Raw genomic sequence first — 72,089 nt, 5'->3', positions numbered from 1 at the left:
TGAAACTGAAACAAGGAGTCCATGGTCTATCAAGAGGGATTTCAAGACCCTGGGACAGGTGGTAAGAGAATCTGGGGCACAGGTAATCTTTTCATCCATCCTTCCAGTTGAGAGCAATGACACTGGAAGAAGCAAGTGTATTCAGTCAATTAATAAGTGGCTCCGCAGCTGGTGTCACCACCACAATTTTGGCTTCTTTGACAATGGCATGGGCCACATGGCACCAGGCCTACTGGCACCAGATAGGACTTGCCTTTCTCAGAGGGGAACAAGGGTCGTAGCACAAGAGCTAGCAGGGCTCATTGACAGGGCTTTAAACTAGATTTGAAGGGAGAGGGGGGGAATATCAAGAACGATAAAGATACGCTGGAAGTACCTGAAGAACAGAAGAAAGGAATTCCAGCCTCTCCAGCCAGGAAGTCAGGTTCATCTGGGGCCTGACTTAAAATGCCGTTATGTCAACGCGCGCAGCATGGGGAATAAGCAAGAGGAGTTAGAAGTGTGTGTGCGCTTGTTGGGATATGATCTTATTGGCATCACAGAGACGTGGTGGGATGAATCCTATGACTGGAGTGTCAGAATAGAAGGGTACAGGCTCTTTAGGAAGGATAGGCAGGGGAGAAGAGGAGGAGGGGTTGCCCTCTATGTCAAAGGCCAGCTAGAGTGCATGGAGCTGCACCTGGGGACGGATGAGATCCGAACTGAAAGCTTATGGGTTAGGATTAAAGGGAGAACAGGGACAGGGGACATAGTAGGAACACCAGGAGGCCTGCATGGATGAACAAGGAGCTCCTGGACCAACTTGGGCACAAAAAGATGGCCTACAGAGGGTGGAAGCAAGGACAGGTAGCCTGAGAAGAATAGAAAGAAATTGTCCAAGCAACCAGGGATTAGGTTAGGAAAGCTAAAGCCTGGTAGAGTTATATCTGGCCAGGGACATCAAGGGCAACAAGAAAAACTTCTATAGATATGTCAGTGATAAAAAGAGATCTAGGGAAAATGTAGGCCCTCTCCAGAAGGAAAGGGGGGACCTGGCTACCCGGGATATGGAGAAGGCTGAGGTTCTCAATTACTTCTTTGCCTCAGTCTTCACTGGCATGAGCTCCAGCTGCACAGCCCGAGTCACAGAAGGCAAAGGCAGGGACTGTGAGAGTGTAGAACCACCCACTGTAGGAGAAGATCAGGTTCGAGACCATCTAAAGAACCTGAAGGGGCACAAGTCTATGAGGTCCATGGGACCTGATGAGGTGCATCCGCAGGCCCTGAGGGAACTGGCAGATGAAGATGCTAAGCCACTATCCATCATATTTCAGAAATCGTGGCAATCTGGTGAAGTTCCCACCGACTGGAGAAGGGGAAACAGCCCCCATTTTTAAAAAGGGAAAAAAAGAAGACCCAGGGAAGTACAGGCCAGTCAGTCTCACCTCTGTGCCTGGTAAGATCATGGAGCAGATCCTCCTGGTGACTATGCTAAGGCCCATAGAAAATAAGGTGATTTGTGACAGCCAACAGGGCCTCACTAAGGGCAAATCCTGCCTGACTAATTTGGTGGCCTTCTGTGATGAGGTTACAGCATTGATGAATAGGGGAAGAGCAACTGACATCGTCTACCTGGACTTATCCAAAGCATTTGATACTGTCCCACACGACATCCTTGTCTCTAAACTGGAAAGACATGGTTTGGGTGGATGGACCATTCGGTGGATAAGGAATTGGCTGGATGGTTGCACTCAAAGAGTTGTGGTCAACGGTTCAATGTCCATGTGGAGGCCTGTGACGAGTGGTGTTCCTCAGGGGTCAGTACTGGGGCCAGTGCTATTTAACATCATTGATGGTGACAGGGACAGAGGGATCGAGTGCACCCTCAGCAAGTTTGCAGATGACACCAATCTCTGTGGTGTTGCGGACGTGCTGGAGGGAAAGGATGCCATCGAGAAGGACCTTGACAAGCTGGAGAGGTGGGCCTGTGAGAACCTCACGAAGTTCAACAAGGCCAAGTGCAAGGTCCTGCACATGGGTCGGGGCAATCCCAAGCACAAGTACAGGCTGGGCAGAGAATGGCTTGAGAGCAGCCCTGAGGAAAAGGACTTGGGAGTGCTGGTGGATGAGAAGCTCAACATGAGCCATGAATGTGCACTGGCAGCCCTGAAAGCCAACTGTATCCTGGGCTGCATCAAAAGGAGCGTGGCCAGCAGGTTGAGAGAGGTGATTCTGCCCTTCTACTCAGCTCTCCTGAGACCCCACCTGGAATACTGTGTTCAGCTCTGGAGTCCCCAACACAAGAAGGACATGGAGCTGCTGGAACGAGTCCAGAGGAGGGCCACGAAGATGATCTGAGGGCTGGAAAACCTCTCCTATGAAGACAGGCTGAGAGAGTTGGGACTGTTCAGCCTGGAGAAGAGAAGGCTCCAGGGTGATCTTATGGCAGCTTTCCAGTACTTAAAGGGGGCCTACAGGAAAGCTGGAGAGGGGCTTTTGACAAGGGCATGTAGTGACAGGACAAGGGGCAATGGACTTAAACTGAAAGAGGGTAGATTTAGATTAGATGTAAGGAAGAAATTTTTCACTGTGATGGTGGTGAGGCAGTGGAACAGGTTGCCCAGAGAAGTTGTAGATGCCTCATCCCTGGAAGTGTTCAAGGCCAGGTTGTGAGCAACCTGGTGTAGTGGAGGATTTTTCTGCCCATGGCAGGGGGGTTGGAACTAGATGATCTTTGAGGTCCCTTCCAACTCTAACCATTCTTTGATTCTATGATTCTATGACATGAGTAGTAGGCATTTGCCTATCCTGAGACGAAATATTTTCAACATTGTGTTACTTCAACAGTCTTCTCTTCTACGCATACATAATTAATCAAGAGGCCAGGAGTCATAAAAATGTTTCCCAGAGAGTTTCTGGGAAAAAAAAAGATTACACTTGAGAATTCTCAGGAAAGTAACTTTCCATCTGACTATTTGGTTGGTGTTAAAACCAAACATCTTACCTTTATATTCCATGAGCAGCTAGCTCTAAAAGAAGTACAATGAAATGAAATACCTCTTTGCAAAACAAATTTCTTACCTTTCTTGAGATCTGATTTACAGATAAAAAGATCTTTCAAAAAATATGCTATCTATTCCACAGTATAAATCTACTTCTTAAACAGGTTTGCTATTCCTTGAGTTTATTTACCATTCATGGGGCTCTTGCTGCCCTGTATCATATCTTCCTTTGCTATGCCCCCTTCATTTACATTTTTGTGATGTTTGTAGAGACTAATGAATCGCATCTATTGATAAATCATCGGTAGGTAAATCCTCTGCTTTCCACATACTTGCATTCCTTCTCTTAAATACTGAAATCACAGAAAATAGATGTTGTATTAGTTGATTATCTTTGACATTTGCAAAGTTAATTTGCATATAATAAATACGTGTATGTACTAAAATACATGTATAGCATAGGTATACTGCTTCTTTAATAGATTATTTTTCTCTTTTGTGATTTTAATTTTAACAATTTTGTTTCATCCTGCTGATGTAACCTAAAATCATTGCCAGGGTACAAAACTGAGCTGACTTCACATGCTCATGTATTTTCACTATGAAAGGCCTTGAGAAGCAAAGAATGACCTTGACAGATTATGTTTGTGTGGCTTTGGGGTAGGGCATTAATTTAATGCTTGCCAAGGTAGAATATATAATTTATTTTGACAGATTGCCTATCTTCCTTGTTCTTTGTGATTTAAGCCAAAATTTTTCAGCTTTTGAACAAACGCCTGCAAGTCTCAAGAGCAAAACTGACCACTTGCCGTTGAAGGTATTAACCATGCACATGGCTTCCAGTGAATTGTGTAACTGCTTTTCAAGGACAGTGCCTTGATCAAGTTTATTGTGCACAATACCAACAGTGTAAGTCAGATCACTTCAAAAATACATGTCGCTGTTTTCTCTTGAATGTTATTTACAAATGAACACCACTGAGCTGCTACTCTTACTTTTCCATCCTCTAGACACAAGATTTAAAGGTGATTTTATTTACAATTTTTAACATCAATTTTATTATGCTAAATTCATTAGGTAGTCTCTAACATCTTAATTATAAAGCTGCATGAACTATCTGCTTTATGTTGAGAAGGACAATCTTCCTTTTAATTTCTATCCAAGATAAGAACGTGTATTAACACTTTTACATATTAGACACAGAAGTCTTGAGATTGTAACTATTGGTTTGCTTTGTTTAACCAGAGCAAAGGATCCTTCTCAGGGTGGTAACATACCTTTAACTTGACAGTAAGAACTACTGCAGGCCCCCTTCCAGTAACTTCTTTCACCCTCTGGAGCACACCCATGTATAGTTTAAGTATAGAGAGATACCAAATGTAAAAATAAAATGCAGGGTGAGGAAGCTCAATAAAGAAAATAGCACCTCCTCTTATTTTTAAGTTCCTAAACTTAAAACTTTCTGAGTTATTCCCAGATTCCTTTATATATGCAATCTCCTGCATTTAATATGAATTGTGACAATGTATATTTCTTCATTTTCCCAGAAAACTCAGATTTATTTGGATATAGTTCAGTAGAAACACTGAAACACGCATAATTGCAGCAACATTTTATTTAAAGTTTGAAGAAAACCTAGCTCCCCATGTCAGTTAGTCTATAGGCAGACATTAAACTCATTAAACCCTAGGAAAAGGTACTTTTTGTATATTAAAACAGCCTCACAGTTCAGGCTGATCCTTTATTATTTTATCCTGCCAATTAGATTTTAATAAAGTAGATAATTGCCATTCACTGCATCATTACTCAGTAATCTAGTAATCTCAGGTCTATTCTCTCCCTGACTAGTAGAGTCCCTGTTCTTTTCCATGTTTCCAGAAATCCCCCCAGATTATTAAAACTCAGCTTTGTTTTTGGGAATCTTCAGTCTCAACACAATGCTCAGATATATACTTCTATAGAGCACTATATATGTCCACCAGAAGCTTCTCTTCCAGATTTTTAATAATTTGGGGTAGTATATACACTACTATGTAAGAGTCTAGACATCAAAGAGTATCACAGCCCGTCTTTTCACCATTCTAAATTATCCATTGTTTGAAGGAAGCTGAAGAGCATCAGAAAAGTACCACTTGAGAAAATTGTGAAGAAAGAATGTGGCCAACTGGAAACGCCTGCAGGAAGACAAAAATTCTATTTTTTAAACTCAGAATTTCCCCTGATACGAGTGGTATAAAGCAACTCATTTATGTCTGAAATAAACCAGGACTCTTTCTGTAATGTATGTGAACATGTCTGTTAACCAGTCAATAAATGTGAAATTCTTTGGATGTTTTTTTTTTCCCTTAAAATTACCTTTAGTTCTTATTTTTCATTCTAAAACTGTTACTAATGACAGCATATTAGAAAGGTATGTAACATAAACTGTCTCTTTCCTCCTTCCCTCTTTTTTTAAAGTACTGTAAGAAGAGAAGCTAAATTCCAATGCATTTTGATGATGTCATGAAAGCCAAAGTTGTAGCTATAAAAAGAAAATGTTTCTATTATTTCCTCTGCCCCCAACAAAGCATGAGACAAACAGCTACTGTTTGGAATAGTAAACATTTATATATGAGACTTAGGCTAGCTTAATAAACCTGTAAATTAATTTCTTTAAAACTGTAACCAAAAGTAGATTTGATGTCAGATGGATGTTGCAGAGCTACGTGAGAGCGTTTGTAGTCTGTGTTGGTACAGGGCAAGGCATTCCAACCATCTTATTTTAGTAATTGTACCACACCAAAGACAACAAAAGCTGTCCCGAGATTGAAGTGTATGATGCTTTCAAAGCAGGCTTATTGTGAATATTTGGAAGGTCGTAGGTCTGAATTCCACTGGTGTCTCGCATTCTAGTCTTGCTGCAGAAGGTGGGAAAGTATGAATGAAAACTTTATTAGTAAACCCAAGCTTACCATATGATTTTCTGAGCATTTTGACATGGAGGCTCCAAAATTACAGAGGAGAGACAAAATCTGTCCACTTCTCCTTGGCGTCTCAGCTAGATAGAGCACCAGTCACTGTCCAGATGGTTCAACTTCAGTGATGGGGAAAGGATGCTGTTATGATTCCTGCTAAGGTTCCTGGGCCCAGTGAAGGCAATATCTGCCTAAAGTCCTCTCTTGCGCAGAGCCCAACTTTAAGGGTTGTGGACCATGTCCCTATGAGAAGTTCAAGTTTAGAAGAAGCTCTTAAAAAATTAAAGGTATTTTTATCCAAATGAGACAAAGATAAATCAAAATATTGTGTGTCATCCTCCCATGTGTCTAATGAAAAGTGTGTGGTGTATTGTATTAATACTGGTACGAAGATATCCTTAAGCAAAACATTAATTGCAAAGTAAAGGGTTATGGTTGCCTCACACCTTTAACACTGCAATTCTCTGAATATCCAGACTACATTTGTATAACAGCAATTCCTAAAGCACAGACAAGTGAAACAACTTACAATTACACAGAAAACTCATGGCCTAAGCTGGAAGTAAAATTGAGTAAAGCCATCTGCTCTAGTCAGTAGGCACAGGCAACATCTCCCTGTGGAAAGGGAAAGGACTTACGGGGCTTCCATTTCATGGCTTGAGCTTTCTCTTTGCCTCAGCAGTGAATGTTTTGAAGAGAGAGATCTAGTGCTCTGTTCAGTGCTTCTTAATCCAAATGCCTTTGACTGCAGTTAAGATAGTAGATTGGTTAGATACTGTTTCTCTTGGATTCAAGCATCAAAACACTCTTAATGAATCCTTACAGACTCATGTAAAGCAGAATATGTTTAACTTCCTTTGCTGCAAACACATGTAATTCTCTCACAAATTAATAGAAAGTCATCCAGTTCTGAATCAGTTAATCTAGGCCATTGCATTCTACATCACTTGTTCCCTGTTCTTGTTACAATAAAAAAAAAACCCCACATTAATATTTTTAAGCTCTAATAATTTTTTGGTAACATGAGTCAGATAAGGGGGTTTGTGGCAGTATCATAGTGAATCACACAGCTTTTTTGCACTTCAAGAACATGCACAAAATTACAACTCCTATCACAAGACACATGGGACAATGGGCACGGTTCAATTTTCACTGGGTCCAGGTAGCAGAAACCATGACAAAGGGGCTAGGAAGTCTGCAGAATAAAGAGGCTGCCGTGGTCACGCCCTCCTCTTTGCTGGCACTGGGCTCAGCAAAAAGCAAACTGAGCTGGCCAAGAATGAGTTGATTCAGCATGCTCTGCTGTAAAGGCTCTTAAGCTGTTCCAGACAAAACTATGAGGAAGGATGACAGCGACAACATCATCTATCCTTCAGGCTAAGTCCCCCTGCCAGGCTTTGGGCTGCTGCCAAAATGAATCATCTCTACTTTAAAATATACTAGGAAGTCCATATCTGGCACAGGTTGTTTTTAATTGTCCTCTGTGGCTGCACAATCTACTGAAAGTTGCAAGTATGTTTTATACTACAACACGGAATAATGTGTGGTTGAAGTTCAGGTAAAAGGGCTGGATTGTGTTTGCTATTACGTTCATTTGTGTAGTGTAATCCCAAGTTAAAACAGGAGGAAGGGAAAGCTAGTGAGAACTGTTTGTGATTGAAGTGCTTGCTTCGGAGAATTTTGCTCTGCACTGCTTGACCTACAAATGCATTCCCTTTCCCCTGTACTTATTGCTTCAGGCTTTTTCTTTGGTCCTGTCTGTACCACAGAAGTAGCAATGGTTAAACTGAATCAGTTTCTAAAGGAACATATTTAAATCAGAGCAGTTCTCTTGTATGAAGACTCCGAGCCCCCTGAGTAATTCCCAGAGACAAGACCTTTTACTTAGTATCATCAAAGTCTCTCATTTAATTTTTTTCATCACTAGATCTCAAAGCCCTTTGTAAAGTAGGTCACTGCCATTTACTCTGTTTTGCAGATGGGAAACAGATGAGATGATTTGCCTACTGTGGGCAAGTAGAAAGCCAAAATACAGTAGAAAGCTGGGAATAAAAACCTATGTCTGTGCAATTCAGTGTTTCAGCCACAAAACTACATGGGGTTTCTAGTTTTCCTGCCGTGAATGTGCTCTGAGCATCATATTTCTGCTAACCTTGTAATGATGTACCAGTGATTTTATGGTAATCACAATCAACTTGAAAAAATACAAAATAATAAGGCTTGTTTGGTGTACTTTAAAGTGCTTTTTATACAATGTTAGCTCCTAACAGAGCCTCCATCTCTTAGAATTTCCTTTTTGCCATGCAAAATATATTGGAAGCGCCTTTAAGCCTCTCTTCTTTCATCAAAGTCAGGCCACAGAAAAATCACCCAAAGTTATGTTCAGATGATAAATAAACCATCTAACAGCCAAAACACAGTGCTGTAGCAGAATATCAATCAGTCAGTGTGAGCATACAACTAATTTAACGAGGAGAAAGAAGCAATACAAATTATTTTATTGAAACACCACCTTATTTTCCGTCCAGTCTTCAGGATGCAGAGATAAGCTTAGCTTATGTTTTCACTAAGGTTGTCCTGACACTGAGCTATCAGGTAGAGGGCTGCTGGTGGATACTTTTTCTATTAAACATTTCTTCTCTATCACTAGAACCTGAGGGACATAGTGGCTACTTTTTCTATTAAACATTCCTTCTCTGTCACTGGAACCTGAGGGACGTAGTGACATCTCCGTCTTTGGATGTTCCCAAGACTCTTAGGCAGCACCACAACTAACCTGATTTAATGCTGGCAATAGTCTCGCTTGGAGCAGGAGGTTGGACTAGATAATCTCAAGAGAGCCTCTAAACAACATTGCAACAGCCCTGCAATTTTAAACATCATGTGAATGCAATGGATCTTTGGGTTGGCCTGTAGTATCCGAAAAAAAAAAAACCATGAGAATGGATGACCTCTCACAGAATTGCCAAGTTGCTAAAATTCTTCATCTCAGAAAAATGGAAACACTTGATTTGCTATGGTATGCTGTTTGTTACGGCAGGAGAGGAATTAATCCGGTTTTTGTATTAGCTAAGTCTTGTATTATGTATAAGAAGATGCTGAAGCAGTTTATTAATAGGTCACAGTTGTTAAGTCGGTTTTACAGATGAATAAGAAGGTGAGTTACTGTTATGAATGATACTTAGCTCTTTTCTGGATTCTAGTATTTGTCTTTCCCTCTGCAACAGAAGAGAGAAAATTGCAGATTGGCATCAACATTATTATCTGTAACCTTTTTCTTTGTCTTACCTTTGTGTGCAATATTTCCAAAGACTACTAACTTGCAAGAAGGATTTCATGCAAGTTTCCTTCAAGAAGCCCAAGCAGGAGAAGTATGTAAATCAATGTTATATGCTATTTAGGGCGTAGCTAATTTCAAGTTACAATTTTCACATATATACTTTGCATTACTGATAATTAGAGCCAAGCAGAAGGAGTTAAGGGAATCATTTTCTACTTAGAAGTGTAATCACGGCTCTAACAGTGTTTGGCGTATAGTTATTTGGCTAAATTTTGTTTGGGTAAAGAGGCCCTTTAAGGATTCTGATAAGGTCTAAATGTCCTGTTCTGTTGTTGTTTTCTTTTTTTCTTTTTTTCCCCTGTGCATTTTAAGTTATTAATTTCATATTTTAGTGTATAAATTGATCATATAGCAGTTAGACCTGAAATGAAATATTTTATGGTAACAAAATGTTTGTGTCGATTTCAGCTGAATTTTTTCCTCAGATATTTCACTTTTGAATTTGGAATTCAAGAGAAAGGCAGATTCTGAAATGAAGAAATCCTTCTGCCAATGGAATCCTGTGCTCAGGTCTGTTACTAGTCACATTTGAAAAGTTCTGGAGAACTCTTACAGACAAGTGAAATCTTGGCTTCCTTTAAGTCATTGAGAGTTTGGACTCTGACTGCAGTGGTAACTTTTGGGTCGAAGTGCTGTTTTTAAACAAACGAGGAGCTTGTGTTCAAGTTCTCTCTTTGGGGACACCTAAATTACATTTGGTTTCAAGCATTTCTGTATATTTATGTACAACAGTGGACGATCTTTGTGTACTGCTGTGTTTTCCCAGAGCATTTGATGATAAACAGTTGCTGGTGCAACATCAAAGCACAATTAGGATGGACATTTATCAAAGCAATCAAAGTTATTTTGCTTAGAGTGAAAATTAATAGTATTTATTAAGTGTCTCCTGCTAAGCTCAGAATAGCATCTTACTAGAAGAAATATGTATAAATCAAGACAAAATCAGAAGCAGACAGTATCAACATGAGTACTTTGATGTTCTTGTTAAGCATGGATTAATTGCGGTTATTTTACAACTCTAGAAATCATCACTTCAGATACAGAAGAGTAGCAAGATGCTAAGAAGACATATTCAAAGTCCTGGGTTTTTTATAATATTTTTTTTTGTGCTGAAAAATAAAGTTATGTAAATAGCAACAGATACGTATTAGGCATTTTTTGAGATGTGAAGTTGAGGGTTCTGCTGATTTTTGTTGCTACAAAAATCATGTGTCATCTGTGTACATAACTGCTTACAGTACTATCAAATGAAGAGCAGCTGACAAACTGTCAGCTCATGCATCTGACATGACTTGATAGATCAAGAAAAATGGACATGCAATAAATTAAGTGGAGTTTCAAGGTCAATATCTTATTTTTGTTGGAAATTCTGAAAGACACTTTAAAATACTTTCAGAAGAGAAGACAATGAGCAGCCTTTGTGACAATGTATATTTAAAGAAGAATGCAGTACAGAGAAATAAGATATACACGTGGAAGAACTTGCTGCAAATAAAAACTTGCAGGAATATGCCATGGATTTCTAACTGTTCGCGTTTAACATTTCCTAAAGTGTCGGTGTATGAAGTAAGCTCTTTTGTTGCTTCGTTTTAAATTAAATAAACTTATGTTTCTTATTAGCCTCTTTTACTTTAGGTTGGTTTTTTTGTTTGTTTTTGTTTTTGTTTTTTATACACAATGATTATTTTCACCACATAAAACCCAGAAAGTTTTAGGAGCATAAACCTCCAAACACTGTCACTGGAGAATACATATATTCTCCTTTCATAGCCTTCTGAATCACAAGCTGTGTAACACTCAAATCCTGCACTTTGATCCGGGTTATGTCTGCGTCCAAACTGGATTCCCATTACACATGACTAATCTGTTGGGAACAGATCTATTTGAGACATTACCAAACTTTGGAGCTCAGTGCTTGGTCTCAGCATCCCAAAAGTTTCTGTGCCCACAGTTGTGTCTATTCTGTTTCTTGTATGGCTTGTCTAAACCAAAATTGTGCAATGACCCTGTTCAAAAACCCAATAACCTCTGCCAACAGCACTGACTCCTAAGCAGAGGCTGAGGCTGGTGACTCAGGACACTGCTCTCCGTGCATGGACAGCTGAGCTGCTCACAGATGAGCTGCTGAAATACTGCAGATTACAATGTGGCATTTGCCTTCAAATTTTGCTGTAAGCTGCACTGCTTGTTTGTGTACATCTCAGCCACCCCTGCGACTGGGGAGTGGCAAGTGAGATTGTCCATAACAGCCTTGACAGCTATCCTGAGGTATGCTTTCCGCCTTAGTGAATTACAACCTTTTTTAAAGGCCACTTTTTCTGTTTATTTTCAATTTGTTGATTCAGATCATAAGCATATCCAGTTTAAAGAGCAGCCACAGCAACAGCTGCTGGCACAACAGAGGAGATGGCAGCTTCTAGTCCAGGAGGCAGAAACAAGGGGCCATGGCTGATAACTGTGAAAACCATATTCTGTCTTGACAGAGTCCTCATGTACAGCCACAGCCCTGCTCTAGTACGATGATTTGGTCTATTTATTGCAAATATACATACGCAGTCATTGTTATCTACAGGGAGATATGCCCTGCTGTCCCCACACTGATAACGTCACCTTCTTTGAGATGGCCCTACAAGAGTTCTCATCCTCCATGGCGGTTCTTCCCAATGCAAACCTCATTGGTGCCCATGGCACATGCGTGCGAAGGACAGCAGCTGTGGGAGATCCTGGGATGATCAAGTCCCGGAGGAGTTCAGCAGAAAAGTTGGTGGGACAAAGCTTGGGGATTTCTCTAGAGCTCTGCATAGACTTACTCACCCCACCTTGACCTGCTGTCCATGGAGGAACTGTCCTGCTACATGTTGATACCCAGCTCTGTCTGCCATGACTGGCTGTGGCTGCCACTCTAGGAAAATTTTTATGGGTCTGAAAGCAGCTCAGAGCAGGACGTGCTGGCGTGGAGCACGTTAAGTAGCCAGGTCTCTTCCCTCTGCAGAGGAATGAGCCAACACAGGCTGGCAAATGGGTTGGGCATGGCCCAGCCTGCCCTGCAACAGAGCAGTGGGACACTGAGACAACGCTCTCATTTCTGTTCAAACCACTTCTAAACCTCCTTGTACCCAGCCACAATAATGAGTAAGCAGAGGTAAAATACAGAGAGTCTGCTTGCGTTTCATGAACCAGTTACATAGGAACCATATGTGCAGAGTTTTAGTAGTCCGGTGGCAGAGCTTTCAAAATCAGAAGCATCACTTTTTTCCCAAACATCTGAACTATGTAAATAAAGGCTGTGAATACATGCATTTAAATGTAGATCAAAGTCTTACTGACTTGAAGACATGATGCCCAAAAGAAATTGATTTACCTGGGATTGGAACATCAAAGACCTTGAAAAAGGCAATACAGATGACTTTCACCACAGCACTGTTCATATTTGTGACTTCTAATGTTTCCCTCTGTAATGTAACACAACACTGGAACAGGCTGCCCAGAGAGGTTGTGTAGTCTCCTCTGGAGATGTTCAAAACCCACCTGGACGCGTTCTTGTGTGATCTGATGTAGGTGGTCCTGCTCCAGCAGGGGGATTGGACTAGATGATCCTTTGAAGTCCCTTCCAATCCCTAACATTTTGTGATTCTGTGATTCTGTGAAATGATAAGAATGAGAAAACTACCCAGTTTTATGTCTGCAGAAAAAGAAATCACCGTACCTCCATGCTTTGGAGTGACAGGAAATCCTCTGCCTGTGGCAGCAGTGGGATGCTCAGGGCCAGCACAACTCGGTGCAAAGGATGGACAGGTCCTTGTTATGAACATACTGATAGCTACAAAGGTGCCCCACTGCAGGCCTATGACACCGGCACCAGCAGCAAAGCACAACACGCTCTCTTTCGCTCTGGGAAGCTGTGAGACAAACGCGGCCATTTGGCAGGCCAGTAACAACAGATAGAGAATATATATTTCCCAGCAGCACCTCCCCTTCTTTGGGATTTCGACTTAATGTTACGGTTCCAGTCACCTAAGCCTGTGCTCGTCACCTAAGCCATCCCTTCTGTCTTCCCCAAGGTAGAAAAATCAAAGCTATCTCGTGTGCTTGCTGGGAAAAAGCTTGAGACATTTGAAGTTGCGTTACGATTTATCAATTGTGCCTCGTACTGAGTTCTTACAACTATAGTCAGAGATAAGCATTAGTCTCACATCTAACTCACTAGCAATGATATTAAAAAGCATTTTTGCCACAACCCCCTCCTCCTTAATTTTCCTGCGGTATTTCAAAGGAAATGTAAACGGATAGCAATGCCTGTTGCCAAGGCAGACCAGTATGTCTGTTGCCCCAGCGTTGTGAAACAGATGTTGTGAAACAGCAACTGAAAGAAGCCTAGCCCAAGACACAAAAGGGGCAATTTATGCTACTGACTTGAGAAAGAAAACTGTCCAGACACTTTAAAAATAAATAACACACTGGGATCTTTTAACTTATTTTTTTAATTATTGCCAACCACATACTGATTTCAAACCTTTATACTATACAAAACTACCAGCAGTGAAACTTGGCAGGGAATTAGCAGCTGAGAAAGACAGAGAAGATGAATCATGATCATAAGGATACAGCGCTGCACATACTTAGCACCGGAAATTGTATGTTTTGTAAATGCAGAATAGCCATGCAAAATTTCAGTGTTCTTTCAATTACAATGCATTCATGTATTTTAACAACCTGAAAAGTTAGAATGATTCTACCAAAGCCACTTTCAAATCTGAAAGGAAATATGCGTTATAGAGTCCCTTAGAGCAATCATTATCTTGTATGTAAAGTGTGAAGGAAGCATGCTACTTAAAATTAAGCCAATTTTAAAGTCTACTAAGATCTATGTGATCTGTGCAAACATTCATCAGCTGAGTGTTATCTCTCTCCCAGGAGTGTAAAATGAAGGCAAAACATGCTTTTAAAAACATGAGAGAATGAAGCTGTGTCAACATACGATACTTTCTTCCCTGTATGTAAGAAATGACCAAGGGGAGTTGATAATGTATCCTTTACTCACATGATTCACTCAAGACTACCTGCTTAGAAAAGTCAAGTTCAAAACACATCGATACCATCATATTCCTCTAAAAGAAAATGGAAGTTCAGCAATAAGGCAGATCATAGTAATGATTAATAAAGACTCCTGTTTGATTTCTAAATGCCAATCTTCTTCCGCTTCTTAAGGGCTACATATCCTCATCTGTACTGCTATATAACCGACGGTCTGAGACTAAGGAATGATCATGAGAAGAGATCATCTTTCTAAACGAGAGGTCAAGAGACTTCCAGGGCAGGAAAGGATTGCAGCCCTAGCACTGCATTCAGAAACTGGTGCTATTGTCACATAACCTGTGATGTACTGCTTGAATAAGGGAGCTTCACAGTCACAATAACATAGTACTTTTATTAAACCATGAAATGGCTTTATCAAGAAGAGATTTGGAGTCTAATTTAAGTCATTTGTTTTCTGCCAAACCGTGTATGGCTTTTTGGTATAGTGGGTAAAATTTCGGGCTTAACACGTCTCTTCTCAACTTACCATTGTACCAATTACTTCAACAGAAAATTGGGGAAATAACTATCTTCATGTCTAGAAAAACAAAATGATCAAAGAAAGACTTTTGTTCCCCCCAGGAAAACACTTGAAAACACTTTCTTTTTGAGGCAGTTTGATGCACAAGAAAGCATTATGTTCAGGGAAAGGAATTTACAGTTCATATAGGATCAGACTGTTCTTACAGGACGTTACTGCTACACAGCGTGTGATGCCTTGTCTGAACTCTGTTGTTAGACCATACTGGCTTCATCTTCGCTCTTCTATAATATACCAGATCCTGTTAGGGACAGAAGTACAGATTAGGGAACACCTGTCTTCATGATGAAGTTTGGAATACAATTTACATTGGAATGGATATGAAAATATGTTCCTATGGCACTTATATTAAAGACAGAATGTTAATTTTCCTTTGAAAACATAAAATAACACATAGATATAGATATGGGAGAAGGAAGCGGTGTTTAATCTAAATAGAATTCCTTTTATACTTATGCGATTGTTCAAGGTGAAACATACTTTCCTGGACTCAAAAAGAGAACAAAAATTTCAGAATCTTCCGTTTGGCCAAAATGTATTTTGCGAAATACTAAAGACAGCTTACAAAAAGTTTTATCACTGCCTGGTGCAGTTGGATTGAACTAAATTAGCTGGCACATATCTGTGCTGGAAAGCCTCCTGGTGTCCCATTGTTTGGGGAATGTTGAACGGGTTACTTAAGTGGCCATGAAAGTTATCATATCGTAGTTACTTAGGAAGTACTTACTACATAAACACATTACAGAGTTTAACACAACACTGAAAAGTCTCTAGGATTGTTTTATGAATCAGTTATGGAACTTAAATAATCAGGTCCTGGAGGACTATAGAGCATGTTATGTCTGGATTTCTTTAATGTGATTTGAAGGCTCTCCGGTTAGCTGGAATTTCAGTGCAATAGATTATTTTATCTTTCAGAAAAATCATCACTCTCAGCAGGTTGAACCTGCTCTGCCGAAAGCACTGCTCAGGACTTCAGATGTGCCCATGCATAGCATGCTCCTAACAGCTGCCAGCCGAGGAGAACAGAGGCGCTCTCCTGGACTTTAACTTACCTGATGTACGTGCATGATTAAGCTTCATTAATCCTTTACCTGACTTGGAGTAAAACCCTATGCATTTTCATTTCAATATATACAATGAAAAGAAATCTGGAAGCCCGTTTGTGTATATCTATAAAAAGATTACACTTCAGATTATATTCTTGCAGGCTTACAGATCCGAACACCGGAAAATTCGATTCCAGATGTGCACAGTTATACACTCATGTGTTGCTGTAGATGCAAGGCTCTAGCAAGGGCATCATGCACCCTTATGAGGACATGATGCACCGATCAAAGAGAAGATGGGATAGCCCTACAAACCAGAGGCCTACACTGAGCTCTAGGATGGCGTGCCTATGCTGTGTTTGGCAGCTTGTCTTATTCTGTCCTTACACAAGAAGTTAGCTCAGGGCCTTCAATGCCCTAAGCCACCCAGGATCAAATCAATACTTATGGGAGAAAGAAAAGGAGGAGAAAACACAGCATAGGTAAAGGCGACTTTGAGGTGGTAAAATGTCAAGACAGAAAAGCGAAAGTACATGACTTGAGACAGAAAACAGGCAGACCAAAAATCTAAGTCTTATCTGTTATAAGTGAACACATGTTATTTCTACATGATTTCAATCTGTGTGCTACGTTCACAAATGTGTTTACAAAATTCAGGGTGTTTGCTTACACTTTGTAGACCAAATCTGAACACTAATAAAAGAGAAAAGTGATGAAAAAGTTATAAAAATGTATCTTATTCACATCTATTGTATATTTACCACTTCCCTTTGGTTGATCAGAAGATGGAGTTAAGTGTTAAACATTTTATCTTCCAGAATTTAGTAGAAAGATTGATCACCATGTATAATTTCAAACCGTGGTAAGAACTCACAGAAAACCTTTTAAAAATGTGAGTGCAGTTAGAAACTTTTGTTGCATGACACCAGCAGTAAAAGCTGTAAGCACTACAAAACATGCCATGAACAATCCTTATGATTAATTATAAATGTTTTATTATATGACAAAACGACATAATCTACTGAGGATGTCAAAACACGAAAGGCTCATATGTTTGCACTTTTCATTTAATACCAGCTTCTTTGACAATAATGATCTACTTAGCTCTTACAGTGAGAAATTTTAAAGTCTAAGTATCTCAGGTAGGAATTTCCTCTAATCTCAGTGACTGGCAGTAGAAACATTAGCCGCACACTTGGGTGTCTTCAGACCAGTCCTCTATATCTTTACCTTACTATAGAGATCACTGGTGGTACAAGAACTACAGTAGCAGTTCTATGTTAACAGAAATTATAACTTACAACCTTTTTAAAGATCAACAAGATAACCTGCCCCACAAAATGGAGACAGCCTTTCATTTCTCTTCTTTGAGACTATTTTTGTGTTATAAAATATGAAACAGAGTTCACACTCATCCTGGGCTGTCAGTACCTATATCAAGTGTCCCCAGAACAACTAGGATAAAATAATGCTGCATGATCAGTAATAGAAATGACATGTTGCTAAAACGTCACCATATGTCACTATTTTGTGTACTTCAGAAAGCAACTTTCCAGCCTTTACAGGATGAAAAATAGAGACATTCTTTTGGCTTTCAAAATGTCATTTTCAACTCTCCATCCCTTAAAAAAATTGCAAGTTTTAAATTAGTTCAGAAAAGTGTCATGTTTGCTTTTTAGCTAACAGCTCTTTGTCAGAAAACAGCTTGAAAATCTTTTGACCACTGGAAATTGTCAATGAGAGGAACCCAACCGCCTGACATCTATTTCTCTCTCTTGGATTTACGATTTGAGAAAAACTGCCTTTGCAACTGTCTGATTTCAAACCACTGGCTCCAATGGCTTCACCATTCTCTGCTATATTCCGAGGAATGAGGGATGGTATGGAAATGAACCAGACCAAAACTGCAAATCTGTATTTTCCTAGAAACGTCTATTAGAGACTAAGTTAGACCTTTTAGGGGACTACCCCTTGGACTGACAGGGACCCCTGGCCTCAAGGCAATGACTGAGTCACTGCAAACATGACTCAGGGGTACATCTTGAAAAAGAAATTAAACGAGGAGCTTATCCGGCATCGGTACATGGATAGGAAGTGAACAAGTCCTCATAATTATTTATGAGTCATTCTTGTAATTAGGTAAAAATAATGACCTGTAGTCCCCTTAAAAGTAATTTGTAGGAATCTTGTTTTCTTACACATACAGAATAATCACAAGGCACATAAAACAGGATTGAAAGACTTTGTACCTTACAGAAATATAGGTAAATCCCAGGTGAGAGCATGCCGTTGACTCTCTGGTGTTCAGTGGGAGACGTTTAGCCATATTTTTCAGCCATTATCAGCCATAAGAACCTTTTTGACTGTCAAACCACTGTCTCCACAGATGGTTTCCAGCACATCCAGGCACTGAACTGTCGGCAGCTTTACAACCAGATCAGACCCAGGAAATGAGATTACAAGGCAAGGCACGAAGGGCTATGCAATATCTGTCCTCCCTCCCCATGCATATACTGGATCGTTTGAGCCATTCTTTAGCATCAAATATGCTGCCGCAGCCTTTTCACTCAGAGGGTGGTGAGGTACCGGAACAGGTTGCCCAGAGAACTTGTAGATGCCCCATTCAAGGGGGCAAGTGTTCAAGGCCAGGTTGGATGAGGCTTTGAGGAACCTGGTGTAGTGGAGGATTTCCCTGCCCATGGCAGGGGGGTTGGAACTAGATGATCTTTGAGGTCTCTTCCAACCCTAACCATTCTATGATTCTATGATTCTATAATTGAGGCACATGACTGTCTGAGCACAATTTGATCCATATCTAAAAAAGCCATATGACAGGATTTTCAAATATGTGTTTATATTCACACACCTAAATCCATACGTAGCAATGAAATAAGTAGCTTGATTTTTAGAAATTAATTCGTTCTGTCTTCACGTTGTTCACAGTCAGTAGCCCTTAAGATGCATATCTTACAGAAGAAAAGCCTTTTTTGAAAAATAACTGTTACAAAAGTCCCCATAGATTATTTTTCAAGTGTTTTGCTCATTATTAAAGAGCTAGATGGGATTATGCATAACATGAAAATCCGTGACAGCCTTTAGTTAGATTTAAGCCTATAATAACACTTTGATTCGAATATCTTAAAATGTTAATATGGGTTAGTCTGTTCAGCTTCAGTCCTCACTCAGCCATATATAACTAGTCTGTCATATGCATTTCTCTGTCCTACAGACAGAAAATGCAAGGTTACATTATTTATAGCTTCCCTGTCTGACCAAGTACATTTAAAACAGAGGTAAGAAGAGAATTAGTTAATTCACTTTTAATAAAAACGCCACTCTGTGTATTTACTCGCATAAAAGTTATCCATTAAAATGCAGTTCACTTGTGTTAGCTGTAAAAGTTAGCTTGAAAAAATCAGCTTACTGTTGTTTATGCTTGTTCTCCAGCAAGGAGCTAATAATCCTGGTGTCTTCCTTGAAATAGAGTCAGAGGTTCAGCTGATTTATGGGAGATGACTGTCACTATTTGCTTTATTGTGGTGCTTGAGGTCTCTAGCTGAGATGTGAGTCCCACTGTGCTACCAGAAACAGTGAGGCAATCCCTGCCCCGAAGCATTTTCGATCTCAAATTGCAAAGGTACGAGAACAGGGATGGTCTGTGCACCCACCGCAGGGTGGTTGAGCTGAGTTTCTCCGGGTGTCCTTTGCCATCCGGCTGGTTAACAGGACTCTGTGGTCTGGGTGCCCACACCAATGCTCTGTGTCTGCAGCCCAGGCTTTCTGGGAATCTGACCAAGCAAGTGCTTGAGTTCACTGCTTTCTCTCTCCAGGCAAGCAATAGCTGACTCACACAGCACGTTAAGTAGCTCAAGAAATAATGTAAATGAAACAAGAGCTTCTTTCACATTTTTACAAATATAGGTTCAGCACTCTGAGATCAGGGTCTCTACCAACAAAAGACTTTGAGATCCTTTCTCTCTCACTCACTTGCTGAACACAATCTATCTCCTAAAATGTGTGATCTCTCTAATCTTTTATTCCTCTAAGAAATTGCCTACCTTTTGTTATCTTAAATCTTCAGATGACTCATTAAGCCCATCAGCTGTTTTGTTGGTTAGTTACATCTCCAGAAAATTTTGGATTTAAACTTGATTTATCTTGAGACACCTCTTTAGAAGAGGTTGTTTCACTGTGAAGAAGGATCTCATAATTACCCACTTTGCACATAATCACTCAGTATCTATCCTAGATCATTTCCACTCAACACTGAATCTTCACCATCAGGAATCAAGAGAAGCCTTCTAGCAGTTCTTTGTCAGAACAAAACCCATCTTCTCACAAACTTCTTCACACAAGGACATCTTGGTTTACAATAATTGATCTAGCCCATTGCCCTTTACCTTGGAGCTCTCTATTGCACATTATCATCCTACTGAAATTATGCCAGAAATCCAAACTCCACAGTGACTGCAAGTGACAATGCATCTTCCTGTAATGAACTTAAAGCTACCAAGCTGCATGCTTATGTGAGTGCTCAAAAGCACGCTAACACTTGGTGATCCTTTCCTACAGCCCTGATGAGGGCTCAAGCTGCAGCAAGAAATTCTGAGACAGTGTCTGGGACAACCTGGTTCCACCACAAACCTGCATGGTTGATGTAGTCAGATTTAAACCTGAGGCTATGTGAAAAAATATTTTTATGTTGTAAAATTTCCTTTAAAATTGCCAATCTGTGATGCCAATTTTTTTCATCTCTTCATATTTCTTCACATAACTCTCCAATTTCCATGAACAATGTTGTGTTGCAGGGAAATGCTCTTAAGGATAAGAGTTTCTTATATATTTTTCACACAAAAATAACCAAATCATAATTTTAAGACTGTCTAATGAAACTAAATAGTACATACAGTTTTCCATTGAAAATTACAGTAAAAAAACAAATTCTATTTCCAAAAAGAACCCAACGGCTGCTTAACAGACGCAGATTTTGGACCATTGGGAATTATTCATGTGTCTTTTATCCATACAAGGTGTTTAATTATACAACCTATAAGCCAACCAACAAAGTGACTATAAGCTAAAAGCCTTCCAGCTTGTTTCCTTTCAGTTCCTCTAAGCAACGTTTACACAACTGTTAATGAAAAATGGTAGGAATATGGACATACAGGAAAAGGGAAAAAGTTACATTCAAGTGTAACTTCAAAAGTTCTCATTAACCAAAAACCCCCAAACATTTCAGTAACCAAGCTTGATTACTAATGCTGAAGGCTAGAGGCTTTTCTGAGGAAATTCAGTCTAGCAATAATCTTTTTCTTATGCTTCACTCTGGGAAGGAATTACAATTTCTCAGAGCTCAGAGGAGCAGGGAATTTATATGCAATAAATAAATATTTACTGAATATTTATGAAAGAAAGAATGCCTACAATGTAGATGCTTCCTGCTCTTGAACAAGAAATAGTATTGGAGTCTAAATCTAAAGTCTAAAAGTCTCTCCAAAATATGAGATAATGATCCTGGAAATCTAGTCCTCTAAATACAAAGGAGCAGAGATGTCAACTGATCAAGGCTTTTCCTTGAGTAGAGAATGATTATATATAGGTGATACTGCAATAATCATGTGTCATGTATCTCTGAGAGAGCTTATACCTTTGTTTTCAGATATGCGGAGGGATGGAATGTAGATAGGACCCTTACTACATGAAGTTGGAGGGGAAAAAAAAGGAGATGGAAGCTGACATTATTTCCCTTTATATTTTAAAAATGAACAAACAAATATTGTAAGCCATAAATTTTTCTGTAAGTACAGTCAAATTATAAAACACTATTCAGCAAAGTCATAGCTGTGTAACCATTGAACATCGGCACTCATGCTAGCTAATATCGAGAATTAAGAATGACATCATCTCAGTCCATGATCACAGGAAATACCAAATTAAGTATTATTAAAGCTGTATAGAAATTAGCCAAGAAAAATAAAAAAAATTGTCAGAAGATACCAGTATGGCTTTTCTTTTCAACAGCTTGAACAGGGAGAGTGCTTGAGTGTGCTATTTCTGAAAGAAATATCTTCTCAGTGGTTAAATCCTAGTGTCTGAGGTTCTCACCACAAGACATGGTAAAGAACCTGTGGCATTTCCCAGCTTCTGAAGAAGGAATCTCTATACCAGTGTCATAGCTTAGCTGTTACTCTTCTAAAGGGTTTTTGAAAGACAACTCAAACACAAGTACATTAGCAAGTAACTTTTTTTTTTTTTCCTGAAAAGTGGTTTTCACCCACTTGCAGATTGTTAGGGCCTTCCAAACAGAAAGAGTTTGAAAAGCATTGCTCCAGCTAATTTCCCACAACATAATTAACATTCTTCCGACTTTAAACATCCCCAATTTCCATAGCATTTCCTGCTCCCTGTCACAATGAACAGTGTTGTGCTGCGGGAAAATACATTAAAGGCTGAGAGTTTCTTATATATCGAGCACTCAAAAAGAATCAAATTGCAATTGAAACAATATTGATCCTGTCCTAAAGGAATGCACAGATCAGAGCCTCACAGAAATCTCATAAAAGATACTGAAATTAAATACTAACAGCACTGCCTATCACACTACCAAACTGGCATGGTTAACGGGGATGTCAGAATGCGCAAGCTTAGCTACAAGTAGATTTTTAGAACAGCTCTTAAGAGCCATCTGAGTTTGTACAGAGCACCCCAAGATGACTTACACTGAAAATCAATTGGAAAGGGATGTTCTCAGTTAAAGGAGCAGTGTCCCATAATGGCAAACTAAGGACCTGGTTCAGTTAAAAATATATAAACCGCACTATATTATAATTCTTATCCTTTTTTTTCTTTCTAGTGAAGGGCTAAGGAGAATCAATATTTCTGACCTAGTAATGTGGGTTATTCCATTGAGTCACCGGGGCTAGTTACAAAGACTAAACAATGCTTAATACTCAGAGCAGGATGAGACCACTCAGCGTGACATAAGGTTTGGCCCTCAGACTCCAGATTTCTACACACGCCTGTTAACCTTAGTAGTCTTGATATAGAGCCATTGCCAAGCATATTTTTTTTAGAACAGAGTGTATTTTCTATTTGGTCTATTTAATGACCCTAATAATACAACATTACCTCAAATGCCTCATTATTGTAGGCATTCTCCTTTCAACACCATACAAAGAAAGGAATGGCATGCTACACAACCTCCTTTTTATGGATGATGGCAGTGGATCCTGGACTCCAGGTGAGACATGTGGCATTTCATTTGAGTGCTAATTACACATAAGCTGAAGAAAATACCACATAGAATCATAGAATGGTTAGGGTTGGAAGGCACCTCAAAGATCATCTAGTTCCAACTGCCCTGCCATGGGCAGGGAAACCCTCCACTACACCAGGTTGCCCAAAGCCTCATCCAACCTGGCCTTGAACACTTCCAGGGATGGGGCATCCACAACTTCTCTGGGCAACCCGTTCCAGTGCCTCACCACCCTCACAGTGAAGAATTTCTTCCTTATATCTAATCTAAATCCGCCCTCTTTCAGTTTAAATCCATTGCCCCTTGTCCTATCACTACATGCCCTTGTCAAAAGTCCCTCTCCAGCTTTCCTGTAGGCCCCCTTTAAGTACTGGAAAGCTGCTATAAGATCACCCTGGAGCCTTCTCTTCTCCAAGCTGAACAGTCCCAACTCTCTCAGCCTGTCTTCATAGCAGAGGTGCTTCAGCCCTCAGATCATCTTCGTGGCCCTCCTCTGGACTCGTTCCAGTAGCTCCATGTCCTTCTTGTGTTGGGAACTCCAGAGCTGAAGGCAGTATTCCAGGTGGGGTCTCATGAGAGCAGAGTAGAGGGGCAGAATCACCTCTCTTGACCTGCTGGCCACGCTTCTTTTGATACAGCCCAGGATACGATTTGCTTTCTGAGCTGCCAGTGCACATTGCCGGCTCATGTTGAGCTTCTCATCCACCAGCACTCCCAAGTCCTTTTCCTCAGGGCTGCTCTCACGCCATTCTCCGCCCAGCCTGTACTTGTGCTTGGGATTGCCCCAACCCATGTGCAGGACCTTGCACTTGGCCTTGTTGAACTTCATGAGGTTCTCACAGGCCCATCTCTCCAGCCTGTCAAGGTCCCTCTGTATGGCATCCCTTCCCTCCAGCGTGTCCACAACACCACACAACTTGGTGTCATCTGCAAACTTGCTGAGGGTGCACTCGATCCCTCTGTCCATGTCTCCAACACAGATGTTAAATAGCACTGGCCCCAGTACTGACCCCTGAGGAACACCACTCGTCACTGGCCTCCACGTGGACACTGAACCGTTGACCACAACTCTTTGAGTGCGACCATCCAGCCAATTCCTTATCCACCGAGTGGTACATCCATCAAAACCACGTCTTTCCAGTTTAGAGACAAGGATGTCGTGTGGGACAGTATCAAATGCTTTGGATAAGTCCAGGTAGACGATGTCAGTTGCTCTTCCCCTATCCATCAATGTCGTAACCTCATCATACAAGGCCACCAAATTAGTCAGGCAGAATTTGCCCTTAGTGAAGCCATGTTGGCTGTCACCAATCACCTCCTTATTTTCTATGTGCCTTAGCGTAGTCGCCAGGGGTATCTGCTCCATGATCTTTCTGGGCACAGAGGTGAGACTGACTGTCCTGTAGTTCCCTGGGTCTTCTTTTTACCCCTTTTTAAAGATGGGGGCTATGTTTCCCCTCTTCCAGTCATCGGGAACTTCACCAGATTGCCATGACTTCTGAAATATGATGGATAGTGGCTTAGCAACTTCATCCGTCAGTTCCCTCAGGACCCACGGATGCACCTCGTCTGGTCCCATGGAGTTGTCCATGGACATACTGATGTCTTCCATGGGAATTTGGACTGCATTAATTTTCTGGCAGCGGTATGACACTATTTTTGGTAGCTTTATTTAAAAGAATTCAGGAAACAAGTTTCATTTTAGTAACAACATATATTAACAAAATACAAGGGATTTCACTTCGGTTAGCTTTGCATGTGTATGCTAAACGAGAAAGCTCTTCAGGAGGTGGCCAGCTTGCATGCAGCCTAGCTAGCAGAGTCAGCTTTCCATAGGCAGGCAATCTGTCTGTCTCCATGTAATTAAGGCTTTTCTCCTCCAAAAACTGCCAGGCTCTATTCCCTACTTCTGTTTTCCTTCTGACCTTAAACAAGAATATCTTCTTGGGCCCGGAGGCCAGGAGTAGCTGTTTATATAAATCACAGAGTAATGGCCCTACAAGGTCTGTTTTCTCTCCTAGGTTTCACCTCGGTCAGGCTACAAGTCTATCACATCTCTGCCTACTGTTAGACAAGTTACAAGTGGGCTTTTCCTCATTCCCCCATTTTTCATATTTTCTAGTCCTTTACGGCAGATCTTTTTGTAAGAGAACTTGCTGTCGCTCTTGCTTGCACATCTGAGATCTGTCTGCAAAGGTGGGCATAAAACAGAGCAGTACTATCGAGAATATCCTCAGCTGTAATCGTAATCTTACCTTAGGTCTTTATTTCAGGAATAAACAAATAATGTGTTTTTCCTCCTTTCTGAGAGTGGAGAAAGTCAGTTTAGCCTGCTTATATCCTTTCATACTCTGGGAAAGACTGCCCTGTAATTTACAGTGAGCTGTGTTTAGCTTTGCCTGAGAGTTTGTTTGTCCTTACAGCATTAAAATAGTTTGCTTGAGGTTATGTTTCCTTCTAGGAGAGTTTCTACTGAAACTTTAACTGAAATTAAAAGCAGACCAAGAGACATCTTGCACTTCAGCGTGTTTATTTCAGGGTAAGCTTAACAGTTGCTAATACTGATATGTTTAAACTACTGCCAAATGAAGATTGAAATGCTGTACGAGAAGGAAAAATGTTGGTTACTTGCTATAAGAGGAGACAATGCAACCAAGTGACAGGCATGTATCTAGCTAGAATAAATAAATAAATAAGCCTAATTTTAAACTTTACCCCCATCCCAAAAACTTACCCTCAGGAAGACATCCTGGGAAACAAGCATCCTCTATGTATAAAAAAGGAAGAAAACCAAAATCGTTTTTATTTAAAAAAAGATCAGAAAATGTTTTGGTGAATACCTTGAGGTTTTCATATAGCAATTTTTAGTATTTGCTTTTATAGTAGTCTACTCTAAAATGAAATATGTTTTGCTTACTGTGCTGTGGGACATAACACTGTTTTCCTTTTCCCACAAGTGAGTAACTAGGACTCACCAATAGCCATTTTATAGCTATAGCATTTTTAGAGCTGTGTAGAGGACTTAACTATAGTACATCTGTCCTAGCAGAGGGCCTTCTGACTACTTGTGAATAGCCAGAAAGCTGAAGAATTTGAAAAAAAAATGTTCTTTTTATCTCTTCCATTTTCTTAGACTTCTACTGAATATGTTGCTTAGGTGCATCAGGAAATACAAGAAAGTACTATGCAAGGTCATGGTAAAATGTACCCAAGCTAACTTGAGGCTAGATTTGCAAGCAGCTCTCGAGCGCTGTAAGTAGTTCCAGCGTTATGAATAATGTTAGTGCACTCACTGCTCCAGAGTCAGACCGGGCTCTTCCCAAGGGACAAGCAGTCACCCAAAATGAAACCTGTGAAGCTCAGCATGCTGTATTTGTGAGTTTGTAGGGGGAAGCACTGAGGACCACTGCTTCTAGCATAAGTTATCTACTGAGAAAGAGTGTCTTCCGTCTGAAACTCCTTATCTGAAGACATCTAAACCATCCACTTTTTTTTGCCTTAGCATTTTCTGTGTCCTAGTTTGGCACATTGACCATGGCTGGTGAGTCCCTCTGAACTGCACCGCTGTGCCTAGCAAAAAAAATGTTCTCCTTGGGATGGGATTCTAATACCAGTGCTCATCATCTCAGCCCATGGTTATAACCATTCAGACCTTAATCACGGTCCCAGCTGTGAAGCAATGTGGCTTTGTAGTAGGGTGCTGGTGGGACCTGAGGTGTCCAGAGAGATTCAGGTTCGTGCGTCAGCGTGGAGGTAGTGAGAAGTGGATGTAGATGCAAAGCAGCAGCAGTCACGTGTGATCAGTTACCTGCCTGTCATAGGGACACAACAGTATTTCTGTACCTCAGAGATTCATGCCCTGTGATGGGCACTTCAGCGAAAGTGCTCATCTCTTTATTTGTGCAGAGTTTCCACAAAGTCATACATATTTTTACCTAAATAATAGTAAAATACCTCTTCTCAGCAGCTGATCTTCAAGCACAAGGAAACATTGCTAGTCCTATTTCAGAGATGGTGAAACTGAAGACTGAGGATGTAAAGGGCTTTGTACGAGGTGACCCAGCCAGTTGCCAGACAAGTCAGCTGTGAAGGAAGCTTAGGTTTCCTGAGCTGCATCCCACCACTAGACTGTGTAAAAGATGAATTAACATGGCAGGATTTAACCTGTCACAAAAGACTTGATCTCACAGGCTATCCCCTGATCTCAGACAGTGAGACTAGAACTGGTTCCTGTGATGCTCTTGTGATGTTTCTTTCAGTCTTCAAGCTGAGCACTGCCCTGAAGGGGAGCTGCTGATGACTTCTATCTTGTATATGTACTACAAAGTTAATTCTCCTGTTTCTTAAAAAGAGACATTGCATGAGAACTGTTTGCGTAGCATTTTGAAGTGTGTTGTGTATCGCTCACAGTACACTCCTCACAGTTTGCTATCTCTGTTCTGTATGGGCGGCTCAGGCCTGATTCTTTGTGTTCCAAGAAAAGTTGAAGTTAAGAAAATTTTGTATCATTAGAAGCAATATTCATACAGACTGGAGAAGGAAGTATCACATAGTATGGAATTGAGTTATAGTAAGATAAAAGGATGTCAAAGCATGGCAATGAGGTTATTAATTCTTGCAGATAAAAACGTGTCAGGCAAAATCCAGGGGCTATTTGAGGAGCTGGGCTCCCTATTCCAAAGAATGTTCTGAAACACGCTTGCAACACAGCGTGACCAACTGCGCTGAAACATCTTTGCTGAGTGAAGGTGTATATCAGGTGCATATCATCAGCAAATATCTTCCCCATGGTGCTGAAGAAATATCAGAGGTCAGCGGAGCCATTGCAAGTCAGAGTACATAGGTGATATATGATACTATCCACTGAAATGCATGTCTGAAAATGTGCAACATGAAAATAAAATACCTGCTTAGCACTACAAACATGTTTGTGAGAATAATTCATGTTACCAAATACAGGAAAATATCTTCAGTGCAGTACCGACTCAGTGACTGAAATGCTGGGCTCTCAGCCAACATCCTAAACAATAGTAATGTGTCAAAATGCACGTACTATTGATTGGAGTCAAAAGCTGCAGCTTCTTTCAAGGACTACATGCCTGCACAAGCTGTGTGGCATAAGTACAGGTACTTATCATGTCAATACAACTTGAGAAGTAGAACCGTGTCCTCTCAAATGATGAAACACACTGGAAGAGATTGCCCTCAAAAACATGAACGTTCTTAAGTCTGCAACTTAGTTACTTGTTCTCTGTCACTGGATGCCTGTTGGACATGATTCTCCAGCATCCTGGTAGATACAATGATTTCTTCAATGTGTTTCCATTAAGAATCCATTCCAATATGATGAATTCCAGAGCAGTGAATGTGTACAGTACTCTACGTAATAAAGATATATTGCTTGATGCTTACAAGCACTTTTTGACAGTCATCATATTTTCTGTTCTTCCTATGCAGTGGGCCAAATTTTTAAAGTAGGTCATCCTCTTCAATGCTCAGCCCTCAGACATGACTGGAAAGCACTTCCAGAAGCGCTCACTCAACACCTTACCACTTTCACAGAAGAGCTGATAGCCACATTCCAAAAAACTCCTTGCACACAACTTTTTTCAATCTATTCTGAAGCTTTATGTCAAATGCTAACATGTGTTTGAGAGCTAACCTAATTTGAAAATAAGTTGAGTTGTGGTTTCTAAGGTCTTGTAAACATTTTTACCTGTATCAGTACACCTCAATGGGCATTTTCTGAATCACTTCAGGGTTTAACACCATTCCATGTCTATATTTAGTATTTCAGTATTGTATTGAGAAAGAATATTTAATCACTGTGCTAAAACCAAAGAAAAGAAAGCAGGTCATCTGAAATGATCAGGAGTACTGTAAATAGGGCAGTAAATCTAAGTGTTGCTGATGATGTGAAAACTTTCTGGCTTCCCATTTCACTTTGATAGTCATCTAAATCTGCAACATGAGTATTGCTTTCTATTCTTGTGATTCCATCTCTTTACTGATGATTGTTCTTAGCTGTTCTTGGGCTTCAAAGGTTCTGTTTTCCTATATTCGGTAGCAGAAGGTGAATTTAGATCTGCATAATCTCTCTTGACTACTAATCCATACTCAGAAAAACTAACACATTTTTAGGTTCTCTAAGCACTTAGAAATGATTTTTGAAGTCTCAAAGTCAAAGACTGGTCTGCCAGTGAGCTTGTATCCTTACAATAGCTGGTGTTGTATTATTACAGTATCTTGATTTGAAAACATAACCACAAAAGTGAGGAACGTTAAAACTGGAGACAAAGTGTTCAATTTAAAGCTTTTTCAGATAAACTGGAATAAAATTAGACATCAGACAATTTAGAGCATCAAAGGTCTAATGTATATTTTGAGACTCTGAATATATTTTTAGATCTTTTCTACATAATAAATATGGAGGACAGAAGCATATTTCCAAACTATGCGTTAAGGTCTGGGTCCTATGCTTAAACCAGTGTTATTTCAGTGTTTAAAGTAATATCTGGGAAACTTGATAAATACCGTTTTCTTTGCATATTGTCCCCACAATATATATAAGTCCATTTGATTTTAGAGGGGAAAAACAAGCTGGTAATAACACTGTCCACACCAATGTATTGAAGCCCTCTCTGAGGTATGTGCCTGAGCCTGTGGCTGTGGGCAGGGATCTGATAGCAGATGTACACCGAGTTGGGAGGCAGCTCCCAGCTCCCTGCCTTCCCTTGCAAAGGGCCCAGGACGCTGCCACTGCTCCCACGAGGTGCAAGCAGCTGGGGTTGCTGCGGCTGGTCATGCCAGCCTACCACATCCATGCTGCACTGAGCCTTGTCCCACCAAGCCTCTGCTTACACATTTTGATGATCATTTGCACAGTGAGCATCTCCCGGGCCAACCGAGCTGTAGTGAGGACTTTCTGCTCAGCTGCAGTGGTGTTCATTGTCCCTGTGCTTACCCCTCGGCAAGTCAGAAGGCACCTGGGAGGCCTTTGGGAGTGGTCATATGGCAGTGTTGTCACTCTAGTAGACTGTTTCTCTTTCACTAGACCTGGTCAGATGCTCCAGAGAAACTGTTCAGGCAATGTTTTTTTGTCTTTTCTTCCTCCCTTAACTCCATGCAAGGTTGAATAATGCCTTGTAATGTGAAGGTTTCTCTGCTGCCGTCTGTGAATGTCAAGTACAATTACAAGTTTGCAGGAGCAGCACAAAAGCTAATCTATTTGGAGTCCTCTTGAGCACTTGACCTCCTTTTATCTTGAGGCAGTGAACTTCACAGATTAATGAAGTATTTCTAGACTACCACTCTTCAGCATCACTGGGTGGCAGCTTCCCTGAAGACAGACCATCAGGACCACCCTGTTCATGGTGTAAAGGACTTTCTTGGGTGAGCATGGTCCAGCTGCAAGGCGGCACCACAGGGCTTCTAGGCCGGGGTCACTAGTGACTTGTGCAACAAGCCTGACTGGCGTAAAAGGACGCTATTGTTGGAGAATTTTTATTCTGTAGCATTTTGTACCAACTTTGCACTGAAGCAAATGAGATGAACAGTCCAGAAAGAATTAAAAATCTATAACATTCAAAGCATTTGAGGCCACATTTCATTCACCTCCATATGAATTCTGACTTGGCTACACGAGGAAAGTCCATGTCATACTCTGACAGCCTCAAGTTATTCCAGTTACGCCCCATAAAATGCAAGAAATGCAGAAGCAAATCACTAACTCCAGTGAAAAGCAACAACCCCCCAAAAATCATTAATCTCTGAGCCCAGTCACCTCTTGTACATCTGAAGCCTCCCCAGAAGCCTAGACTAATAAATGGGCTGATTATACTACACTTGAAGGTCAGGAATTTGGAGCTATTTCTGGCCACAGAGGAGGAGGGGTGAGCTTCAAACCCCAGGAGCTCTTGCATCGTGCAGCCTCCCAAAAGTCTTCCTTTGGCTGAAGATGCGCCAGCCCCGTCTCCCTCCTCGGCTGTTTATTAGCAGCTCTGGGACCTCTGTCTTCACCAACTGGCAGCTGGAGTTTTCCTCAGGGTTGCTTTTCTTTCGCAGCAGCAGCTGGGTCATGCTCGTCCCTGCACAGCCAGCCTGTATTTTGGGCTACGCTTGGGCCAGCTGAGCAATGGGGCTGATATGTCCCTTTTGCATTTTCTGTGCTGTGTAACAGAGCATTTTCTCCTTGCTGTTCCAATACCTTTAGGGTAAGGGAGGTCGGTTGAAGGAAGAGGTGAACAAGTTTGAACAAATCCAGGCATCTGATATTTTCCACTTGGGAGTTATTCATGAATAATAATGATGTTCCAGTAATACCAAAATCACAAACCAGTAAAAGATTTGGTAGGACATTTTTAATTATCATTTTGATCTTCTGCAGTACCAGTCTGAATTCATCTTCAAGAACTACACAAAAGGCAAAAGTACTATGCTTACAGAAGGTGCTATGTTCAAGGCCCAGTGGATCTGCTGTTTTATTCTGAAAGGGAATACTGTACGTCTTAGACCCACTCACAAACTGTTCAAGAGGCATGTCCAGTTTGTTCACAACAGCCGAAACTTGCCCTCAGAAATCCTGGGAAGCTGCTTTAACCAAAGAGTTGAGCTGAAGCGCGGAATAGTTCCTTTTGAGATACGTTCAAGCACTTGGCAGCTTGATGCGTCTATAGCAGGTGCTGGATCTGCTATAAGTGGACAATTTATAAACAGAGCTGACAACTGGGAAAACAGAGCAGCAGGAACACGGCATTCCTGAGGCAGTAATGCCTTGCACATCAGATGCTCCGCAGCACACGGTTCAGGAGAGTGACCCTGCTCAAAGGTGGGCCTGCAAGCAAGGCAGTTCTGCCTCGGGGGCTCTGGCAGTGCTGCTGGATATCTTCAAACGGACAGTGCAAACCAGTGTTTGTCCTTCCTCAACCAATAGTGTATATTGGTTAATTCTTGCATTAACTGGTCTTTACTTGTCTGCATTTTCATAGAATCATAGAATCATAGAATGGTTAGGGCTGGAAGGGACCTTCAAAGGTCATCTAGTCCAACCCCCCTGCAAGGAACAGGGATATCTCCAACTAGATCAGGTTGCTCAGGGCCTTGTCCAACCTGGCCTTGAACGTCTCCAGGGATGGAGCATCCACCACCTCTCTGGGCAACCTGTTCCAGTGTTCTACCACTCTCATGGTAAAAAATTTTTTCCTAATATCCAACCTGAACCTACCTCCCTCTATTTTAAAACCGTTACCCCTTGTCCTATCATAACTGGCCCTCCTGAACAGCCTCTCCCCATCTTTCCTGTAGGCCCCCTTGAGGTACTGGAAGACCGCTATAAGGTCACCCCGGAGCCTCCTCTTCTCCAGGCTGAACAGCCCCAACTCTTTCAGCCTGTCCTCATAGGAAAGGTGCTCCAGCCCTCTTATCATCTTCGTGGCCCTCCTCTGGACCCTCTCCAACTGGTCCATGTCCTTCTTATGTTGGGGACTCCAGAACTGGACGCAGTACTCCAAGTGAGGTCTCACGAGGGCAGAGTAGAGGGGGAGAATCACCTCCCTCGACCTGCTGGCCACGCTCCTCTTGATGCAGCCCAGGACGCGGTTGGCCTTCTGGGCCGCAAGAGCACATTGCCGGCTCATATCGAGCTTCTCGTCCACCAGTACTCCCAAGTCCTTCTCCTCAGGGCTGCTGTCGATCCATTCACCACCCAGTCTGTATTTATGCCTGGGATTGCCACGACCCAGATGTAGGACCTTTGTAAAGAGAGAAACTCCAGAACAGCTTTACTCAGGCTTGATCTGAAACATTGTTTAAGGTTTTGCTATTTTGTCCATAAGCAGCATATGTTTGCATCTCACGTGTTTTTGGAGCTAATTAATTGTCTTCACTGAACATTCCTTGAATTAGACTGAGGTCTTGAGTGATTTAAAAACATAGAGCATCCTCTGAAGAGGCAGGGCTTGTAGGGCTTATTACAGCAGAGCTAGCTGTGAGGGAAACAGTGATGCTGCACAGTGGCCAGCCGGGGGGCCAGCCCTGGCCCCTCATTTTGTTAAACTTCGCACTTAGTGTATTGGATGGTCCATGCTTGAATTTTGCTTTCTGAGGCCAAGCAAGTCCAGCAGGAACAGAAGCATCTCACCACTCCTTCCACAGGTTTCCATTTGTTTTCTTCAATGTGAAACAGAACAAAAAAGGAAAAGTACTCCTAACACTTCCTGCTGCCCTACCCCCCTCTTTGCTTTGAGCAAGAAGGAGAAGGAACTCTGGGGTTTCAGCCCGTCCACCCATTCCCTCAAAACATAGGTAGTATTGCACGTGCTCTCACTTCTCATGGTGTGGTTGCAAATTTACAGTTTCACTAATTTGGTCAGGGGCACATTTGCTTCTTCTTTGCAAAGAGCTCTTCCCCATTCTGCTCTTTACTTCCACATTCTTCAAGAGTTCAGATACACATAGAGGTATGAGTCTTTTTTTTCAGTCCTGTCCTATAATGCTGCATCAGAGGGGCTGCAGCATATACTTTTTTTAAATGACATGCTAATCTTAACACTCCTTTGAATATTTTTCCTTCCTTAGCCAGAAATGGGAGGCAAAACCTATCTCTGGTCCCTACTAACACCAGAACAGTAACTCACTTGCTCATCAAGGCATCTTTTTAAGGTGTTTCAGACAGATTTGTATCCTTGCTCTATCTGATGGATACTGGGAATTTGTTTAGGAGATACTTTCTCCTGCTGCTGTTGATTCACATCATGTAAGTAATGAGATATGCATTGGGCTAGAAAGATGAGTTTTGCCCTGGGCAGTAAATCACTCTTAGCAGGAGGCTTTTCCCTCTCCAGGTGAAGTGCAGCTCTGAACTTCAGCCTGCCTGTGATTCTGCAGCAGAGCTCATACATGTGTTTTCTCTGCTGTTGTTCTCTAGAAACTCATTCCAGGAACCAGGGAGCATTGATTGATGCAGCTGATGCTGCATCAGATCTGCTGCTATTTATGATTTGAGCAAAGGCACATTTTCAGGAAATAACTGTTTCAATACAAGACTGCTAAGCAGTTGTGGATGTGCTCGCCAGGACACTGACGAGCTCTGACAGGCACTGTTTCAAAAAGAGTGATGGCAGGTTGTGGTGACAGAAATTTGGATGGCTAGTACTTGTAGTGTTACTCTGCTATTTATAGCCCTAAATCAGTAAGGCCCTTAAACATATTGATAGCCCTATGGTCGAGTGGGATCATTTACTTGCTCTCATTTCTGAAGATCTCCAAGTTCTTTGGTAGATCAAGGTTGTGGAGAGCAGACCACAAGAGAGCAGACCACAAGCATTTCGTTTGCAAGCTCACAGATGTGCACCCTATGAAATACAGATATATTTGATCTCTTAATTACCTGCAGATGTTATACACAACAGTGTATAACAAGTTATAGTCTGAACACACCTGCTGCAGTGTAGCAATGATGTTAAGCATATGCTTAATTTTAAACATTTGGATAATATTGTACAACAGAATTTTTTTTTCTGTATTTTTATGGCTTTTTTTCCAATGGATGCATTTTAAAATGTGCTTAAATTCAGTCTTATTTGGTGAAGTTCTTCAGCATTTGTTAAACTTTAAATACATGCCTAATAGCTTTTCCAGGCAGGATATTTTCCAGAATTGATCAAATTCCACTAAAGAAGGAAAATGACAATGATAAATTTTTTATTCAGCTCGTGTCATAGAGATCGGTGAACTCTTGTTGACTTTTTGGTGGTCTCATGCTGTCAGTGTTTCAGTGTCCTTGGAATTTTAAGAATGTCTCAAAACACATCATATCCAACCCAGGGAATCCTGCATCTCATATTATCAGATAAAGAAAAATTGTTTATAAAATTACAAGTTAGTGTTTGTTTAGAAAAAATGATCAGGACACATGATTTTGTCATTTTATGTGTAAACAAGTATGGATGTATTTAGTATGGTTTGCATCTACAAATAAATATATTTATTTGTTCCTTTTCAAGGAACTATTTCTCAAACTTGAAAATAATTGTAAGTTAAATCAGTCAGAGGGAAAATATAATTAGGAAATTGTGACTAACAACTGAGATTTATTTACAAACATATGTAGCTTAAAACCAGCAACCTATAATCAGAACAGAAATTTACATTGATTAAAAATCAGCTTTACAAAAGTAAAGTGAAAGACAAAAAAAAAAACAAGAAAGAAAAAAGAAAATGCAAAATAAAAAGAAAGAGGGAAACTTTATAACAGTAAGTATAAAGAGGAAGCCAGATGCTGTAAAAGACTAATAAAGGAAGGAAAAGAGCACAAGAGAGAATCTAATGCAAGTAGCAGCAGATATTCAAGAACAAAAGTAACTCATAAAATTGTGGATTGAAATAGAGGAACTGTCAATAAGAGTGATGGAATGTCGCAGCTGGTCAGTACATTTTATTTTTTTTTTAATATTCATAATAATGAAACACTTCATTTCAAAGATGTTAAAGGATAGTACAAAACTGAAGCTATTAAAAAGTCAGTAAATCAGTAAATCCAAGATAACATATCTGAACATTAAAAAAATCTGGTGGATCAACACTGCTTTTTTTTAATACCTTCTGGAGCCCTAGAGAAGTTCCAGGGAGCTGGGAGGCAGCTATTTTGGGACTAAGACTTTAAAGGAGAAAACAACTAAAGAAGTCTAAAACTTATCCTCATCTTGATCTTAGGAAAAATCATGTTGATATAGGTTCAATTAACAAAAAATTAGAGAAATGACAATGTAATTTAATCCAAGATACACAGAGTTCTAGCAAATGAATCTTCCCAAGGTAGGCTGCTGTTTTTTTTGACATTGTATGTTGAGTGCTCTTAGGAGAAGTGTTGACATAAAAATATATTTAATTTGGTTTTATATGGTATTTTTATTTAAGCTTCACTAGCACATCAATGCATTAAAGAGATTAAACACTCTACTTAACCTGTCAAATGTATAATTCCATGTGAACATTCACCAGTTAAATTTGCCTCTATTGCAGCCTGTGCCATTTTATAATTTGATCAGTGATCATGCTCCTCGGCAAAAATGCAAACCAGGCTTATGGGACAGAAAAGCAAGCACTGGAAAAGGAGCTGGAAAGTGTGGTAGATAATCAGGTACAAGGCAAGAGGACCCCTGAGTGCTCTAGTCAATGCCAAAGGCTGTGGGGGTACAGCAAAATCTGCAGCCTCCCTGATGAGTGAGGTCTCCTTGTCCTCTTTCAGCACATGGTTTCCTCTCTGCTGTGCAGAGGGGTAGACTCTGTCTAGAAGCCACTCATGAGGGTTGGAGGAGGTCATAGGAGAAGGTGTCAGACTGTCATCTGTGGTCATCAGGCAGGCTGTGCCTCTGTCCATATTTGGTACACAAGCATCTCTTCTTGGGGTGTTTGGATAGCCATGCATACTAAGTGATACTGGAGCAGCGAAGGTGGCACAAGAGATGAGTGCTGAGAACGACTAAAGAAGACAGAGGATGCTCCATAGAATCACAGAATGGTTTGGGTTGGAAGAGACCTTAAAGACCATCTAGTTCCAACCCCCACTGCCATGGGCAGGGACACCTGCCATTAGATCAGGTTGCTCAAATCCAATCTGTCCTTGAACACTTCCAGGGATGGAGCATCCACAATTTCTGTGGGCAACCTGTTCCAGTGCCTTACCACCCTCACAGCGAAAAATTGCTTCCTTAAATCTAATGGAAATCTGCCCTCTTTCAGTTTAAAGCCTTTGCCCCTTGTCCTATCACTGCATGCCTTTGCAAAAAGTCCCTCTCCGGCTTTCTTGCAGGCCCCCTTTAGATACTGGGAGGCTGCTAAAAGGTCTCCCCAGAGCCGTCTCTTCTCCAGGGTGAACAACCCCAACTCTCTCTCCTCTTCACAGGAGACATGCTGCAGCTCTGTGATCATCTTTGTGGCCCTTCTCTGGATCCACTCCAACAGCTCCGTGTCCTTCTTATGTTGGGGGTTCCATCCAGGTCACTGAAGAGGAGATCACATCTCCTGTCTGTCCACCATTCTCTTTTGGAAGCTCTGCTCTCCCTAAGTGCTATTTCAGAACCTTTTCTTGATTTTCTAGGGCTTTCTGCACTGCAGCCTTGCTTCCACAGGCTGCTGCCACGGTCTTCCAGCCGACTCAGAGTCCCCTCCACTCACATGTAGCTCAGGCCCTTATTAAGCTTCTGCATTAACCGTAGCACTCCTGCAGCATTTTGGAGCTTCCCCCAGTGCTTTCTGTGCACAGGAATGCTCTCTGAGCTTTCTATGTTCTTTTTTTAGCCCATATCTTTTTTATTTTTCAAGAGTTCTAAATTATGTAGGAAAAAGATCTCCATAAAATCTTGCAAGTGAACCCCTTTAGGAAAGAAACTGCTGCATGTGACAGTAATGGTAAGTGACCCCACCATGAAGGAAGTCGAGCAAGCTTAAAATGGGTGTAGCTAGATCACAAATTAAATTCAGTCAAGAAAATGTGTCTTGTTTTCAAGTGAAGACAGCATCAACTACCAGTGGCAATGAGAAACTATGACAATCAAGACAATGATAGCTCTTATGTATTTGGGTTTTTTTTAAGGTTCGTAATCAGCAATAGCAAATTACCATATTGCTTCAAGTTTGGAATTTGGATGAAATAAAACATCGGTTGCTGCAGGTCAGAAAGTGCCCCAACTGAAGCAACAAACCGATAACTATCCCACAACAACATTGAGCTTTGGAGGCACAGGAAGTGTATAGGATCACTAGGTGAGCTTCTGGTACCATGTAGTTACTTTAAGCACTGGGTTTTAGCTAGTACACTACATTTCTCAGCATTTTGATATGCATGTAAGAAGAATAGCTGTGCTGGCGTTCTGAATAATATGAGCAACTTTGATCATAGAATCATAGAATCATAGAATGGTTAGGATTGGAAGGGACCTTAAAGATCATCTAGTTCCAACCCCCCTGCCATGGGCAGGGAAACCCTCCACTACACCAGGTTGCCCAAAGCCTCATCCAACCTGGCCTTGAACACTTCCAGGGATGGGACATCTACAACTTCTCTGGGCAACCTGTTCCACTGCCTCACCACCCTCTGAGTGAAAAATTTCTTCCTCATATCTAATCTAAATCCGCCCTCTTTCAGTTTAAATCCATTGCCCCTTGTCTTGTCACTACATGCCCTTGCAAAAAGTCGCTCTCCAGCTTTCCTGTAGGCCCCCTTTAATTACTGGAAGGCTGCTATAAGATCACCCCGGAACCTTCTCTTCTCCAGGCTGAACAGCCTCAACTCTCTCAGCCTGTCTTCATAGCAGAGGTGCTCCAGCCCTCGAATCATCTTTGTGGCCCTCCTCTGGACTTGCTTCAGTAGCTCCATGTCCTTCTTGTGTTGGGGACTCCAGAGCTGAAGGCAGTATTCCAGGTGGGGTCTCATGAGCGCAGAGTAGAGGGGCAGAATCACCTCCCTCGACCTGCTGGCCACGCTCCTTTTGATGCAGCCCAGGATATGGTTGGCTTTCTGAGCTGCCAGCGCACATTGCCTGCTCATGTTGAGCTTCTCATCCACCAGCACTCCCAAGTCCTTTTCCTCAGGGCTGCTCTCAATCCATTCTCCATTCTTAAGGCCCTATATGACCCTTTCCCTCATGCTTTATAGTCCTCCCATGGGCATATGACGATTTCCTCCCTTGCACTCATCACATCTGCTTGCATAGGAGGCAGAGGGCTGGACCAGCAACTGCCCAGGATCCTCCATGCTCTCTCACTGATTCTGCACTTGCAGATCTCTGCTGAAGACACCTCTCTGTTTCAGTCGATCAACATGTGGAACTGAGGATGCTCAAGTAGGGGCTCACTCTCCTATTTTTGTAAGCCAGGTTCCTGCTTGTAACCTTCCTATGCCTGCTACTGTCTTCAGTAAGACTTGGACGTGAGCTGCCAGTGAAAACGGCATGTCTGTTGTCTCGTTTATGTTGCTTCACTGACCTACTAGTCCCTTGATAGGAAGACTCTGGGACTCTGTGCAGAAAGAAAGCCCAAATGGCTCCAGATCAATAACTGAAAGTCATAGAGCTTCTTGGCTCAGCAGATACAACTGTGTGAGCATGCCTAAACCATTGTCCAGTTGCAGAAGGAGTGGATGGGACAGCTCAGAGCATGTCTCGGTTAGAGCGTTCCTACTCTGGGAAGGAAAGAGGGATCTATGTCTTGGAAAGACCCTGGTAGAAGCCGAGATGAAAGCTGAAGCAGAGCTGACTAAGTAATAGTGCCGTAGGCCAGACTTTGCTAAGGTGAATTTGTGTAGCTCCCTGGCTGGTGGTGGTTATATGCGAGGGCTGATGTTTGTACAAGGCTCTTTGGAAATACTAACGTATTTGTGGGCAGGCAGTTCCTATCACAGGTCTGAACAAGCCCAAGGAACATAATCACCCAACAGTTTGAAACCGCCACGCATCGTGTCAGAAATAAAGCTGGCCATGGCTTCAGAGAGAGGGTGCCGTGCCCATCCCTCGTTCAGTACACCCTGTTGCCCCGCTTCTCAAACCACCGTGCGCACCCTTTCCGTCCACGGATTTGAAGAAGTGCTGTGTGTACTGGCAGGAGCCTGTGCATGCAAATGGGACACAACCTTCGGGCTCTTGGCGATGGGCCACTGAGGTCCTCCGGCTGTGCAGCTGATGCTCCAGCGTCCTAAACCGTGCCACATCCTACTGGGCCACCAGGACTTGAAGGACGGGCTTTGTTTTAGGGTTTTGCCTCGTGAATAGCAATTTGTTCTGTGGTGACTTCCCAGCTGTTTTCCAACAGGCTGGCATGTGACAACGCGGTGTCTCCAGTCAGTCTGAGGCCTCCCAAACCTCCAACCATGACAAGGGAATATTTATATCTCACACGTTACAGCAGGCCAACATTTTCTAAGTTATCTTGGCTCTTTTTCTCACTCAAAAGTGCTCTGCATCCACTGGCTCCTTCCAGGGGGGAGGGTAATAGGAACTGACACGGAGTCAGTCGGATGTCCTTTCATGTCTGGCATCCTGCCTCTGGGAGAGGCTAGGGGTAAGTACTGCAGGGGAAGGAGCAAGAAACCTTGCCAGCGAAAAATATGTCTATAAACTAACCGCCCCTCGTATTCTTAGTTGATGACTTGTACTGTGAAGCTCAGCAGTTTGCCTCTCTTCATGTGTTTTTTTCTAGGTAAATAAGAAATACTAAATTGCTGCTAGTTCTTGATCACAATACTATCTTCCAGCTGTGAGTTTCACAGGATAATACTAAGGAAAAGGACAATTTCCCGTTCCTACACTTAAAATTGGTTGCCCTTCCACTTCTTAGGTATGACTTTTATTATAAGAAATGTCAGTAGATGACTATTTATATACATTTCCAGGTTCTTTCTTAATTTAATTCTTAAATTAGCTGTCTGTAATCTTTTAGACATCTCACATGCCTTAAACTCCCACTTCTCTTTGATTTCGTTTGTTTTCAACGTACTGCCTCTCTTTTCTCTGACTAATAATTCTGATGAATTAGATACCCATTTAAATGCCGTTTCAGTGTACCCATTACTGTATTATGTATATTGCCCCCATGATTACACTACCTACCATATAATCAAAATTAAAGACAATACGAGCCTATCCAAGATCTCCTACTATCATTTATTAAATCATTTTTTTGGTCCCAAATCTCCTCTATTTCAAAACAGGAGTTAATAAATAAAACATATTTTAATGAGATTTTCATGTGCAGCTATGGAAGTACCATCACAGAAGGCGATCTTTCAGCAAAATTTTCCCAGTGTGTTCAGCAGCATTAAAATATGCTTCTTTTTTTTTTTAAATTTCTGAAATTCACCACTGAAACTGATCTTAATCAAAGCCTTAGTTCACTGGAGGAAGAATAGGACACTTCTGTATAGATTCACAAGGCAGTTTCTGTGGAGGGAGGAAACACCCTTCCTTCAAGTGATACTATTAAAGCTTGTTAAACTTTGAGCAGTACAATGGTACTTATTATGAAGAAGTTGAAGCAAATGCTTGAGCTCCTCCTCCTTGGTCTTTCTAGCCAATGTATTATGGACTATTTTAAGAAGGGAGCTCTTGCTGTGCCTAAACTACCTCCACAGCACAGTCAGAAATTGCACAGCCTGAATTACACACGTTGTGTTCCCGTACCTCACTGGGAGTATACCAGTGTACCTTTTACAAAGGGTGTAAAGGGGTGAAGAATAGGATTTCCAGTTCGTGTTTTTAATGGGACACATGATAAATGACCTGTTGAAAGATTATAAACATTGCACACTTTCTCAAAACCTTACAAAATTAAGCTATATTTCAAGTACAGTTTGTTAAAAAAATGAACAATGACATAAAGATTTTTTAAAGCATTAGCATTATGGAAAGCTTTTCCATACCCCACTATTAGAATCAAATCTTAGTAATTAGATTTAGTTATCAAATAATTGGTCAAGTTGCCTTCTCCTTGTTTTCAATAACGTTATTGGCACAACAAAAGGCACCAGAGCTGCCAAGGATAATAAGGTGTGTTAAATACCTTGGTACTGAGCACTCTTCACAGTAGTAATGGGGTTTCACACAACAGATGAATCTTTCATATGGCCTATTCCTGAGAAGGAGGTGGAGCTCACTATAGCAACTCATTAGAGCTATGCATATTATGAGTTTTTACCTTGACAATCACATTGATAAATGGAAAGGCAGGTAAAACTGAAGTGGAATTTTTATTTTTTCCTGAAAAAATAATCTCCACAAAATGCTTTGTTTCTTTTCACCCAAAATGTTTAATTTTGTTTCAAGATATGTATTTCTTCCTTGATCTTTTCCTTAGTGCTTATATCTATTTCAAAAGGACTGTTACAAAATAAAAAAAGGAAAAACAAAGCTTCCATGATTTGAAAAAGCAACTCTTTACTTTTTGAGAATGAATCATGGCAATTCAAAATGCTTCAAAACTTTTAAACTTTTTATATGATCCCCTTCTGTCTCCTAAATGAAAGTGATTGATAAATTCAGACAAATTTCCAAATTGTTTCTTCCTGCTACTACAACTTTCAGTGAATTTGCAATTAACTGGAACGTGTTCACCCCTTTCATTCTCTGACATTTGAAGAAATTTCTGAAGCTTTCTGTCTTTCACCCAATTACATTCTTGTGTATTCTTTCCCTCCTAGCCTCCGAAGTTCCCAAATTCTTCCCTACGTAGCCTGCAAAATATTCATTTCCCTTTGAGAACATGGAAGCCTTAATCACTGTGTGTTGTGTAAGAAAGACCTCCAGGAAAAGCCGTTGTTCACCAGAAGAACCAACAACTTGTCAGGCAACGCACTCAGATGATCTGCCTCAATGAGGCTCCCAGCGTGCCGGAAAGGCACTGCCTCTCCGAAACCCACTCCGGATAGCTGCGCTGTGGGGAGTCGCTGGTACCGCATCTGACCTGCACTAGCATTAATGCAATGTGACCCAACTAGAGCGCTTGGCTGTAGCCAAGATAAGGGGATGTGAGGCTCAGCAGCATGCGGTATGGAGGACTGGGTGACTGGCAAACAGAGATAATCCAATTGTAATGGTGATATGTCCTGAAGGATGGAAGAAAAAAGATTGCTTCATTAATCCTCTAAGACTATATTATATTTTAATGTATAAGGTGACACATCAATGAAGTGTAGAGCTCACTGACAAAGGGGAGTAGTTTTTAGAGAAGCTCAAATTGTATGTCTGGTGACTACGTGGTATATTAAGACCTATATATCTAGATATTTTCATTTGAGGGTATGTAAGTTCTTGGGGAGCAAGGCACTCAGTATGTGAGGGAATGGAGGCAGGTTATCTAGATATGCCAGATCACTCCATAGCATACATCACCTAAATTTTTGGGGCCCTATTTTGTGATTTAGGGCTATGAATAAGAAAATAGAGTCTCATGAATACTCTTAATGACTCCACATTTCTCACTGGCCACATAGGCACCTGGCTCTTGGGAGAGTGTCTTTTATCCCTCTCAAAATGTGTGGGCCCAGCCCTGGTGAGGCCAGTTCCCAGCAGTGACCTGATGCTACAGAGGACAGAGTACCTACTGAAGCTGCCAACAGTGGGATGGGAGTGCTCACCATCTTTCAAGTTCAGGCTCATGTAGCACACATCTCCCTGAATCTCTGAAAGGCAAATACGTGAGCTAAAGGCAGCAACGTACACGTGTGCTCTCAGCACTGCTGTCCAAGTGACATTGTTTTGATGAAAGATATTTGTTTAAGAGCTGCTGACAATTTTTTTCCCTAACAGCTTCGGTGCTCTGTTTGGCAACCTACCCTCCTTTCAATTTCGGCCTCAAACTCGACAGTTCTTCCCTTGCTTAAGTGCTGAGCCCAGGGAGAAGTGACAACCATCCTTGTGCCGTGCCTGACAGCAGCACCTGTGCTGTGGGCAGCCCCCTACTCCTTCTCGGACCCTTGTATGGAGATCAGCCCATGATGATCTTGCACAGCTCTCTTGATCTTGAAATAAGGAATAAACGGTGCTGGCACAGAGAGGTGGCTGCCAGAGCTCAAGCTTAATGCAAGCACGAGTGCCTTTTTCCTCTGCACCCATCGGTGCAGCTTTCTTCTGTGTGTGAGGGTACTGGCCTCTCTTCTGTGCCCAGGACCTCCACGCTCAGCTGTCTTGCTGTAGTCACCCCTCACTGCTTTTTGAGCTTCATGCTCAGCCCTGTCCCCTCTTGCTGATGGTCTCACTTTGCTGAGTGCCTGGCAGAAGTGCTATGAATTTCCCAGGTGTGTCACTCATGTTTGTTCCCTCTCCTGTTTCTAGCTTCTTTCTCATTTCTTCCTCTTCTGCTTTCCGCCTTTGGCAGAGTTTTTTTTGGCAACTCAAGCATCCTCAAACACCTTTCGTTTTTGTCAACCTTTTGACCTTATCTCCTGGCCAGGATGTTAAAACACAGACACAGAAACCCTCCTCCAGGACTGGGACTTCATTACTTAAAAGCAAAGGATGGCCTGTTCTAGCTGCAGAACCTGCCATTAAATAGTAAAATAATATTTACATAAAGAATCTTTTTCTTTAAAATGTGGTAGCCCACTTGGCTCTGACTTCCTTTCCTTGCTCTTACATATTCTGCTCCCATAAAGGAAACCATATTTGAGTCCACTTGTCACCTCATTACCAATCATTCCGAATTATGAGGAAGTTACTTGCCCTCCTTCTTGTTCTCATCCTCTTGTTTTCTTACCCTTGCATCCCGTCCTTAACCTTCCCCAGCCCAAATATCGATGTTGTTGCTCCTTAACTCAAATGACTGAGACCAATGCTCCCAAGAGTGGATTTCCATATCTCTGCCCAGACTGAGTTTATTCATTAATCCAGGCTGTTGTTGAAGGAGCTCTGGGAAGTTTTCTCTGCCATAATTGCTACGCAGAACAGTGTGAAACACAGCAGAGCCGAAAGATATTATGATGAACCCCATCCCTCAGGCTGAACCCTTGAGCAGTTTATCATGCCAGCAGTCCTGGGAGCAGCCGATGTCTGCGGGGTTCACAGTGCTCATGGGCCTTCACAGGTGTGATGTGAAGGGCAAAGTCTTCCAGAGCAGGCCTTCTGTCCTTGGAGCAGATCAGAAAATCAAAATCCTTTCTAGACAGAATCCCATGTCATAATTCTCTTTCTTGAGCCTAGGAAATATAGGTGCCTTCTGGAGACCATGGGAGTTGGTAGCTTGCAATAGCTTTGGGAAGGACTCTTGGTCTGTCTCGTGGAGAATAAGCAAGGTCCACTTCAGCATATTCCTGTAGTTCTGAATTGTCCATGAATGGAAAATAACAAAAGCAAAACAAAATTTAACAGATGAAATTACCACCGAATAGCAGCGGTAGCCTTGGCAGGAGACAACAAGAAGCTGGGCAGGGAACTATGGCGACAGTTAACCTGTCGTAAGTGCTATCCTCCATGCACTCCCATCTGCACTGCAAAAATAAAAATGCAAATCTCCAGTTTCTATCTGAAATCTGACGATTTATTTTTTCTGCTTATATTTGAGATTGGGGAAAGTGGATCTGAAATAAAATTGTCTTTCTCCACACCCCTATAGGCTGCTCCCAGGCAAATGCCCTAACCTGCAGTGTGGAGGGAAGCCAGGAGCATCTTAATATGTGAGTCACTCAGGACTGGGGGTCTGTACTCATAAACTAAACAGGGCCAGACACAGACCTGAGCAGCAGCTTGCAACTGTCTGTAATGCTGAGCCATTAGCAGAGCCCTGGCAGGGTTTTGGCCCTCGAGAGCCTGGGCTGCAGCAGGCGAGGGGCAGGAGCAGCTCTGGGTTAGCCTGTGCCAGCTGCTTTCCCAGGGGACAGCTTGAACATGGCCACCGTCTCTGGAGGTGCATGGAGTGAAGGTGTGTGGGTGTACGCCGTGCCATGCTGGCTGCCCTGAGGTCTAGAGAAACCATTTTCTTCACGAGAATAGATGTAGCCTCTCGGTTTGTCTTAGGTGTGTTCTGGTATGCATAAAAAATCGTGCTCTTCGGGCGATTTAGTCATGGGGGCACTTAATTTCTGAAACTTAAAGAGCCACAGGCAAGAAGATAGGTACCTAGATAGTCACACCAGCCAGGAGAGTGGTGCTATTGGGCATGCAAGATAGCACAGCTACTGTTGCCTAAGGATGTTTTCTCCAGAAACTGTAAGTGCTTTAGGTATTTCAACCACCTCAGCAGGTTAGACGGGTTTTTGAAAAATTGTTTTCTTGCAGATAGGCACCCGAAACCAATGTACGCAGCACTGAAGCTCCTAAGCATTATTTTGTGTCTGGTTTGTGTATCTTTGTTTAACAGATTGATGAGTTGACTTTTAGATCTAGTTGGAAATTCTGCTTGCTGTGTGTTTCCAGCACAGTGCTGGCCTGGCACGTTGGCAGATTGTCTCCCATGGTGGCATTGAACTGGTGCCTGTTTTGTCCCTTGCAAGGTGCAAGGGCATCAGCAGAGCCGGTCTGTGTGCTGCAGAAATGGGCAGTAAGTGGGATTTCCCAAAATGTCCATGGCAAGTTTTGCAGCAGCAGGGAGCCTCCATTCCTGATCTGTCCCCTCTCTGCACTAGCGTGGCTGCATTTGCGGGATGGAGCTCACTGGGCATCCCCACCTGCAGATTCATAAAGCAATTGCTGCTGTGAAGGTTTACACCACTTCGTCCAGTTGCTGACTGTGACCAGATTGGGCTCGTTGCTTTTCGCAAGGGCAGAGCTAAATAAACATCAGAAATCTTGTGAACTCAGCATGACATGAGCTATATGCAGACATTTCCACTGCAGTTGATTCTTGACCTATCCAGTTATCCTGGTTCCTGGAGCCCACTGTAAAATGCCTGATTGGTCTGAACATTGTCAACATCTACTTCTAACTTCATGATGCCTGGTTGTTTTAAAGACACTATTATATGCAAAGGAGGATTTTGTTCAGATAATTTTTTCCCCTAGTTTTCTTGGGGGAATCTGAAACCACTAGTCATGTCTCAGTTACAAAGGATGTTTAAAATCTCGTGGGCTAAAAGTCAGAGGAATCCCTCATTATTTTTAGCAGAAGTCAGGAGAAAAGGAGAGTCCCGCCATACAGACAGAAATCGTAGATGGAGAAAAGCCCACATTTCTCCCCAAAGTGATGATTCTGCCCCACTTACATTAACAGAAGTTTTTCCACTCCCTGAAGGGAGACTGAGATCAGATCCTAGACAAAAGACACTGATTTTTTTTTATGTTTAGGTTTTCTAACAACACTTTTCAAATAACAGCATGGCTATGATTTTAAAGCGTACTCTCTCTTTGTGTTGAGCAACACTGGTGAAAACCAAATAGGAGACATTTCTTCATTGATAATGCCCTTGCAGTTAAGAACATAGAATACAGACCCTCTCTCTATATTCAGGCTGCAGACAATTAGTCATGGGGAAGAGGAGGAGACACTCTAGCTTGTTCTGAGAAAGCTGAGAGAATTCAAATTTATATTTGTGAACAACACAGAAGTCAAATATTTAAATAATTCAAATATTTATCTAGTTCAGTTGTGAGTCTGCCATGGACAGTATCTCACATATACGCAAAATTGGTTTATGGAAAATGCCCTGATATAAACTGACACCGTGTCAGAGCATATCAGTGGTTTAAAGAAATACTCCTTTTCAGAGAAGCAAATTATCAGGTTCCTGCCCCAGACGTGTCTATCCTACTTATGTCAGGTAAGAGTTGTAAGGTAAGAGTTGCCACTGTTTTTTTTTACATGGCAACGTAGTGGTCTCACATTCCTGGATATCCAAATCTGAATAAGATTGCACTGTATGACATGGGCCAAATTATTCTCTAAACACAGTTTATGCACCTCTGCCTTCCTCACCTCAAATTGAAAAAGTTTGTGCAGGGTTAAAGTGGAAGAGAATTTAGCTTTCTGATATTTCCTGGTTTTCCTCAGGTCATCTTTGTACGCTACCACCTTTTCAAATGTGAGAAGCTAAAAAGGGCAAACGGTTTGCCTCCTTAAACACTATGAATTCTCTTACAGGAGAGAGGAAACAGTGCCGTATGTTAATGCAAAGCAACTTAAATTATGCATTTCAGTACAGACATGTACAAGCATTCAGGAGCATGATGAATGATCTGTGGAGATGTGTTGGCCAAGTTCAGCCTTTCATTTGGATATTGGATAATATATCAGGTGCAATAGAAATGTTGTCCCCTTGGAAAAAGGGGTGTTGTAACAGTCAAGAGAAAAGAGATTGTCTTTACTTTGCGGAGGAGGCAAGGGGAGATAAGTAACCCTTTCTAAACAAACCACAGCTATTATACAGCAGGTGAAAGATGACGAGCAGAACTGGTTAAAAGAGATCTTTAGTGGCATAATATTATAGAAATAACAGGGTTATATATTATTTATTAAAAGAAGCAGAAAGCTGCACCCCACAGATCTCTGGGGAGTTGTTGGTAATAAGTACAATATTCTCTCCATAGCTATGTTCTGCTTTATTATTAATGGGCAGTCTCATGAATTAACCATATCTATAAGTGCAGGCAGCACAATTGCCTGTAGGAAGTTACTTCATTATTCACAGAATTGGAGAACCGCGATGCTGGAAGAACCCTGGGAGATCATCTGCTCTCTCCTTCTGCCAGAGACATGTCAACATTTTCAAAGGGTCAATCTTCTCCACCAATGGCAAAAAAATAGTTTTTAAATGGCTGTGATACACCAGATGTGATTGACGGCAAAGTGTTTTTATTTTCCTCAACCTCACTTTAACAGCTACAATAACAAAAACATCAGGAGAGGAGGGCAGGTTTGCAAGAAGCACAAGTAGCAAAACCAAAAGCTTGTTATCTTTATCATGAACTATGTCCAGGACATATTGAGCTGTCAGCTCTCATAGGTGCCTCTTAGTGAGCAAAATTAATTGTGTATTACAAGCTTAACTGCCATGTGGAGGTTGACTGAAAGCTAGGAAAACATACAAAGTGCTCTTTGCAGCTACAGGGTTAGAGGAGAAAACATGTTCAAGAGGGGTTTTTGGAGTGACCTAATGGTGGGCTTCACACAGGGCAAAACATTTGCACCTGCCGACTGGCAATTCCCAGGCAGCTGGCTGGCTTGCATGTGGGATGTGCTGGCAGTAAAGTCAAATTTTGCACATCCACAACTAGTGAACTGCTTGAAAACACTGTTCTGCTATTCTCCTGGTCCTTGCAAGATCTTTGATCTGCAGCAGCATCCGAGGTGAAGCACCCACAGAGCAGACGAGGTCTTTGAGAGCAGACTTTCCATTAACTTACCGCGTGAGCAGAGGAGACCACTGCAGTGCAGGGAACCTCAGGCTCCAGCCCACGAGGATTTCTGCAGTTCCACAAGACAACAGTGAAAAGCAGCCAGTTCTTCATTCCAAAGTTCTCCTCTCCAAACAGGAGAGACTCTAGCTTATCTGCTGCAGGGTGCTCACTTTTTATACAGGCACAGAGGCAGCTGCAGTTTGCCTTGTGGCTAAGAGCAAGCAGCCTGCAGAAACTCAGTTTCATGGGCTGGGGTTGATTGCTCCAAGCATTGGCTTGGGCAGCTGCCCGCAAAAGAATAAGCTGGTTTGAAAAGACAGTATTGACACAGCTGCAATGTTCAGAAGGTCTTCTGCAGAGATTGAGTGGCATTTACCCTTAATGTGGTATCCAAAACCAGCTTGCTCCATTGTTTTCCCTAGGTGTGTCTTTCTCCTTTGTTACCAGGGAAGGACTGGGGGATCTGAATTTCCGCTTGTCTAGCAGCTGAGCATGGAAACGTGAAGATTGCAGTTTGCATGTTGTAAGCTGCTCTGTACCTACCACATTAAGGTTGTAATACCAGCACTGTTGTCAGATGGTACATTTTTGGCAGAGATCCTGATTCTCCAGTGCCTCCACCAGCTGTTAAATCAGTGCAAAACAGGAGTCGGGTTCTGCCATTTAGATATTTTACACACTTGATGTCAAAAGGAGAAAGGTGAGTGGATGGTTTTAGCTGGATTTTAGGGCATAAAACACATCAGCACTACAAGGGAGAAAGGACTGTACTGACAAACTGACTTTCTCTGCATATATCTCTGTCACCAGCAGAAGTTTCTCTGTTTGTACAGACACACAATTCCTGCACTTGCAAGGAGGGACCAGGTTAGTTGGCAGAGTGTGCACCCCAGTGCCAGCAGCTGTCTCCAGCTCCGACCCTGCCATGTGCTATAACTGTGGCTCTGTGATGCAAAGTGCACCCAGTGGGAGAAATAATGCACCTGCAGCTTTTGGAAACAGGACTGGACTGGGAAGTTTAGCTTGGGCTCCCATTTTTGACAATACAAAGCTTTGCCTGCCGCTGCTGAAGATGCCAGGGTCATCACACTGTTTGGGCTCACGTGGGGCCAGATAAGCCTGAGTCTGACTGAAGGGGGTCGTGGGTGTGGAAGGCATTTTTGTCCCTGCTCAGCCCTGTCACCCAACAACCCCCCACCCCAGGATGCAAAATTAGAGGAGCCTTCCTCCCTCTGGGAGCATGGGCTGTTTGCTGCTGTAACCTCTATAGAAATTAATGATGCTATTACAAAACGTCTGTTTTGGGATCAATAAGGTCACAGCTCCCAAAGGGGCATCTTGCAAGGCAGCTGTGCCAGGCTGAGCCCAGGAGGAAAATGCGTTGACAGAGAAGAGGTTGCTTCCCTGAGAGTGAGGGATGAGATACAAGGTTTTGCTGAAAGGGGGTGGAGGTGGGACCCTGGTCACCTTAAATGCTCCAGGAGTGATTGGAAGAGGTTAAAGACACAGCTAGCCTTGAACCAGGTCCAGTCCGAATCCAGGGGCATGTTATATTTAAAATTCATTAGAACACACAGTCATGAAAATGTGGAAGTACTGGCCACCACAGTGTGAGAACTTTGTGAATAAGTATACAAACAGTAATAGATTACTTCAACGCTGTTTATTTCTGCCTTTCCTTGAGGTTAAGATATGAGAATATAAAGAAAATAGTCTTTATTTTCAACATGGAAATAGGCTTTCATTTAAAGAACTGTTATTCTGTTTTCTGTGTTTCATGCCAGTATATCTTTCATCTTCATGATGAGCAAATAAGGACATATGATGTGCATTATGTTTGATTCATAATTAGCCAAAAAGTTGTATTCAGAAAGGCGCCATTAATAATTTGATTTTCAGTTGATGCTTACAGTGGTCTGTACTCCAGTACTCTCTATGCTCAGTATTTTCAGCTATAATTTTGATGAGAGAATGAAGAGTGCACCTACAAAATTGGCTGAAAAAGGTTGCCTGGATTTTGGTGGACAGGGTAAGAAAAAAGGAAGGCTTTTCTAGATTGGGGAAAAGGACTAAAAATCTAAAAATGAGCAAATGACATTTAATAAAGACAGATGTGATATACTATACCTAGAAAGCTGAGGTCAGTGTAAAATGCAAAATGGTTAGGCAGTGGTTCTGCTACAGGACATCAGGGTTGTAGTGGAGCCAACGGTGCAAGGCTGTTGCAAAAATCGCAAATGTTTTGCCATTAAATATTAGCAAGATCATCATGTGAAAGTCATGGGAGGTAACTGTGCCGTATTTTCTTTGGTGAGGACACTCAACTGGAGTGAATTTTCTACACTTGGACTCAGCACTTAAAGTTGTAAACAAATAAAAGAATATCCAGAGAAGATTGGAGATAACAACAAGAGAAAATGCAGCTTGTGAGGAGCCAGATTTAATCTGACCCAAAAAAAGAGGAGGGAAAAGGAACATGCTAACTATAGCTGGAACAAATGACAAGAATAAATTGCTTGTCAAATTCAGCAAGAGTGGGATAAGATGTAATTAAGTTAATTAAAGGTCAGCATAGTTAGATAGGAGGAAAACTGTTCTAACTGCACAGGTAGTCCGAATGGATTACTTAGGATCATTGTGACAACTATGTCTTCCCTGTCCCTATGTCCCTGTCCAAACAGTGTCTGGGATGTTGTGGTTATGCTTGATACGGCTTTGTAACGTTGGAATGTAACTGGAGTCTTTTCCAGCCCTACTTTTCTATGAGTTTATGTCAACTGAATGGTTACTGTGCAAAACCTCCTCTGCCATGTGATCCAGAACACTTCATCTACTAAACCTTTTGTTTAGGAAGTCTCCTTCTCACATATATTTTTAGTAATAACAGTGATAATCATAGAATCATAGAATGGTTAGGGTTGGAAGGGACCTCAAAGATCATCTAGTTCCAACCCCTAGTTGGGGTTTGGGAAACCCCTAGGTTTCCCCTAGGGGAAACCCTCCACTACACCAGGTTGCCCAAAGCCTCATCCAACCTGGCCTTGAACACTGCCAGGGATGGGACATCTACAACTTCTCTGGGCAACCTGTTCCACTGCCTCACCACCATTACAGTGAAAATTTTTTTTCTTATATCCAATCTAAATCTACCCTCTTTCAGTTTAAATCCATTGCCCCTTGTCCTGTCACTACACACCCTTGTAAAAAGTCCCTCTCCAGCTTTCCTATAGGCCCCCTTTAAGTACTGGAAGGCTGTGATAAGATCACTCCAGAGCCTTCTCTTCTCCAGGCTGAACAGCCCCAACTCTCTCAGCCTGTCTTCATAGCAGAGGTGCTTCAGCCCTCAGATCATCTTCGTGGCCCTCCTCTGGACTCGTTCCAGTAGCTCCATGTCCTTCTTGTGTTGGGGACTCCAGAGCTGAATGCAGTATTCCAGGTGGGGTCTCACGAGAGCTGAGTAGAGGGGCAGAATCACCTCCCTTGACCTGCTGGCCATGCTTTTTTTGATGCAGCCCAGGACACAGTTGGCTTTCTGAGCTGCCAGTGCACATTGCCGGCTCATGTTGAGCTTCTCATCCACTAGCTCTTCCAAGTCCTTTTCTTCAGGGCTGCTCTCAATCCATTCTCTGCCCAGCCCATACTTATGCTTGGGATTCCATAATCTAATGGACGAAGAGAACACCTTTTACCCATTGCTCTCCAGACTCGTTACAAAGCTGAAGTTATTATTGTTCTTACTCATAAAGCAGATCCCAGAGGCATCTGGGATCAAACGCCTTCCTGAGACAGAGGTACGGGAAAGGTTATGAGATTGCTGAGTGTTTGTAAGATACACTGGTAGCAAAAATGGGCATATAACCCGAGAAACATGTCTCCCAGGCCTTTCCCTAGCTACCAGACCACATTATTTATCCAGAAAATTATGCTGATGAAGATGGAGTATTCAATTCACAGCTTTGACACAGCTTATTTGTTCTTGTAAATGAAGAAACCATAATTCTCTGAATGCAGACAGTCCTGGCTAGTGGAAGTCCAAGGCAAAACCCATTCCATGAATCTCTTGCAGCATGCAGATTAACACAACCTGAGGACTGGGGACACAATGTTAAAACATAATTACCTATTTTTTACTCTGGTGAAAAACATGTTGTTCTGATTGTGAAACTGTCTATGATGTGATTTGGTAAAGTAAGAATACTTGATGTCAACAAAAACTAATATTGTCTAATTAATTAAACCACCTCATGATGCAATGTGTAATATAATATGCTCTCTCACAGTATTATGTTTTCACAGAGCTGCCACTCGCTGTAAAGGTTACTATCTTTCTTTTCAGTACAAAAACTAACTGTAAAACTTGAAACCTTTCTGGGAAATTGCTTGGATATACAAAGAACATACAAATCTGTTTTTCAATTTTCAGTGCTTTCTGAGCCTCAGATAAAGAGGTTTTTGCCAGTTCCCCTCAGTCAGATGTGCAGAACCATTTCCTCCAGGGCTGTGGTTTATTTTGCAGCTTTCTCACAACCTTTATAATTGCAGATGTACATTAAGATAAAGCGTCAGTTCTTTTGCAAGAGTCTGTTACAAATTGTAGATTCCCATGTTGCTCAGTTTGCTGTTTTATAAAGAATGCTGTCTGTTCAAGAGTAAACCAGGTGAATGCCATGAAAGTGCTGCCTTTTCAACTTGTTCTTGCTATCTGTCTTTTTCAGAGAGTGCTGCGTAAACAGCTATGTAACACTTTACAAATGAGTGAAGAGGAAATAGCTTAGTTACCTTGATTAATTATTGTTGGTTTGCTGTGAGTCTCGGTGTTTCTATTGGAAAAACATCTGAAAGTCATATGAAGAGATGAATGCTTCATCATACTGGATATTCTTCATGTACCCAAAAGCTTAGTGTATGCTTCAGTGATCTTACCATGCAATTTCTTCTTCCTTCCATCTGCTTCTCCTGCTTTCCTTCTTTCTGTGTCAATTGCAAGCAGGCTGTTCTTGACAAAACTAAAGAATAGCCATATGTTACAGTCCAGACAAAGTAATTTCAGAGACTTCAAAGAAGAAATTCTTCAGTCTTCTAGTTGCAATTAGCCCAATGCTTCAGGAAAAATGTCTGTAAGAGAAGACGGTAATTCAGTACACTGTGAGCAACCTGGTAATACCTGCCTGCACTCTGGACCTGCCTTCCCCAAAGTGTTGGAGCAGACAGCAACAGCTAAACCAAAATGCCTTATTCAGGATAAATGGACTGCAGTGGCCACACAGCTATGTTTCACACCTCTTACTGGTGTCAACCAGCTAATAAAAAGATTAGCATAAGCATGGCTAAATATAATATGGAAGGAAAAAGAAGCATAAATATCAGCCCTGTTTAGACCCATTCAACAACTTTCAGTGTTTCTGGCAGCAGGAGATGGTGTGCCATGCTGGGATAGCATGGATGCGTACTGGGATGTGCAAGGCAGGTGTTTGTATTTGACAGCACCAGAAGAACTTCAGTGCTGGGCATAAAGACGTCTAATAAAAAAGCTACACATTTGGGTAGTTTAGCTGTGGTCAAGTAATATCCATAATGTGTTACTAAAAATGTTTGAGTAACAATTTTTCATGTTATAGATCTGCCTCTATAAATTAGTCAACAAGCATTTGTTTAATAATTTAAATCCCTCGGTGTTTCAGGGAATCACTGGTTAAATTATTGGTGGTTATTTCTACATTATTCACTTGGCCTTAATAAAGCACCTGAAGTGCTATCTGACTAACTTTGCTCCCACTGGTATCGTAGCCCGTGCCTCAGTCCCTCTTGATGCACCTTTCTGACAGTATTTGATTCACAACATACCAACTGATGACCGTACTGCCAAGTGCACTGACTTCTTAGATTTCTTCTCCAGTTTACACTTAATGCCTTACGAGGAACACAGTTGTTTTCTGCACTCATTTATGAAATTTTACACATGATCTAAATATTAGTAAGAACTAAGTGTGATACAAGTGTGAACTCACCCACAGTTTACACAGAGCCTGATCACAATGAGACACCCTAATCAGAGACCTGTTTAAAGTGTGAAACTGCCTGTCACTGCTCAAATCAGCTTGACTTGTTCGTTTAGGTGAAGGGAAATGTCCCTGTGCTTTCAATAGGCCTCTGTCTGCACTTATCCAGAAGTCTTCCTCCTGCACACCACCCCATCACTTCCTAAGCACAGCAGCCCCTGCCTTGGGAGAAACCGGGTTTGCTCAGCGGACTCAGGGAAGCAGAGGAGGGGATGGGGCTGGAGCAGGATGCTGTGCCTGGACCAAGGAGCTGGAGGACATCCCAGGTCCAGCTGTGGCTGGGCACATACGTTCTGCCAGATGCATTCCCGCTGGCCCCTCTGCTGGATGCGGGAGGGTGGGTCTGCTCGAAGGGATGGTGCAGAGGAGCAACCCCAAGGGTAGGGGAGATGGTTTGATCAAAGTCTGGTCTTACTCCCTCCTCCACGTAGGCCAGGCTCTCATACAGGCTCCTTTTCGGCAGAGGGACCGGGCAGGTGGTGATTTCACCACGTGTGCCTCCTCTTAGCAGCAGTAGCTGGCTGCATCTGTTTTTTCTGCTGCTGAGCAGCTGCAGGAGGACATGGTCACAGTTGCCATTGCTGTCTGATCTCTCGCACTTTCTATAAGCTGCTAGGAAGGAACCAGAACAGGAAATATTTTTCTTGAGTGTAAGGTGCAAGCAGAACTGAAACCGCCAATGTCAAGTCTGAAAACAGATGGCTGATAAAAGTAAAATATAGCTCATTCAGGAAGCACATAAATTGATGCAGTGTGTTAATATTTCAGTGGCTCAGGCAGGAGCATTTTTTCTGGAACAGTAAGATCCCCCCTTCCTCCAAAGCACAAGATGAGTTGCAGCTCTTGTAAGCCTGGAGAGGGTGGGGATTTTCCTCTTAGCTTCTTCATCTGCAACCTGTAGGTAGCTTGGGAGGCCAGGGGCTGGCAAGCACTAGGAAAGCAAGCACTGAATATTGTAAGGAAAACGGGTTTTGACACAGGGATCTTTACACAGCCAGCAGTAGGAATTGGACTTATCTGGCCTGATCCTGATCATGTCACTCACGTAAGAGGCTGCATTAAAGTCAGTGAGACTGTCCAGATACTTGCACAGTCCTGGGAAAGGGTGGCCCCAGGGTGTCCTGGAGCAAGATGTCCTCTTGATCTTCTTGCTGTGGTGCAGGGGGTGTCTCAGCTCCTCTGTGCAAACCAGACCTGTGGGGTGGTATCCTGGGAGGCTGCAAACCTCTGCCGGACCCATGCGCCCTAGAAGGCATCATCCAGCCTCCCCAGCAAGCTCACAGCACTGAAGAAGGGAGATGAATCTCATCTCAAAGTCAGTCCTGAAGCTGCCCTTACTGCAGAGCATCTGCCTAAGCTATGACTCCCCATCTCTAGGCTGTTATGCAGAGACTTGCTTTTCAGATTTTTCCAGCAAAATCCTGACCGATTTTTGACAAAGTAATTCTTTAAAAGGTGTTTTTTTTTTCAGTTGGAGGAAGTTTTCTCTTAAGGGAAATATCACTTCCTGATTTGTTCTGTTAAGCAGCCGAGATGTGCAGAGCGCAGCAGAGATCTGCAGAGCAAAAGTGTGATCAGCAGCTTCCTGCAGCAAAGTCAAAGCACCAATAGTTCAAATGTGGGAACTAGGCCAGGAAGCCAAAAGTATGTTCCCATGTCCGTGTGAAAAATCCCTGTATCACGTAAGAAGACTCATTAAAAACCATCTACAGAGAATTACATATTAGATGCGGCTTCTGTAATTAGGAGTTGCATGGGTATAAAACGTCTCAGATTTAAAGGACGAATAATAATTCAAATTCCTGCAAGTAACTGCAAGTCCAAATTCCTCAGCAATCTCTGAGCAGTCACAGCCTGCTTTGAACGTGCCTAGCTCAGGATGATGAAACTAAGGAGGCTTACAGCAAATGTGACTCAAAAAAACCCCACAAACTCTTCTTCGGAACGGTAGATGTGGGCAAACACCACAGTTGGTCGGATCTGCTTTAGACATGAGGCTTTTCAAAATTGGGGAGGAACACGTCCCTTTGGGGTTCACCACTGACAGATGTTCTCTGAGGTCTTCGCTGAGATTTGGCTGTGGGGCACTGGGTTTCAGGGGGTGTGCAGTGGCAGGGGCTGGCGCTCTGCACTGCATCTCTCTGCAGGGCGACTGCTCCAGTCCCCCCACCCCTGCCTGCTTCTCTGGGCTTGTTTGGTTTGATTTTGCTAAGCACTGCTGCTTTCGGTTCCTCTGCAACAGCGGAGCTTGTGTACAGAAAGGTCAACCTCAGGTCAAGCCAGGATCTTTTATCTTTTTCAAACCTGGTATGCAGACAAGCCTTATCCCGTGGAGATACAGCAAATTTAGACATTTAGAAAAAAATAACTGCAAAACATTAGAAATAGTTGTTGAGCCATAGCTTTTGGATCCCTTCGTTTTATGTGAGCATCATTGATCTGATGTAAATGTGGACTAAATGCCCAGCATCCCCGAAAAGAACACAATGACATACCACATCTGGATCAGAGTGGGTTTATAAAAAGCGTTATTAAAATGAGCTGACAGGATTAACCACTGTAACTGAAGAAAATAAAATCCACATTTTCCCACTGAATGTGAGCTGCAGTTTTACCATATAGGGAAGTATGAGTCTCTCTTTTTAGCTGCTAGCAAGAATCGATCCAAACATTTTTTTCCTGATTTTAACTTCAAGGTTAATCAGTGTAATCATCTCCTGTGACGACCCAGAGAGCTCTGTGGTGGTGGCGGCTGTTGTTTTGCTAAACAATTCCCTGAGAAATAGATTTTAGCCAGAGGCAATGTCATGTGTCATGTTCCCCGCGCCCCCCGCCCCCCCCCCGCGCCCCCCCCCCCCCCCCCCCCCCCCCCCCCCCCCGCGCCATGTCTCCTTGTGTATCTAAAGCCTGTGCCCAAGGGCAGCTTCTTTCTCCCTGGGTTCTGGGTATTTCTCTGTGTCTTTCATGCTGGGCAAAAGGTATTAAACAATTCTGACTTTGCTGCTGCTGTGCCCTGATTAGGCAGCTGTAAAGGTAGGGGTAGCAATGGCACAGAGGATTTACTTCAGCTGCCTGTGTGCTCACCAAGGAGCTCTCTTGGTCGGTCCATTCAAGTGCGTTAGGGAAACCTCTGTAGACTCAATCCTGTTGTGGCGGACACCTTGCAAGCACACAACCAGAAAGGGCGCTTGTCCTGTGGGTCTTTGGTTCTACAGAGGAAAAATAGGCAGGAGCTGAAGCATGCCCAGATAGGTGCTGATTTAAGTGACTCACCAAAGAGTGAGTCTCAGAACCGCAGTCACAGATGGCATTGTGTTTGCCAGGCCATGTAGGGCTGCTGTGAGGCCACTGCCATGGGAGAGTGGGGTGGGAGGTTAAGACAAAGATCCCAAATACAGAAAAGCTGCTTCCATCAGGGCACCCAGTTTGATGACCAGCTGATGGTGCTCAAGCTTGCCAGCTGAGAGAAGGTTCTCTGTGAGCAAGGGGCATACCTGAAAGTTGAGTTGTGACACTAGCCCAAGCCCACAAGCCCTTCTCCAGGCTCTCCCTGTACCCCTGGCCCCATCTGCCCAGTGATGCCTCCATCTTCCGGTGGGGTTTGGTCCAGAAGACAGAAATCTTGCAGGGGCATCCGCTGCCTATCTCACTCCTCTTGGCTGCCCAGCTTGTGAATGGCAAAGCAACTGTACTGCAGCCCTGATATGCCATGGCAAACCAAAGGGATGCCCTTTCAGCTGCAAGAGGGGTCATTGTGGTTCTCCAGGAAATTAGCCACCCGAGAACCTGCAAGGACTTGTTTCAGCAGCAGAAAGAAGTCAAATTTTTTCACAAATGCACCACTATGTTTTTTGGTTTTTTTTCCCCAGTTATTATTGGTTTAAGAAATGCCCTGGCTTGCTGAGGTTAAACTTTTGTGTAAGATACCTTTTGTTGTGAGAACTGGAAGCAGCCTGCACTGGCACTCAGTGAAATGATGGGAGTCTGTCCCAGACTTCCATGGGAGTGGGGCTGAACTTTATGGCACAGCCGATCCATGCATTTTGTCTTCACTTGCCCAGACCTGGGGTAGTACAACCAGTCCTGGGTCTACCTATTGAATGCAAAAAGCACTTTGAGGGCCATGAAGGACCCTAGATATGACAGGATCAGGCCCTACATCTGCAATAGCAGATGACCAAGTATAGGGAAGTTTGCACAGCTAAAAGAGGTGAGAAAGCAAAGGGGACTCTACCAGCATGATGCCAGTAGTGTGTAATTTGAGTGAAGATAGAGAAAGAGGGAAGATGGCTCCCTGGCCACGATGGCTAAGTAACTCCTCTCTTTCTGCATCTCGGCTCATGAGAGATAAGGAACCCATAGCTCATCTTCTTTTGAAGATGGTGGTGAAGCATTCTCTGCTGCCTGGATAAAACTGCACCTCGCATGTTGGATCTGACTTACCTGCTGGGCATGGTCAGTGGGAAACTGTTGGAGGAAGAAGCTGAGGGCTGACTGTGAATATCACACAGTCGTCCCAGCCGTGTAGTCTCCCCAGCCAGCCACACCACGGTGGACAAGTTCTGAGTTGTGGGCAGGTCCAGCTGGCCCCAGCATTTACCTGCAAGGAAGACAATACAGAGGAAAGCACAGACAGCTGCCTGTGCTTCCAGGCAGGACACAGCACCTTTGTTCTCTACCCATGACCCTCTCAGCCTCATGAGACCCTCACAATGAAACCCTCTGTTTTTCTGGGGAACGAAAATGGCAAAGTGCTACACATTTAACCCCTCTAGCTCTCCTCTCCTTGACTGTCCCCAGATCCTGTGCACTGTTTCATTGGGGCAGTATTTGACTCTTGAGATAAGTGTGAACACATCCATGGAAGTGCAGTGAGTCAAACCCACTATCTATCTTCTTTTGTAATCACCTTGGTTTTCTGGATCTCTAGCATGTCTGAGCACCTGCTTATGCAGCACCAGAATTTGGCATGGGAGTGTAAAATGATGGATCCCTTCTGTATCTCTGGCCTTCTTTACAAAGTACAGGGAATCTATGCAAAATGAGATCATTCAGCCAGAGATAGTATGAGAGACAGCTGAAGTAAAGTGCCCGTACCAGGCAGTTCAGCAGCAAATAATGAATAATTACCTTTCTGCCTGCTGATTATCTGCTGCTGGCGTGATGCCCAAGAGGAACAAGGGGAATATTTCCTTCTGCAGGTTGTTGGTAGCCTCTGCAGAACGCAGATAAGGTAGGAAGCAAAGAAAATTGTTGCTGTCCTAGACATCAGAAGGGTTTCCCTTGGATCAGCCCTCTTTGTAAAAGTGCTGTGATGCCTTTGATTTGCTAAATTGCAGGCACCAACAAACCTGTATAGTAAGTTTGCAATGTAAAACATTGCAAAAAAAACCCTCCATGAGCCAAAAGTCTAGCTGTCTCTGGTGTAACTCAGCTGAATTAAGTAGAGCTACATGGGGAGAGGGTGGAGGCTGTGAATTTCATTAGTCTGAGAGATCTCTTTGGATCTCTCACATTTTCATCATACAAAAAAGGAACATCTGCACATATTGTGCAAGGGCCACATTCTGCTTTCGGTTGGGTTGAGGCAAACCCAGAGTTGTCCCAATGGGACAATTCAAGATTTACCCTAGGATAAACATGAGCAGGATCTGTCACCATATTCTTGGCTTTACTGGTTTGTTGTCTAAGCTTAACCTGTTTGTGTCCAACTTGCCCTCATTTTCTGAATTTTCCTCTTTCTGAATGAGACACAGGAGCAGGAGGGAAAAATCTACAAAGTCTCAGTTTTTATTTTGATTAAGTTTTTAACTGTTCTTAGCATTCTTCAAAACCTTCTGTCCTGTACTGCTCTTTCTAGGCATCCTTCCTTCCTTTGGCAGCTTGTAAATTACTCCTGCTACCTTCCTCCCCTCTACATTACTTATTCTTCTTTACTTTTCACTTTCAGTAAAGAAGAGTGAACAACTGAGAGTCTTGCTGTTGTTTTTCTTTTCCCACTGGCTCCAAAGGCCTCAGCTAAGAAAACAAAACAAGGCAGCTCAGTCAAGGCTGTGCTGGGAATTATACTTTTCGACCGTCTCCACTGTACGCCTCTGACACTCTTCAGACTGTGGGGAGTTTAGGGAACAGGAAGAGGCTGTCAAACACAGCAGCCTCGCACTTGTTTGTTTTATCTCTAATTCCTCTTCTTACTCTCTGACTGCATCTTCAATTCTGTCTTCTTTTGGCCAGAGACAAATCCAAAGCTGCGATTTTTTGAGAGTAACGAGTGATGTCAGGAGCCCAAGCAACACTCAGACACAGGGCATGATTTTTGGAGATTTGCTTGGAACACCTGGGGAAGTTCAGTCTCCTTCAGCATGGCATCTCAAACACTCTGTGAAACCAGGGCGTTAACATCAGCATCCCAAAAGGCAGGCACCAAAAATCCCTGTGTGCACCCGGAGATGCTCGGCATCTGGAGCCAGCCTTGCTCCGTCTCAGGTGCCACACACGGGTGCTGCCTTCTATGTTTTGCTGTGACATGCAGGGGCTCATGTCTGCATGACGCCTGCTCTTCTCCTTGCATGAGTAACGCAAGTCCCCTAACACCTTTTTTCTGCTGCTTATAATTATAATGGGGAAAAAGGGTATTTGCTGCAGAAGTCCCCAGAAACGTCTCTGCAGCTACTACTGGCAGCAGCCTTTCCTACCTGCCCTTGCCTTTCCTCCAGCTCCCTGCACTGCTTTCCCAGGAGGCACCTGGGAGCTTGTAACATGTTGTGCTTGGTACCACTGCATTTCTAAGATAACTGTCTTTGTTCCTGAGAAAGAAATGTTCTTGTCCTGGTAGACATGAAAAAGCATCTCCATGCAGACATTTCCTGATATTTCTCTTTGCCAAAACTAGAACAGTGAAGCAGGAGTTGATGCTCGAATAGCCTTGGCATAAGGACAGGCTGATGCATGTAATGCATATCATTAAAAATAGTTAGCACAAAGAAATGGTTGTTGTTTTGCTTAAATCGAGCTGGACTCAGTAGCTAATTAAGTACAGACTTTTTCCATGGTTATATGCAGTTTTCAAATTCCTATAACACAAACTGTTTTAGAGGATAAGTTAAATACAGAATGCATTGAGTTTGGTAGAGAAAGTTTAAAGGTCTGCATTTTCCCACCAAAGCTATTTGATATCAGCTACAGAGTGGGTGTGTGTGTGTGTGTGGAGGGGTTATGACCTCTTTTATTTTTACAACCATTGCCATGATTTCATAATACTGGCAGCAGTCACTTCAAGCGAGGGACTAGACTTTATTACTATAATTATATGCTAGTATGTGGGCATAAAACAGAAAAACTTTTCTATAGATGAATGCCAGTAGCAAAATCCTTTTGTCCAACAAATAGTCCTTCAGCAGTGTTATGAATATTATATTAACCTCAATAAAAGCTATGCCAGAAATGTCTACTGTACATGGCACGAGTTCCGTGTTCTTACAGCACGTTTGTTCTAGGAAATTAATATACTCAGTGCTGAGAGCATGCAGCGCCTTTCCTTTGCAAAGCATGTCAGAGATGTTCACTCATTAACCACAACAGCCCATGGTGGGAGGCAGTAACATAATTTTAAATGGGGAGAGAGGGCAAGTGAGGCAGGGACAGTACAGTTGAAGGCAATGACTGCCATTTTGGGTGTCCCCACCACCATGCTGCAGATGTGTCCCGACAGCGTGGTGCAGCCACCCAGTGACGCAGGGTGAGCCACGGGGCCCCAGCCAGGAGCGCCTGTGAGCACACCTTGCCATCCGAGTCTTGAAAGGGAAGGAGGAATGCTGCAGGAGAGACAAGGCACCGAGCACCGTCCCCAGTGCCTGTGGACAGAGCCCCTGTGCCAGCAGGGTAGGGCACTGCCCTGGGATCCCACCCATGTGGGAGCTCTATCGGCAGAGGTGAAGGAGGGGATGAGGAATCAGAGAAGACAGAAGAGTTTTGTTGAGGTCCATCACTCTTCAAATCAACTCCTAGGGCCTTCCAGCCTAGCTATGAGACCTGTGGAGCCACTGGCCTGCCAGCCAGCTGAGTCTGGCTTGCCTGAAGCCCGGGCTCCGGGTGATGCCTGAAAGCATAAAGCAGCCTGGGCAGCGAACAGTCCGGGTGGGGAGAGCAGCGCCCAGATGGGATGGCCCCTGCAGCACGAAGAGAGGCTGAAGTGGTGGGGGCAGCTGCTCTCCAAATTGGGGAAGACTACAGGGGGGGAAATTTTTAGCCTAAGAAAGAATTGACTTTGCCATCAGACGCGATTTCAGACTCCACAGTTCTCTCCCAAAGCCGCACTGCTCCCAAGCAGAGTGGGGCTAACGGCCGGTGGGGAAGGAGCCTCAGCAAAGGGCTGCTTCGCTCGGCAAAGGCTCAGCGAGACTCGCTAGTAATTCAGCTAACAGACTTTTGTGTCTCATAAAAGTTATATAAAACCCAACAAACTATTGATCTTGATTTTTTTTTTTTCACATTTGTTTCCCTGTCCTTCTTTCCAAGTAAGATAATGGAGGGATATACAGTAGCATATCCATCTCTGCGGATGTCTAGTGTTTTTCTCCATATTCTTTTATTACAATTGTATTAGATTTTCCATCAGGAAAGAAAAATGACCAATTATATAAATAGCGCATTACATTGGAAAAGTAGATTGATTCGACTTTGTCTCAGTTATCGTGTTAGCATGGAATCGGTAAAATTACTTCTTGTGAATATCTCACAATGTCATTTTGAGTACTTTTTGCTCTTTGATAGGGATCTCATTTTGACGGGTGAAATTATTTTTAGGTAGTTGCCTGATAGCATATGGAAACAATGTTGATGTATGGCTGAATAACAAGCTGTTATTGTTAACCATCTGCTACCAGTCCTATGAACTGTGCAGTATCTGGTGTGTTCTGTGTTCCTCCTTGACCAAAACTTTTTTGAAGAGAGAATGATATATAACAAATATGGTGCTTTTTGATACGCGTTTTCAGTATAACTGTTTGTTTTTTCTAAAAGCCAAGAAACAGCTGTATTCACAGATTAAAAAACATGAAATGGTCACAAATAATGAACGACGTGATCCTGCCACCTCAAATTGCACTCATTGTTTATAATCATGTAAATATTCACAGAAAAAATGTAAATACACGTGGGTATCACATATCTCTTATGAAAAATGCTTGCAACAACTCATATTTCAAAAAAAAATTCACATGTATAAACACGCAGCAGTAGTCAGGCCTGAAATAATGTAGCTTTCTCAATGTTTGAAGACCAGGAACCACTAATAATTCCAACCAGTATGAATACACATTTTAGCTGGCTGTACTTAAAATGAAAAGTCAGGTGGAAAACCAGCACAGCCACAGGGAACGGGGATGTATGAAAGGGCAAAAGAGATCTCAGAGTAAAACCAGAGACTCACCCAAAGCAGTCAAATCTCTTGACTGCTGATCAACAATGACCAGTAAGCAACTCAGACATCAAATCCCAGTGCTTTGTATTTTATTTACTGTGCTCTCAGTACTAGCACAAGGTCCCTGCGCTTCTCAAGTAAACCCACATTTTCGATAGCAAAGTTTTCCATGGAGAGGCTGCAGCTTGAGCAGGTGTTCAAGTCAGGAGGGAGCAGAGAGATACCCCATGGACTCCTTTGTCCTCTCTGCATCACCCCTGTCAGAGGGGCAAAGCCAGGAGGGTGACTGTTCCCCACAAAGTGTGCGGGCATTGCTGCTTCTCAGCTGCCTTTGGACATCCTGGTAGGACAGAGGTTAGAAGCTGTGGCTGGCTTGTGGCTACTGTGATGGGGAGGTTTTATAGCAATGTTTATTACGTCAGAGTTTTATGGTGATGATGAAAAAGAGGGCAGTGTGACACTCTCAATGATCTGCATTGGCCTCAGTGACTTGCACTCACCGAGAGTGTAAGTAATTTTGGTTATAGGGTTCCTTGTGGGTTATTATTTTCATTGTACAAATAGCGTCATGTGCAAGACAAGGTGATAGAGCTGAAGAATTTACAGTCAAAGACCTGATTCTGCTGTGCCAATTTGCAAAGAAATGCTTACTCTGTTTTCAATACAGTGGTTCTGGTGTTGGCAGGCATTGACAACCCTGTAACAATGTTGAATCTTGAGACAAAAATGAGTACTACTACATGAAAAAGTCAGTCACCGAGGCTGATCCAGCTTGCTTCCTGGCAACAGGCACATTTTGGAGAAGTCGGTGAAGCGTGTAGAATGTTTATGGTTGAAAACAAGGAGGCAGGCATTAAAAGTACCAAAAGTGATGGCTGAACACAATGCTGTTCAACCCAATGCTCAGGTAACGGCACTAAATTTCCTATCTACTCATCTAACAAATATTTTTGTCACTTCTTCCCTCAGCTGACAGAGTCTTTTCCAGGTGCAGTGTTCATCCTCAAAAGGATAAATATTAGGCCTTACTCAATGACTGTAACAGATCTTTACTTCTCATTCAGCAAGATTAAAGAGCAAAGACTACCAGCGGTCGGAGAGATCACATCTGGATTGCTGGTTTGAAATACTTAATGTGAAACTTCAGAGTTCACTAAGGGGAAAGGGTATAAGATAATTTTATTGTATTGATGTTTTAGTAATTATCATTCTCACACTACCACCCAACTTGTCTGTCTCATAGCATATAGATAAAAACAAATAGAAACAGTTTTGATCTCTCTTTTGATACATGGAACCATAATAGAATGGGGAGAACACTACCAGGGCAGGATAGGGCTGATCTGAGGATCTGTATAGCCATCCCACACTGCGTAGTCCTGGCTAAAACACGAAAACATGTTTAGGAGAAGGTAAGATATCAAATTATGTCCCTGAATAAGAAAATATTAAGCCTTTTGCTGCATAATTTTGAGATTATGAGCCTATATTGCTCCATTTGTTCTGTTGAAAAAATAACCCAAGTCAGAGGCTTTATTCAGCAGCTAAAACATATGAGTTTGGCTGAGCAAGAAAGATATCCACCTCTGAATTGCACTCATAGCACGCGCAGAGCAGCAAAGGGCATGTCTGGGAAGGACCAGCCTGCTGTATCAGCAAGAGGCGTAAAAGTGCCTTCCCCATTCTGATGGAGGTACACTGTCAGAAGAATAGATGCAAGACTCTTGTCTCAATTTTCTTGGCTTGGTTTTGGTGTAGCACTCAACCAATGTGTGTGAAACCTTGGCAGGCCATGAAACCCCTTACTGACACAGGCAGAAGCAAAACTTGTGCTGGTCCTTGTGTGCGAGGTGGGCACTGTGGCTGCGGGAAGAGGAGAGTGCTGGGGGCAGACGTGAGCAGGAGAGCAGGAGAGCCAACAGGGAAAGCAAATCATATATCTCAAAAGATATCAAAATCTATAAAAATCCTAGTGATAGATCAATTCCCCTGGACAGTTCAGTGCTTTTACTATAAACTTGAACCTGGCAGACCAGTACTTGCTGATATAAACTTAATGTTTTCCATCAGTCCATTATTACTGTCTCTACCTGATTTTTTTGGATCATCCCTTTTTTCCTCCTAGATGTCTCATTTTGTTTGCCCAGAAACAAGCACACTCTTATGTCAAAATGTCGCTCATTGCAGGAAGTCTGCTTTTCTGCTCCATTTCTGTGTTGCCAGTAAGCTTCAGTCCGCAGTTCTAGTGTTGCAGCTCAAGGACAAAGTTCTTTGTTTCCCAATTCTGCAAGGAAATATTTATATGTGAACTTAACAATTTGTGTCTAGAATTTATCAGAAAAAAACATAAACTTGTGCAATACAATTTGTCATAATATCATAGTTTGTAGAAACTGTTTATTACTTGTCTATTTTTTAAGTTATGCAGATAGGGGGAACCCAACATACCTCACGTGGGCCACTTCTCTGTTCAGACGCACTGGATACCAAATGGGACCATTTACATTTGCAGCTGCTGGTACATATGCTAAAATTAGACTAAATGAAAAATAGCAGCTGCATGGGTAGAAACAAACCAAAGCTGATTCACAGATGAGAGGCAGCTCGGGGAACTCAGGCGTTGCAACTAGATTTGACACAAAGGCTGGTCCAGTGTAAGAGCCCCATGCCTACAAAGACACAATAGCCCATAATGGTAAGCCAAAACTATGTTCTGCTCAGCCCCCTTGCTGGGGAAATCCTTTCACCACCATGGACTTTTTTATTTTTCTTCTTTTTTTTTTTTTTTTTTAACATATGTTACAATGTCTCATTATGTAGGAACACACTTCCCTTTAACATGTCTGTCTTCTTCTATCCCCTCAGCCTCCCCCACAAACTTTTCTTGGACAACCACACTCATTGTGGCCAATGCCAAGAAAAGCCCACTCTCCGCTTATGTCCAGTCCCATACTCCCTGCTAACTCCATGCCAAGACATTGACAGAGTGCAGGATCTTTCTCCACAGTCGTGTTACAGGGTTGTTTTTTTTTTTTATAGGATTCCCTTTCAAAATGCTAGTGCAGTGGAACTTGGTGACCTCTTCCACCAGCAGCTCCATCTCGTGTTGATCCATGCATTATATTCAGATAAAAGGACATATTGTGAGTTTTAAGGCACCATCTGCATTACGGGGCAGAGGGCGCAGAAGGGCCAGACTGCACAGTCCACACTCTCCGAACAGTCAAACTGGACTTTGCTGGGGCAGAAAACACCAAAACTTCCAACTGGTTTTCATAGGAAATCTCGGCAAAATTCCTTCCAGCAGCATTTAAGTAAAAATACGCACTCTTGTTACAAAGGCTCGTGGCTGAGACTCTCCTGTTTATGGCCATACAAGACAATATGGGATGTGCAGGATTTCTGAGTGGTGTGTTGCAGAGATCCCTGTGACTTAGCACAGAGCCGGTGAAGGTTTATTGCCCTCGTGTCAGGCTCCGCATTCCCCACCAGCCTTGTTTCCAGGCAGGTTTGTTAGCTTGGACTCCTCGCAAGCGTGGTGCTTCTGGCACCGGGAGCAGTCCCACCAGCCCCGCAGCCTCTGCTGGAGATCTCCTGCCCTACCTGCAGTGCAAAGCAAGATCTTTTATCCCCAGGTGATGGAGAAGACATGGCTCAAACAGCAGTCTGGTGACAAGTTTCCAGCCAGCTTTACTTCCACACTTGTGCAAATTGGGAGAGCGACTTCACCGCCTTGCGAGGGTTCAGCTGCCTTCTCTGCAGCCCTTCTCTGCCTCCACTCCCAACCCTGGCAGGACACTGCACAGCAGCCACATCCCCTCTGCTGGGCTGCTTCAGCAGCAGTCTCTTGCCACTCGCCTGTGCAGGACTGTGCCAGCCACAGACAAATGTGGATCCCAGCTCTTCGGCCTCGATTCCTTCTCAGATCATAAGGATCAAAAAGCGAGGCAAAGGTTTTGCTCTGGCACAGATTACCAGCAAGGCGACCTGCATCCAGCTTCAAACAGCTTCTCTGGGTGCTGGTCTGTCACCGGGAAGGGTAGAGGTGTGGCTGTGCCCAGTGGCTCTGCCCCACACCCTCTCTCCCTGCCCGGGGTAATTCCCTGAGGCTGCTGGGCAGTCACCCTGCCTCTGCAACTCCTCCGGGGCCCCAGCGTAGGCTCAAAGCCTTAGAGGACAAATTGAGGGCTTCTGCTGGTAGACAACCCACCTCCACAGCTGAGGCAGCAGCACTCAAACCCAGGCTGAATTCCTCCTTCACCCTGAAAAGCCTCATTTCTTAATCACTACAGACTCACTCTCCCTATAAATTCTATCAATTCTTAGACTTACTCTTATTTTCAGCTCTTCTCTTCAGTGAGAAGGTAGGACAATATCTACCTGCCTTCCACACTCTGATGCTCGGGGCATTCTCTGGGAAAATGCGAAACAGACAATAAACTTCCTTGGGCTGAAGATGGAGCTAAACCTGTGTCTTCTATTTTGGGGAGCTATTAAATTAAAAAAGGAACAGCTACTGGCTCTACACAGGACGGACTGCTCAACATGCATTAGATCTGAATACCAGAAAGAGAAGAGTTTGATACACCTTGGGACTGCTCAGTCAAACAACAAACGCAGCTGTTTTTAAGAACAGGGACTTTTTGGATTCCAATTTTGTTCCAAGGCATTGCAATTCCACTTAAGCCTTTTTTTTAGATGAGTCTTTCTCTTACTGGGGCTTAAGCGCCCTCCTTAAAGGTAAATAACCTTGGATTCCATAGCAGCAGACCCAGGGTGGGTCTGAAAGCTCTCACCCTGGGCTGCTTGTGAACCATTTTGCAAACCAGTTTGGTAGCCCTCATGTGAATGAGGCCTTTGTTAGAGACTGATGAGTAGGATGTTCAGAGAACTTGGGAAAGTATGCTTGGCAAGTAAACTCACCTAACTAATAACAAAAATGGTCTTCAAATTTGCCAGGCTTCTTTGCCTGAGGCGAGAACAATTAAAGTCAATGAATTGTTTAATGTGAGGAAATAACAAGAGAGGGAAGAAAAAAAGCATACCATTCCATGGTGCTGTTTTGGAAATTCTCTTGTGTAGATCCTCCTCTGGATTGATGATAAAAGCCTTTGGCATACATCCTGCAGAGAAATCAAGAAACGTAAGAGATATATTAGTCCTACCTTAGTGTGGGGATGGATTCTCTGATCTAAGGCATTTTTCATCTCTAGATGGGATGATCCTCTATCTGGCAGGCACATATTTGATTTTGGATGTTTTAACAAGCCAGAATGGTTTCACGGGAGCACTCCCAACGACATGGAGAGCTGTTTCAAATATGCTGGCAAACTGCGATCCTCCTCCACAAGAGGCCCAGAGCAGGCACTAATTACGAGATGGGTGTAGCACATACCTGCCTCTGGTGGGAAAGAACCGAGCCGGAGAACTGCGTCTCCACAGATCCAACCAACACACTCTCCTCCATGTAAAACCATATTTAACTCTCAAGAAGAGACATAATCTCTGCAGATAAGGCAGGAACTGGATTTAGAAACTGTCATTCTTCTGATCCAAACAATATTTCCACTGTTTTCCATCACTTTTCACTGTCACCCCTCACTTTGAGGCCCTGAGCAGTTTTAAGAGGCAGATACATACCAAGAGATTGCAGATTAAAGCAGACACTAAATATGTCAAATATGGTGCTAATCCTGTGCTTTGTGGAGACTTTAATTCTTTAAGTTCTGCATCTTAACTGACTCCTTACATAACTTATTATGGATTTTGTGTCCTTTCCTAGATAATGTTCTGATAATCTTGGCTTGAATGAGACGAACAAATTTCTAGGCAGCAGCTTCTATTATTCTGCAGTTCCTGGTTAACTACCAATGGATTTTTGTTCGTGTTTGGTTTGTGTTTTTTTTTTCTAATAGCAAAGAAACAGATGAAGGAGAGGGGTTACTTGCTATGCGTAACCTGCACTTTTGTGTTGTGGTAAAAGAATCATAAAGATGAAATCTCCTTATTCTTTCCTTATTCTATAAGCTGTTCATTGGGATTCAGGAAGAATGGTCTTTTCTGCAAAGCGTAAGGATGCACTCTCATGTCAGACCATTACAATGTGGAGTAAAGACGCGTTGCTTTGTGATGGAACAAGCCAGGGGCTAAGTTATGTCCTGGTGGTTCCTCTGCTGCTGTTTATTTGTGAGAACAAAAATCTCAGCAACAGTTTTTTCTGGGCAGTGCTAAAAGTGGAAGAGCACAAGATGTGATGGGACACTGCATCGGCCAGAGTCTTGAGGTATGGCTGTCACACCTCTGAGCATACCAAAAGCTACAACAGGTTTCCACTCTCTCGGATTAGCTTTATCAGAACATCACATTTTAAGCCAAAGGAAGAAGGTCTTTAAATGAGAAAGCTCAGGCCTGATGTGTGAGATGATAGATTAAACCACACCTCCACTCTTTGCAGAGAGATTAAAGCCCCACTTCAGGTGCAGCAATTTTCATTGGCTTTCTAGGCTGCAGCAAACTCCGAACTGTCTTCTCGCAGTCCCTAGAGAAGCCAGGTTTGCTCCATCGCCTTAAAGGTTTGAGCGTGTGTCCACTGAAGCAAGGCGTCTTTCCACCACTGTTCAAGGTTTCTCTGCTCTGTCCCATTGTACTTCTCAGGGCCACCCTGGCTATGCATGCCCAGACAACGGGCAGGATGGCAGCACCAGACACGGCCCACTGTCAGCCCCCCTTTCCTCCCAGGCAGACAGATAGGCCCTCCGCCATGTGGGATTACTCTGCACGCTGCAGGAGACAGCTTTACCCACCGCAAGGTGACAAAGAGGGAGGCTGGAGACTGGGTGCTGAAGCCCCTGGGAAGCCTGGGGCTGTGGATCCCAATCCCAAGGGAAAATTCATTTGTAAGTGCAATGCAGTGGCAAGCCTGGTCCAAAAGTTCCTCCCCTCTCCCCGCCGCCACACTGGGAGGATGGCCGGTGACAGCAGTAACATCCCAGGAAAGCCGCAGCTGGTGCTTCCATGCAGGAGGCAGACTGCAAGCTCCTCGGCTCCGTGACAGCCATCAATAATGCATTCAGAGGAGAGGACAGAAGAGCCGGGAAGCGAACAGCGCTCTCGGGGCTGCTCAATGGCACCACTGTCCCTCCGCTCGCCGACGATGTCTGTGCGTGTGCGGAGGGTCGTACGCTCCCGGTGCGGATATGCCAGTGGAGCTGGCAGGCTGTGTTCTGAGCTTGAGGCAGGCTTAGCCCAGGGTGTCCAGTTTGCTTAGAATGAAGGAAATCACGTTTCTTCCTGCCTTCCCCTCCTGCTCCTGACTTAAATAGCCTTCTCTGTGGCTTACGGAAGAGGCCCAGATGGCAAACAGTCCGCAGCTGTGCTGCCCGGGGAAGAGTGTGAGGAAGCACTGAGTCTGGCACAGCAGGAGTAGCTCACAGACCTGTCAGAGCTTGTGGAGAGCAGGACTCCTTTAATCTCCTTTTTCAAGGTACACTGCATGCTTTCCTCTAGTTTCACTGTTTATGTCCCCCTTAATTCCTCCCACTTGAAGTAGTAGTTCAGCTCTGGGCTTAGGTCCTCTGCAAGGCTTTCCATGCTCAGGGA

This window comes from Tauraco erythrolophus, chromosome Z (genome assembly GCF_009769465.1).
Source record: "Tauraco erythrolophus isolate bTauEry1 chromosome Z, bTauEry1.pri, whole genome shotgun sequence".
NCBI classification, from domain to species: Eukaryota; Metazoa; Chordata; class Aves; order Musophagiformes; family Musophagidae; genus Tauraco; species Tauraco erythrolophus.
The sequence above is the reverse complement of the archived record's forward strand: the minus strand, read 5'-3'. Positions refer to the sequence as shown.